General features: G+C 42.0%; 2 protein-coding genes across 2 annotated transcripts in view; one reads left to right on the plus strand and one right to left on the minus strand.

The window, feature by feature from the left end:
• Positions 1-17,378: 17,378 nt before the first annotated feature.
• ca8 (carbonic anhydrase VIII) lies at positions 17,379-31,213 on the minus strand (the record flags this gene model as incomplete). The annotated part of the gene is made up of 8 exons (XM_079219515.1): positions 31,076-31,213; positions 25,143-25,334; positions 24,450-24,574; positions 23,079-23,174; positions 22,288-22,350; positions 22,117-22,165; positions 20,997-21,109; positions 17,379-17,513 (listed from the first exon to the last, which is right to left on the minus strand). Exons 1-8 carry the CDS (start codon positions 31,146-31,148, stop codon positions 17,379-17,381), a joined length of 846 nt encoding a protein of 281 aa, XP_079075641.1. The 5' UTR covers positions 31,149-31,213.
• A 4,099-nt stretch (positions 31,214-35,312) lies between these two features.
• The window catches only part of rab2a (RAB2A, member RAS oncogene family), a 25,283-nt gene continuing 7,206 nt past the window's right edge, over positions 35,313-53,389 (plus strand). The window contains exons 1-6 of the mRNA XM_079215607.1: positions 35,313-35,445; positions 44,075-44,146; positions 45,286-45,353; positions 47,877-47,959; positions 49,371-49,463; positions 50,551-50,662. Of these exons, the coding sequence (XP_079071733.1) occupies positions 35,400-35,445; positions 44,075-44,146; positions 45,286-45,353; positions 47,877-47,959; positions 49,371-49,463; positions 50,551-50,662 (474 nt within the window). The 5' untranslated portion in view covers positions 35,313-35,399. The remainder of the gene's footprint in view (positions 35,446-44,074; positions 44,147-45,285; positions 45,354-47,876; positions 47,960-49,370; positions 49,464-50,550; positions 50,663-53,389) is intronic.

The raw sequence follows: 53,389 nt of genomic DNA on the forward strand, positions 1-53,389 counted from the left end.
TATGTTGGCTTGTTTATTCAGAGTTTATTAATATTGAATGTGTCACTTTTCCCAATTACACCAAATTCAATAGAGCGCTCCATCGGGTCCCCAGCGTTACACCCATCAAGCTCAAAGTAGATTGGATGAGCGGTTTTCGAGATACATGAAGGACACACAGACAGACAGACAGACAGACAGACAGACGTTCCTCGCTTCATAATCAGATCTAGAATTACATCTAAATAACCTTTCAGTGGCTATAATCCAAATTTGTGTATGATTACAAATGACAGTCACAACTCCAAAGAGGCTATGTGAAAGTGTTCATATTTGAACCTACAGAGAGTTATCACCTGAATCTGCCACTGTAGACTGCCATTATAGACATAAGAAGTGGACGTAGTCATCGTGACTTCACCCATTAGTTTGACGCCATCTTGGATTACGGCCATCGCCACATTGTTTTTTTCGCTACCAATGAGAGAAAGTTACCATATCTGGGATGTTGAGGAGTGACGTAGTGACGCTGTATACGTCTGTCAATCACAGTAAGGCCGCCCTAGAGCATACCCTGCTTTATGGTCTGTTTGACTCTAAATGGACCATCATTTACTAAATGAACATCATGCTGTATTGAAGAAGACTTGAAACTAGAGATTTAGACTCATGTTGACAATGTTTACTGAGGGAATAAATCAAGAAAGAAGTAGAGTAATTTTCTCATACACTTCTATACAACCAGAGGAGTCGCCCTCTGGTGGACATTAGAGATAATGCAAGTTTTAAGACGATTCTGCATCGGCTTCACTGGGCAGAACCGGAGGCCTGGTTCAGACGTAAAGCAAATGCTTGTGAATTTGTCATTTGATGACTGGACTGTTAGTCTTAGTCACCAGCGGCTTCACCATTAAACATTTCCTCTATACGAGGAAGAAGAAACAGCGTTTACCGAGAGAGGCACGCCACTCTCTGAAGAAGACACAGCCGACATACGGGTCCACGACATCTTGAGAATTTGTGCGTAACCTTCATGGTGATGTCATCTGTGGCGTAGAGGACGACGAAGACGCTCCACTTCTGTCCTCGCAGGTGTTTTCGCTTCAGCGAACTGGTGAAATCAGTTATAATTTTACAAATCAACACAACGTGAGCTCTCAAAATTAACCTTGGAATTTAGAGGAACGTCAACATGCTTGCGAGTGAATTCCATCTTGACTTATTTTGTATAATAGGAAGTAGAAAAGTGATACATCATCTGGTCATGAAGGGCAGGAGGTGTCTCGAGCTCCCGAAAACATATATTAACATATTATAGAAGGGATATTTACTAAAACACGCATCATAAACATTTTTAATGTTTAGCTTCTTTTTAAACTGAAGCGTGTGAGATTGGTTCTTATATTCTACCATTCAGCAGCCAGCTGGTGGATAGCAAGCTAATCTACATTTAGAAAACTTCTATCTCATCATGAAGCCAATGGAGGAAGTGGTCCAGGCAGGGTTTGTGTCATGACAACAGTCCTCCACATCTCCTTTTCTCCTTCCTTCCTTCCTTCCTTCCTTCCCTCTATCTCCTCCCACCCTCTCTCTATCTCCACCTCCTCTTCCTCTTTCTTCCTCATCCTTCACAATATCTTGTGTGTGTGTGTGCGCTGTGGTCATTCAGGAGTTAATGATGTCTGCGCTAATGTGATCTAGGCCAAGGGCACAGAGAGAGAGAGAGAGAGAGAGAGAGAGAGAGAGAGAGAGAGAGAGAGAGAGAGAGAGAGAGAGAGAGAGAGACAGAGAGAGAGACAGAGAGAGAGAGAGAGAGAGAGAGAGGGGTCAATAGTGTGAGAGGGTCAGACAGATGGTCAAGTTGACAAACAGCAGGGGAATTCAAACAACAATGTGTGAACGCCACACACACACACACACACACACACACACACACACACACACACACACACACACACACACACACGAGTGTGCGCTCATCATTACACTTGTGAGATATTGGATTTATTTTACATATATATATATATACATATATATATGTGTATATATATATATCATCATATCAAGTTGTGTAAAAATATATCAAGTTGTGTAAAAAATAATATTATATACTGTATATATATATATATAGATCATATTTTTTTTAATTCTAATTATATTTTTTGGCCCCATTTTCACACTAACTATGCACTTAACCCTTGGCGGAGCCTCGCAGCCTTCAGTCTCTTATCCGTCCATCCATCTGTTAATAAATCAGTTATTATGGAAATTTACAATTGTCTCAGCAACACTTCAAGAGTCCCGCACACAAAAACCCAGACACACATTATGTTCAGTGGGTTTCCATATACTGTCACACATGATCATATTTTAATCACATGTTTGCAATATGCGCTCTAGATTATGTTGTGACTTTCGTATGATTCATTCTTGTCGGGTATTACATTTGTTGTACATATTTATTGAGTTCAGTTGCGTCGGAGAGAGAGATTTATATATTGATACATTGTTATAATATACATATTAATTATAACTTTAATCCCCTGAAAACGTTATTCAAATCTTCAGTATTTCTCTCCAACATATTTGTGACTAAATAAGCAAAACTAACTGAAAGAACTCAGCTGATCTGCTTCACCAGGACTGTGTGGGTGGGTTTGTTCACTTTTGACTGGCGATGCCCACTGGCCTCCAGTGAGGAGAAACACAGAAAGTCCCCTGTGTGAACTGATCAAATGGGTTCTGACTTTAGTCAGTGCAGAGTCCATCATTCACCTCCATGAAAGACGCACTTGAAGGCCGAACACTTTAAAGGTGAAGCAAATGTAAAGGCTGCATGCTTTGTTGCAATTGCTTACTTTCTCCCAGTGAACAAAAGAGTTCCATAAGCTGGACGGCCACCAGACACAGAACAATGTAATGAAATGGAACCTCTCAGACCCCTGATCTGTGTTCTGCTGCTGTGCAGAAGTGTCCCTGATCTCAGAGTCAAGAGAGAAGAACAGTCTTCTTTCAGTCCTCTCTGCACACCAAGACACCCATTTTTTTCACGTCACGACAGAGCCCCCTGCTGGTCACCAGAAGAACTGCCACTAAAACAGGAGTCTAACTATATTCACAGACACACAGGGGTCTGAATCTGGTTCATGATAGAAGACTAAAGGAGGCGCCACACTGGTCCACACCACTGGGTGTTGTTGTGGGAAAAGGCTTCATTGTGTCAACACAAAAAAAAACTGAATATAATGTACCTTTCATTTAGCGCTGTCGATATCAGACACAAAACGATTATCTCGGCCCAAAGAAAATCACAATAACAATATTATTGCGTTAACTATACAACAAAAAAGTAGTAAATATATATAATTTCCCCAATATTATATATATACAGTATATATAATATAAATATGTAATACATAAAATGTAATTATTTTTTACAATAAACACTTGATGTGGGAACTTGCAAATGACAAGGTGGTGCAAAATGGAAAAAACACCTTTGTGTTTCATTTTTATCTCTTTACATTCATTAAAATTATTGTATTCATTTATTTTAACAAAATTAACCAAAACAGTGACACATGATATTAACGTGATATCAGTATTTCATTTTTTATTATCACAGTGATCGTCAATACCGGTATGTTGCGACACCCTCACTTTTAGTCCCTCCCACCAGGGATGCATGGAGAGACGCAAGGAAAACATGTGAGGAGCGAAGACGCGAGGAAATATGTTTTAAGAGACATGAGACGTCCTTTCCTCTGAAGCGTCACGTGAAGCGACGTCGGTTTCTGATGACTGCGGCCCGCGCGCACGCCGCCGCGCCCACGCACGCGACCCGCAGCCGGCACCCCCCCAGCAGGCAGCCGCAGAGGGCGCCAACCCCCCACACAGCGACATGACAGGGACGACGACGACAAATACGCGCCGCTGATGATGATCAACAACCCTCAACCAGCAGTTTAGGGACAGATCTGCAGAGAACCACCACCTCTGAAAGTCCTGTCATTGAGAGTCCATCAGCAGGTGACAATTCCTGTGTGCCCCCTCCAACTGATCCTGCTCTTTGGCCGTCACAAGTTTTACACGTGGATCGTGTTGAAATAGTACGAAGAGGTCCATTTAAAATCCCATCAGATTTTAATTTTCCAAGGGGACTAGATGGAAGGGTGTTTCATAGTAGCCTACAATTCAAAACACTCTCAAATGGAGAGAAAATCATGAGAAGTTGGATTGTTTACTCGCAACAAAGCAATGCTGTGTTCTGTTTTGCGTGTAAGCTTTTCAGTTTGAAACCTATAAAGCTGACACATGCTACAGTGACTGGTCCAACATAAATATAGATTGAAGAGTCATGAATGTAGCTCAGACCATGGCCAGTGCATGTTTAAATGGAGAGAACTGGACATGCGTTTACATAAAAATATGACAATAGACCACCAGGAACTGACATTGCTGGAGCGAAGAAATGCAGACGTGTGCCTCTATAGAGCCTCCCAGAACTGGTGGAAATGCTTGATCCATACAGAATAGCATTATGGCTCTCTCAAAATTATGTCTTTGTTTTATTTTGATAATTTGGTCAAAGAGGATTTTGCACTTTACTTGAATGTTTGTTTTAGCTGTTGTGACTTTTCATCCTCTAAATCTTTGTTTTATTTAAGAAGATGTTGAAGTGTCCTTGAGCAAGACACTGATGCCACAGTGCTTCACTGCAGCACACTGCTCCTTAATTACTAAGGATGGGTAAAATGCAGAGAATAATTTCCCCACTGTGATATTAATAAAGTATTACATAAAAATAAAACTATAAAAAAAAATTATATATATATTTTTAAATTTTATATATTAAAAAAACAGCGTCACCCCCCCGCACTCCACTAGAGGGTCGCGCCCCACAGTTTGAGAACCACTGGTCTAATCTGTGGGTGTCATCAGGAGGATAGCTGGTCCACTGCAGCTCGTCCCCCAGTCTGTGTACTGGACTGACCCTAGATCAGAACCGGTCCACTCTCAGTGAGTGAGAATATTGTTGTTGTTTTGTCTCCGTTGGATGGGTCTGGGTCCCCTCATACGTCTTATTACAAGTATATTCTAAAGGTGTAAATGATAGTAAATGAAAAGTAAAAAGGAATATTGCACTACACTCTTTTCCAAATAAGTTTCCAGAGAATGAATAGTCCATCCATGTTATAATGAGTGGATAAATAAATAGATCTCCCTCTACAGGGCCAGACTGTACACTGTGCACACTATACTATACTGTGCGCACTATACTGTCCCACTGTGTGCATCACTCCTCTCTGGACCGCTGAGCAGAGCTGAGGACAAAGAAAGCCAACAGGTGACTGAAATAAACACCAATTCTTTCCCAGTAGATTCAGCAGAGTAAACACAGACAAAACAACCACACCTCCATAGATCTACAGGAGTTTGGCTTCAGACGGTTGAACAACCTGATGTGACAGAACCCAACCTGTCTTCAAATCAGCTAATCCCCCGTATTTACTCAGAGGATAAGGCAGGTGTTACTCCATATTCTTCTTTTTTTGGTCCAGTAATCCCACGAAAAGGAACAAACCAACAATGGATTTGTGCATCTCTCCATACTCTCTGACTTCCCCTTTGCTGTCTGTGGCACTGAGCCACAAGCACATTGGTTCTGACTGAAGACATGCGGCACGGTAGTTTTGATCAAAATGTTCTTTAAACAGAAGGAATCTTTTGGTTAAAAAGTAGAAAATAAACATCATTCAGTGTTCTTAGTAATTCAGTGTTGTAGTTTATTGTTGCTTTACAGTAACAGTCTTCAGCTCTCAAAGTTTATTTCAGCTCAGTATTTACCTTTAAATACTACACAAACACACACACACACACACACACACACAGACAGAGGCCCCATTTACTGCATTTACTTATAGCACGTTGTAGTTTGTCTCTCTTGGAGAAATTGCACTTTCTTGATTCTTGTTGTTCTGAGTTTGTACTCGTGTTTTTAGTTTTTTCGTGTCAGCTAAATGTAATGTAATGTAATCTGTTCATCTGGTTTGTGGCTGCATTGCTATCAAATGGATCGATTTTTTCTCATTTTCGTACATAATCACTAATTGTGTTTACTGAGGGAATAAATCAAGAGAGAAGTCATTTTCTTATAGACTTCTATACAACCCGACATCAGAAATGCTGATCAGTAGAGAGAGTGCAGAACCTGCCGCCAGTTATCAACATGGAGGTCTGCAGGGATTGGCTCGCTTTTGGAGCCTCAAGAGGCCATTCGAGGGATTGACACTTTATGGTTCCTTTTTCTTAGTTTTTCCTTCTCCAGAAGACGTCCAGAATCAGATAATATTATAACGGCAGGTGTAGATGGGTAACAATGCTTGCAACCCTCCCCGCTACTGAAACATCACAAAGGGAGGGATGAAAGTAGTGATCAACAGACGTCAATGGCGTTTAAAGCTGCTAATGGTCCACAGTTTGAGAAGACATTTTTTTATTTGTAAAAAGGAGAGTGTTCAATACTACATTCTTCAGACAATACACTGGCACAGGGACTGTCAACACTGTCCTGGAGAATCTGGAGGGGGGACCTAGAGGATAAAGCCGCTAAAATGACACCGGTTTGAACAGAAAGATGTCGGGTGGACTAGTCTTTACTTACTTAATGCTAACAGTGAAAGTAGTAAGCAGTACGAGGCAAGGTAAGGGTGAATTTTGGGAGTTTGAAGGACAGAAAAAACATTGCGGACTCTGTGAAGAGGACTCTCTAAGCACTTACTCTAAGCTAACGGAAACATAACTGACAAGAGCACACTAATGAAAACATAGCTATGAATATCATATTCCATTTCTGCCAATAGAACTTACAGAGTTACACACAGTTTCTTTAAATAGAAATAAACCCCTCCTCCTTCGTATATTCCTGTTATAGGCTGACAAAAAGCTTTACAATGTAACTTCAGTGGAGAACAAATAGTATCACACTGCTGTTGGGTTACTAGAGACGAATCATATGCCATTACTGCGAGTGGACCTGCACATTCACACTGACAGTGAAAGCAGAAATGTTTTGGTTAGTCCCACAAAGTCATTACCTCTAGTCTGTGTATGTATGGAAGTAATTCAGTCTCAAAACACTGGTCGGCTTTGGTTAAAAAAAACAACAACAAAAAACAGTAAAGTACCGCTTCTGTCCAACGTCCGGTACAGAGACATGCAGCGGCCCGGATTATTGCAAAGGCTCAGTTTGTTGTTGGAGCAGCCGATAAAAGACGCTGTGTCTAGAACCTTTAATGGCATTTGATTCCCTGTTTTCACCATACAACCGGTTATTGTGGATCTGGTGGACAGATTTCTTGGCAAAAGGGCTTAAAAAGTGAAAAAAGTGTGACATACTGTTTTTTTTACACCGGAAAACCATATAAAAACAGGCAATAGACTCCCTTCTATTCTTTTTTTCTGGTGTGGCGTTCAATGCCACAATTGTGCCAAAAGTGTTTCTGTTTGGTACTTATTCAGTCTCTCTTTCAAACTAACCTGGGACGATGTTTGAGTGCTGTTGGACGAAGACGGACAGGATTTGCCAGCACATGAATGGCGGTTTAGTCTACTACAACTCAGATTTGTATTTTAATACGAAAACGTGTTAAATACATGTTGACTGACTTTTTTCAGATTCAAACGACTCAAAACAAAATACTCATATTAGACGTACACTGTGTATCCTGTGTGTTGTAGCAGCTTTTCTACAGGACGGTATGTCTAGAGCACACAGCGCGCACGCGTGTGTGTGTGTTCAGGTACGTCTATGGCTTCTTTTGATAGTAGAGAAGCCTCAAGCACACAAACACACACAGGGAGGATGGTACACATATACAGTAAGAAGGAGAGGGGGGAGAGAGGCGATGCAGAAAAGGACACACACACACACACGCTGAAGGTGTGAATAGTTTCTTTGTCCACCTTCAGTCTCCCTCCGTTTGCTCTCCTCTGCTCACACCTCGTCTCCCTGCTCCCCTGTAGAGAAAGATAATATGAATCAGATCAAAAGAAAACAGGGAGAGAAACCAGATGTGCTCCACGGCTGAGTGAAACCTCTTTTATTGCTCTCGGGTTTTGTTGAATATGTAGTTTTACAACTTTCCCACTTACTTCAGACTGGTATATAAAACAAAGAGTTCAACTGCAACAAAGCTCCTCAAGAGTGTTAAAAACTTCTTTATAAAGATATTTCCTTCTGCAGTAACGTATGAAGTCACTCGACCACCAGTCATCAGTCAAATGACTTGTGATATACATCCTCTGCTTAAATAAGGTGCCATTACCTTTTCGGACTCACAGTACAATTACTGTAATATGACGTATTGCATATTAGCCTGATTCCTATAAACTGAGACCCCTTACTGGAATTATTCCACAGGACTGGATGGTTGACAAAACCATGATTGTTTGGCCCTCAAAAAGCCTGGAATTAAAACATGTTTAAAAGACCTAAAAAAGGTGACATAAATAATGTTCAATAAAGTTGTACAACCTCCCAGGGGAAGCTTCACAAAGAAATCACAGTATGTCGGGAAACGAGGGCTGCAATAAAATGAGAAATATATGAGATTTAAGATTGTGCAGACTTCATTACTGAATCCTCACCACCACCACAGATGCATTGGCAATGTTGTCCAGTGACAACATTCCTGAAAGGACATTCATTATTTCCAATTATTTTAAAATAGCCGAACAAACACGTTTCAAATAATTTCAATAATTTAGCTCTCTTATGTCTGCTATTTGTGTAGAAAGACCTTTAGACTCTGTGGATGGAAATGCTGCACTTGTCTGCCCGTCAATCGTTCCACCACTTTGACCCAGACTGAAAGGTTTCAACAACCGTTGAGTCTGTTGACATTTTGTCCAGATATTCATGGTCCTCAGAGGACATATCCAACTGAATGCGGTGATTGCTGGACTTTTTTTCAGCGCCACCATGAGGTTGATATTCAAGGCTTTTAGTAAAATACCTCAACTACTATTGGGTGGATTGCCATGGAATTTAGTACAGCCATTCGTGTCAGGAGGATTTATAATAACTTTTAATCTAGAGCAGGGGTCAGCAACCTTTCCTATCCGAAGAGCGATTTTACCCTTTTTTCCACCCAAAAAATGTGTCTGGAGCCGCAAAAGCTATTTGATATCACAGCTGATAAAGTTGTAAATATAGTCATATTATAAATACAAAAACTATAGTTTGTTGTATTTATGAAATTATAGAACAAGTATAAAGACAATTCTTGAAATTGTATTGCTATTTTACCTGTTTATAACTATCAAACTCTTATGAAGTCGGCTACATTGAGATCAATTATGCCCCTCATGCTCACAGCTCTCACAGGCGGTTAGGGGCCGTCAAAAACGCCTTGGCAAAAACGCGGCGTCCAAAAAACAAAAAACAGCCCGGTACGCCTGTGGAGCCGATCTGCGTGTGCAACCGGGCGATAATTAACTGCATTAACTGGCAGAAAGATCCGGGCGGTAGCCGGGCAATAATCGCCCGGCTACCGCCCGGATCTTTCTGCCAGGCGGCAGCCGGGTGATCTTTAACTGCCGGGCGGTAGTTAAAGATCGCTAATATTAATGCCTCGTCGGAGTTCATACCACACGAAAACAGGAAGGAAGTGATAAAGTAATAAAGCCCGCCTCTTGCTTCATCCGATTGGCTGCCTTGGCCAAGTGTGACATTAGGCTTGTTCGAGATGAGCCAGTTCTGCGCAGAATCGATCGGCGGCGATCGGCGCGCAATGCATGCCGGTTAGATTTGTGTCCGACTTGCTCCCGACTTGCTCTGACGTCATGCACACGTGGTCAACGATACTCTCACGAGACTAAGCCGACCGTCGATTTCAGAGGCAGGCGCTGCAGTGGCTCTCCCCCAACTGCTTGGCCTAGTGCATGATGGGAAACGCCTGGCTCTCGCCACATCAGAGAGCTGATTGGCTCTTAGATCTGACAGCAAACACCACCTGTTGTAGAAAATTCGTATTTTATGTGTAGTTGGAATACTTAACGCTGGATTATTGACTATTAGTCTCATGTTTGATCTAAAAACATTTATTGTGTGGTTGTTAATACAAAATCGTATTTATATAACACACATCAAAACTACTAGTAATGTATTTCACAGGCAGACATCAAAAGACCAAAGGATGCAGCTACACACTTATTTTTACATAAATATATATTTATAAACACATATAATAAATCCAAACGTGATCTGTAAACTACAAGTAAACAAAAGTTTGGAACTAACAGGAAGTACTTTTTTCTGTGACTTCCCGCGTATACACAGCTGACAGCTGACAACTGTCCGACTTGATTGCAGTTTTTTGTCAACGCCTCCTGCTGTGGCCGCCTGCTCTCGTCTGGATTCTAGGCGAGGCGCAGCTCTAACGAACGAGCCTATAGATGAGCTGTGCGACTCCGCGCAAGGCGCTGAAAAGTTTAGAATATTTCAACTTTTAAGAGCCCCGAAAAAATGCTAGAAAAACGCAGAGCACTTTAAGTCAGTATCACTTCTGGATTTTTATTCTTCTCTCAAAGAGGAGAACTTTCCTCACATGAGGAGGCCTGCTCAGAAGATGTTGGTTCTCTTTGGATCTACCTACACATGAGAACAAACATTCTCAATGATGAAGTTCAACAAATCCAGATCCAGATCCTCTCTCACTGATACCTGTCAGCTGTCCTTCGCATCTCCACCTCAGACATTCAACCAGACTTCAATGCACTTGTTCAAGCCAACACAGACTGGACTTTTCTCACTGAGTTTTTTGTTTTTTGGCCGGCGCGTTTTTGCCAAGGCGTTTTTGAAGCAGCTGCGCTTTTAAAAGTCGCGTCTGGTGTGAACGGCCCCTAACAGTGGCGGCCAGCCCATAAAAGGCAACGGGGCTTGTCCCCACCCACCTCGAGCTACCAAAAAAAAAGAAGAAAAAAAAAGATTATTATAAAAGTTATAAAAATATTAATAAATTATACAAATTGTCTATATTTGTGTTTTTGAGCTATGGAATATACCCATTAATATTTTTAAAATAGGATATCTTCGCCAAATATATGCTTTTCCTGCTCATCCTGCTCTGCTCATGCAGCTCTGGGCCCTATTTCTCGTACCTGGCTTACTGAGTTAGCGGGCTAATTGTCAGGATAAAATGACGTAGGTCAGGCTTTCTCGGTTTCTCGAAGCAAGCTTAGATAAATTACCATAGCAACACATCCAAAAATGTAAACCTGCTCCCGGGCAGGCTTAATGAAATTCACTGGATAAGCTGGACACTCCCACCGGACAAAAAAGGCAGCTCCCTTCCTCATTGATGAAGGAGCGATATTAGTTATATTAGTTTTATAGGGAGAGAGTTATATCAGATCGCCAGGATCCATCCTTTACATCCTCATGACTTCCTGTACGCGGCGATATAGATTATAGATATATATATAGATATAGATAGCAAGAAATAATTTATTTACGAGAGCTTCTCGAGCCACGGACATTGATCACCACAGGCGCAGCTGATCGCCCGACTCACAGACACAGACTATCACCCGCTGCATGCCGCTGTTCTTAAGTTTATTTAGCTCTTAAGAAACTGATGGATGTGTTGAAAGCACTCGTAATTATATGACAGTGCTATTAGTACACCATACATATCATTATTGTAGAACATGATTAAGGTGATCGTGATGAGAATACAGAGAATCACAGACAGTTTATTTTCACTGCTTCAATTGATTGAATTTCTGATTATGAATAATACATACATACTGATCCGCCCATACACATATTCAAACTCATATACACATATATAGTACATGATTCATACGTGCATACAGTACAGACTCATAAGTATATATTTATTCGTAAATATAATCTGATTGATTTGGGTGATGAAGCACTTCAAATTAGCTGATACATTTTCTCAACACTGACGCATTTAACTTGTCTGATATATTTGCGACGCTTATGTCTCGCAGCCGGGGCGATGTTAAAGTTGCGTTCACGGCAACAATGTTGCAAAAACGTTGGAATATTCGCAACGCGTTTGCTGTGAATGACTACGGTATTGACTTCCTCATATGCCTTGATGATCATCTCCTGCTTCTCATTAGAGAAATAAAAAGAGGTTCCTCTGAGTTTATTTGCCATTGTACTGTTAGAACATCGTGGTGTCAGTGCTCCATTATTATCCCTTCTGAGGAGACGCGGGCGCGCGCATTTATCCAGATGACTGACGTCTAGCTAGAATTAACGAGACCGTTTCAGCGCGGATCAGCCGTGAAGAAATCCAGATAGCCTGATGTCAATCATCTCGCTAATTTAAGCTGGAGATTAGGACATTTGCTTGACTTCGTTTAGCCAGGTACGAAGAATACCCCCCTGGTCTACACAGAAAACCAAACGCTAACTCTGTATAATCTCTCCTCCAACACCCGTTTGAGAGAAGACCTCTGGCTGAGAAACTAGGTAAAACACCTGGTCCCAGATCAACCGGTCCGAAAAGCAATGCAGATTTCCTGTGCCTGAGCCGATTTAAATACTTATTTTACACGACTGAGTAATGTTGCACAATACTAAAAAGGTATTATTAGTATCGATACTTTATTGAAATGGTGCGGATCAGAGGCAGTCCCTGCTCCCTCTCTCTCTCTCTCTCTCATACAGAGACTGGCTCAAGGGGGCGGGGCTGCAGCGCACACAGACACAGTGTGCGCCTCACAGAGTGACCGCTGGGGAGACATGCACGAGCCGACCGTCTCGGCTTGTTGGAACAAAGCTCTCCCAGTTGATATTATGATGATATGATGATATGATGGCGTGTAGTCCAGTAAAGCAGCAGTTTGTAGAATGCAACTGTTTCTGACTGGAGTTATGTTGCACACAGTCCCAATCAGGCCACCTGATGCTTGTGTCTGTTTTTTTTGTTTTTTTATACATATACATATATATATATATATATATATATATATATATATATATATATATATATATATATATATATATATATATTGTTTATAGTTTGAAGTTAAAAAGTTTGAAGCTGTAGTTTGAAGTCAAGTGTTTTGTATTTATTTATATTTAAAGTATACTTTAAACTTTAAATAGTTAATATATTGTTCAATTTCACCATTTAGGCACCGGTATTGTTTTAAACGTATCGTTTTAGCACCAGTATTGTAAAAAAAAAAAAAAAAACGATGCCCATCCCTACTTATAATATACTGAATTGTATTAATAAGATGTCCTTATTATGTCAAAGTGTTAAATGAATAAATGTTAAAAATGTAACTGCAAAGTAGTAATGCGTGATACCTTTTTTTGCATTGAAACACATTGTTCAAACCACATTGTGTGCGGCCAAATGGACAAAGACATTTGCAAGACAGGCTCTTTTATTTCCACAACAACATATGCTCTTTTGAGCCGGTGATAGTGGGTTGTATTTCTATAATCACATATATGCAGGTTGGACTGGTTTGGGTTCTGTATATTCTGGCACAGGTAGACTTTCACACTAAACATCGACCCTTTTCAAACTCAGCTCCCTCTCCTCTCTGCTTGTCTTCGTCCTCTCACTCAGGTGGTTTTGTGCTGGTGGGACCAGATCGGTATCCGTTTACACTACATACAATAGTCCTCTGTATTTTCGCTCCTTTTTTTGCGTGCCGTCCTCTGTCTTCCCCTCTTTCCTCCCTCTGGCATTCTCAGCTCCCCTTCAGCACAGTGCTCCTCTTCCTCCCTCCACACACTTCTTCCTGTTATGCCATGTTCACACCAAAAGAGTTGTGAATTTTTGCTTGAGTTTACCTGCTCGACTTTATGTGGTTAATTCACTTTTTCGCAACCTTTCGCTGCGGAAAGGGGGCGGGGCTTATCTCCGTGGCTGTACTCTGTGAAAACATTTACCATTTCTGCCATTCACCATTGAAATAACCACTTGTTCTGCTTTATACTTGTTGAGGAAGTCCCACAAACGTCGGAACATCAAACGCCCCCATCTGGGTTCATAATATTATCCGTAGTCACACACAGCTCCGACTCCTCCAGGACGAGTGTCTGAATGAGTGTCTGAATGCCGATTGGCTGTCGCAACTCAGCGCCGGGCGAGTTCTTCACCTGAAAAAGCGGAAAAGCAAAAAAAGCGAATATTCGCAACGCCTTTTTGCCTCTATCGCGCCACCCGGCGAAAAAGCGAATGTTTCGCAACCATTTACGTCTGTGCATTGATTTAACCTCCTAACATTCTGCCGTCCCGCGGCCGTCTTTTACTGTACATTCTAGTGTACACTGTACCCCCTATTTATAGTTCGGTACGAGTGCCATATGTTTCTGGAAACCTACGATTCTTGTGATTCCAGCTGTTTCAAGATCAAACCACCACAGCGGCTACAAACGAGACTTTTGTCAGACAACAACAAACAAACAAACGATCCAGGCAAAATCCAGGCAACTCACCAATGACGCCTCATATTGATCCATAAATCCATAACATTCCAACAAAAACGGCGTTGTTACGTTGTAAAGGTCCAATAAAAATAAATCCCATAAAAGATTACATCCATAAATATCCACCAACTGGCGTTGCATCATTTCATATCAGCTGGAAGATATGAAAGAAAAACGAAAAAAAAGCATGTTTGCATGAGAGCACAGCTACAAACTCCGCACCAAAATGACCGCCGAAATTTAACTTTTCCAATGAAACCCCACCAATGAACCAATAGGAGCTTCATGTCCTGACTGACAGGCTACATTACCCAACCAGAAGCTACGTTGAAGTTCAGGCTCAGCCTCTATTTTCTTACGTGGCTCAAGCCTGTCACGTCGTACAGCTCAGATGACAGGCGTTTTGTACAGCCAATGAAATTGCCTAAAAAACGGGTCTAAGCAAAAGGGGGTGGAGTTGATCCCAACAGGCTTCAGCTTCACCAGAACAGACTTCTGCTCATAGATCCTCAGTCTGTCATTGAATTAGCATAAAAATGCATTTATACTTCATTTTCTCTGTATCAGCAATACTGGTAGTACATATGAATAGTACCTCTGTAAGTTTGCAAGACTATAAGCCTTTTTAATAGGTATATAGTGTATATATCATGAATATTTTCAGTCTCAAAATGAAAAAATGCCTAGACATTTCATTAGAAAAACATGTGTAAAATATTCATTTTCTGTGATATTGTTATCTGCTTTTTACTTAGACTAGAAAAGTCAAATTTTACAGGAATGTTAAGAGGTTAACATGTAATCTACTCGCGCAAATATTTCACAACTCTTTTGGCGTGGACACGGCATTACTCTCACCTCTCCGTCCCTTTAATCTGAGCTGCGATCAGTTCAGTACAAATCTCTGCAACACAATACAGAGACATCTTTGACATAACAGTCAACACTGAAATCATGTTCTGTCAAAAAATAAAATAAAAAATAAAGATCCAGCTTGATTGATGCACATTGCACCTTTAGTGTCCTCAACAACAGAAGATGCCATTGAGTTGCATTACGGATTTCTTGGAGATTGACCCAAACTAGGGATTAACAGTCATAAAAGATATCTCCGGTCCTGTTCATTTTGATGAAGTGCGATACTAAATGTTGTTCACCTTTTAAAGAAAGAGGACAGGATTTGTTTTATTCAGCTGCTACAGCAGGGTTGAAGGAGATAATTTACTGCATGGAAGATATTGTGTCCCTTACTCTATGTTATATACCAAGGCCAACTGATAGTAATGTGAAAGCGGCAGACAGTAAAGAAGAATAAGCTATGAGAACAACACCAGCATTTCTTTGCAGGCTCATCATGTATTCCTACATCTTATGCTGACATGTAGAAATAACCACTAAAGTTAAGAAACACAGAAAGTCAGTTTTTTTGTCTTTTTTTACTGTCCTCATCCCCTCTGAGCTCCAATCGGTCTGCTCTGCCTTCCTGCCGCAGTGCTGCTGAGCTGAATCTGGGCTCCCTCCGTACACTACACACTGTATATAGACTTGTCCCAGATTAGTAACTGAACCGGGTTAGTTCTTCCAGGGCTTGACCCACTCCACTGTGGTTTCAAAGGACACAGATACCTCAGAGACAGAATGCCTAGTTCCATTAAAAGACTGTCCCTTGAGAGGAAATGTGCTGAACTAACTAAAATCATGGAGAACAGTGTCTTTTATTCATTTAAACATTTATTTTACTCATATTTTAAGATTGTTCTCATATAAATGAGAATAAAAGGGTTTTGTATAAATAGTGGACTAAGTTACTACATGTAATGTGAAATGTGTCAGTCATAATAACCAATCTTTAGGAAAATCATGTTTGGGTTCAAATAAGTATGTTTGTTACATGTTTGTACGTAAGTTACATACGTGGCATTGGCTAAGTACGTAACTTACGTACATGCCGTTGGCTAATGCCGTGTTCACACCAAAAGAGTTGTGAAATATTCACGCGAGTAGATTAAATGTTATGTCAATGCACAGACAGGGCAGCGCGATAGAGGCGAAAAGGCGTTGTGAATATTCGCAAATCCGCTTTTCCGCTTTTCAACTCCGGCGGAGTTGCGAAAGCCAATCGACGTTGAGAAGCTCCGCCCAGCATCACCGCCGTCTTGCCGTTACTGCTCAAACTGCTACGGGTCCGCTGAAGGAGTGCTGGAAGCGGCTTCATTCAGACACTCGTCCTGGAGGAGTCGGAGCTGTGTGCGACTACAAATAATATTATGAACCCGACAAACGCCGACATGGGGGCGTTTGATGTTCCCATGTTTGTGGGACTTCCTCAACCAGTATAAAGCAGAACTAGTGGTTATTTCAATGGTGAATGGCGGAAATGGTAAATGTTTTCACAGAGTAGCCACGGAGATAAGCCCCGCCCCTTTTCCGCAGTGAATGGTTATGAAAAAGTGAATTAACCACATAAAGTCGAGCGAGTAAACAGGCGAAAAAGCGTTGCGAAAATTCGCTTTTGGTGTGAACACAGCATCACATGGGGTGTGTGGACCGACCTGCGGAGCTAATTTAAACTTATAAGCAACAAGCCCCCTGCGGCTATTCTCAAAAAAAAAATTTTTAAACGCTTCGTTGTACTGAAATACTGCAGTGCACACACAAGACATTAGCGGCGCAGCTGCTGGCCCTTTGCTGGATTACTTACGCTCATATATAAAGGGTGTGACTGTTTAATGTCATGTAATCTGAAACAGGATGGATAAATGCGTTGGATCACAATTCTTTTTTGTTAAAGTGGGCTGAAGCTACGTCAGCTGATGCACTGCATGTTAAAAACAGGACAGAGCAGAAGTTGCTGTGACACCGTTACCGTGTGTACTTGTATCTGTAGGTTGGCAATGGGCGGCGAGGGTCACTGGAAGGCAGCGCGAACTGTCCGGTCACTGAGCGGCTGGGTGGGACGGAAGTTGTCCCCCAACATCCCATCGTTCCCCTCTAGTAGCTCCGCCCCTTTGACATGGGACCGCAGCCTCCGAAACTCCTCAATCTGCAGAGGAGGAAAGATTTCAGGAAGTCATTTGCAGTATAGGATGAGTGGTCAGTAAGCTGAAGGACTTTCAGGACTTTTCACCCTCGAGGCTGTTGTTTGTGTCCTGTGTGACACTATTTAAGTAACTATTTAAGTAATTTAAGTAGCATTGAAGTTACGGTACGTTACAGCCTTAACTTTCATCACCTCCATACTTAACTAGGTAACCTAGATAATTCAACCCAAAACACAATCTTTTCCTCAACCAAGTAGTTTTGTTGCCTAAACCTTACCAGCTGCTGTATTTTACAAGTTGGGAGTGAGAATTCTGACACAACTAGACAACATGATTGCTGAAAGACACCACGTTTGCCCTTTGGCTTCCTACAGATACACAGGATCATTCAAGTACTCCGGGTGACTTCTAATATTTGCTCTGCACTCAGTTTTTCCTCGGGCTGTGAAAAGGAACCTGCCTGGGGAGAAACTTGAAGACCGGGACCCATGTGGAGTCCCTAATGGTAGAGAAAGACCCTTCAGTGATATAATGATAGTATGGGAATGAAACGTGAGCCTGAAGACAGCTGGCAGCTTTCAGCGCTGTGAAAACTCTGTGAATGCAACAATGTTGACAGTCTATTAATTCTGGTGGTTTCAGCTCTTGATGTTTGCCTACAGAAAGAGTGGCAGATGGCTGAGCAAACAGCCTGTCTTTACCCGGCGCTGTACGAGAAACCACATCGCTTGTTGTTGTCTTACTCTCACCAGAATGTTGAGATCAGAACTGTGACAGAAAGGATCCACTATCTGACTTCCTAGTGTTTACGAGTAAACCGACGCCGATACAATCACTTTTACACGCATGTACTGTAAAGCGGCTGGCCAAGATAAACACAGTTCCTGTGCTGTCTGCTGCTGGCTTACAGAAGCATGATTTATAGCCCGCTGTCAAAGTGCAAAACCCTGTAGGCATAGGAGCACTTGAATACCTGCATGCACACGTGCACTGTGCACATACACGCACACACAATCTTTTAGCAGTCAATGATAGCCGGATGTTTGGAGGAGTGTAGTCTCGGTAAACATGACCGGCTTTTTGAAAACACTTCTGCTGTTGTTCGTGTTCATTCAGCTCTGATTAAACATGACACAGAAACAAGCAGCACTCACACAAGTCTAACACGGTTAAATGTGCAGAATATAATATATATTATAGTTTGACCTGCAGCGGCTGTGAGCTCAAAAAAGAAGTTCACTCTTTACTAATAATTCATGAATAACTGTGAACATATATGTGCATATATATATTTGCTCGTATTTTAAGTATGAGTCCGACTTACACTTCCCGATTGTTATCTCTGATGTATTTTTCAGACTTCTTGCTGAAGTAGTTTTGCCCTCTTTGGGGCGTCTCGCCCTTGTCCCTCTTCTCTATCCTGCACAGGCTCAAAGTACCAGGGACACACACAAAATATTTAAATTTCAAATTCAAGCCCTAAAGTGGTTTGAATTCAACAATCATGTTATTTAAATTATTTTTAAAAAAAATTGAGCTCCTCACATGTAACCTGTGACCTTTACCCCCAAGTGCATTGCTTCACATTTAGAGGTCACATGGTTGAGACTAACGTAGAAGACATCTCAACCGTTTCAATGGCCTGGGGGACAGCAGTCCAAAATAATCCTCTTGGCTAAAGCTTGCCGATGCTGATTAATGTACATTACCTCTTTATGAAAGCTTGTGGACTGTTAAAGTAAAGTCTCCCTGTTAGCATTTCAAAGGGGCAGCGTGCTAGAGGGCAGCAAGGACTGAAAGACCGAAATAAATGTCAGAGGATTAACATCATCATCATCCTCGAAGAGAGCCATGAGTCAGGCTAAGGCTGAATTCGAGGCAATGTGACGGACTCATTGTTTGGCGGTGGGAGTCAAGGCTTCCTGTTCCGTGTGGAATGCTAGAGGGCTGCAGGTCAGCGCTCCTGTGTCGTGTGAAGGCCACTAAAGGGCCGACATGAACTCCATGTACAGCCTGCATTGTGGGAAAGGAGAGGACAGCGCTCAAACAGGATCATAGTTTCACTCGTCCATGACTGGTGCGTGCATTTATAATAAAGTAGTTAGTGATGACCTTGCTGTTGCTATGGTGAGCATTTATGAGCCTTGTATTAATCTCTTTTAACGGCTCACGACTCTTTCACTCAGGGACATTGGAGAAGACAACTGATATATCTTCACCTTGCTGTCTGAAGTTGATATAGACTACGTTTCTCAAGTAATGTACTTAGGTACAAATTTGAGGTATTTATACTTTATACTTTGCTTGTTTCTATTTTCTGCTACTTTATACTCCTACTCCAGCACATCTCAGAGGGAAATATTGTACTTTTTTACTGCACTAACAACTTTAGTTACTTGACACAATAAATTATTCTATATCATATCAATAAGGCTTATTTGGTCCCTAGAGGGAGAAATTCATGAGCTACTCAACCGTATGTAAAGTAATACATCAAATAAGTACTTTAAGTCATTTAAATTAACTCTATGTTAACCAGCTGCAACGTTTAAAGTGATGACACTTAATAATAATTAACTCCTTGTACTTGGAGTACAAAATCTTGGTGCAAATGTTATTTTTGTATTTGAGTAAGATCTCCAAGGCAGAACTTTGACCTGTGACAGAGTACTTCCACAGTGTCACATTACTACTTCTAATTAAGGGAAACATCTGAATATGGTTCAACTATCACGTGTCTGTCCACCTGAATGAATGTAAGTCTCAGTTTTCGCTCTCCTTTCAGCTGCTGAATGCTCCACCTTGTTCAGCAGGTGGAGGACAGCGGCTTTATCAGAGCTTCCTTGTCACTTTTAGCGACCATTTTCACATTACATTCAGTCATTTAAAGCCATTGTTCATATAAATACATATTAATTAGACAGGAATGGAAGACAGGATGCAGTCATGAGTAACCCCTTCAACAGTTAAAAGCGGGCTGATTAAAACACTCCTAAGGGGCCGATCACACCGGATGCGACTTTTAAAAGTACAGTCGCCTCTAAAACGCCTTGGCAAAAACACCACGCGCCTGTGGTGCGGGCCTGCGTGCACAACCAGGTGATACACACTGACATTAATGAGCTGTGCGACTCTGCACAAAGCGCTTAAAAGTTGAGAATATTTAAACTTTTAGGCGTGGCGAAAAAAAACTAGAAAAACGCGAAGCGCGGCATTTAAAAAGCTTGCATGAAAGGCACCATAGGAAAACAATGGTTTTGGTAGCGATGCATTTTTGAGAGTCGCGTCTGGTGTGATCGGCCCCTAATACGGGAAAAAGGGACCTCTGACTCAAGAAAGTCATCAGATTTCACTATTTAACATTCATAAATACAACTTATTAAATTATACACAGTAGTACTTCCCATCACCCGGAAAACGACTTTGACTTGTAACCTCGTGGAGTTGTCCTGTAGAGGTCTGCAGACTTTATATTGATGTTTTACCTGTAACTGTGAGATGGTGAGAGGGTAGCGGTAGAGGATCCATGTCACATTTTCACTACACGGTGGTGTGGTCAGGGATCCTTCATACACCCAGTAGTCTCTCAGTAGCGGGTCTGGAGACAGATTAAACAGCTTGTGTCAAATAAAACAATGAATTGTTCTGACATGGTGAGATTAGTTTACATGTTAGCAATGATAAAATGAGAAATGAAAAGGTTGGCAGAAAACGTGCTTCACAAATGCCTCATTTGTTATATTATACTTTGGGGTTCTGGCGATTTGAAAACCCATTTTCCTGAAATTAGCCACCGTCCCTCAAGATGTCGGGGGTGGCTCTGACTGGGGATCTGCTCCACGAGCCGGTTCTATTTTAAATACGGTTCTAAGGTTATAACATACCCGGATTCATTAAAGTTGCTACATTCGAAATTCAGAGGACATCTATGACTAAGGGAGAGTGACTGTATTCTCTACTCAGGACGCCATAACTCCTTCATACCTTTACATTGCAAAGAGTTGTTTGCCGCAATATTAATGCTCTGAAATTTCACATTTAGCACCTTTAAGCTCCACGGTAAAACAGTCCTTGTTTAATTTTGGATATTCTCTCTTGGATGATGTATACAAACAGGTGCTGACTCAGCAACACAGTGTGAACAGGACTGAGTGACCGAACCTGGCGAAGCACCTTTAAATGTTCCAAAGTGTGGACACACTTCGCCAAAGTCAGCCAAACAACTGCCAAATGCAATATTTGCAGGAGGGTTCTCACGACAAAGTGAGGCCTGCTTAAATATTCATCTACCGTTCATCATTTTAAAGTAATAACCGTTTAAAACATGACAGCTGGAGGGGAATTGTCATTACTTGATTAAGACGAGTGCCCTGCCTCTCTCGGTGTTACAGCTGGTTCTGTGACACGTCAGACTCTGACCTGCAGCAGTGCAACAGGGATCTTACACCAACGTTGTGAAAACTGCCATTAAGAATGAATGAATGATAAGAGGATGGTTGAGACCCAGCAGGCTGCCAGCGTGAGTCAACTATAGCGGTATAACCTAAAACTTGTGTTCATATATATTCATCATGCGTTTGAAATAGAAAATACTTTTCTGCTCACCAGGTAACAGAGTGTTAGGGTTGAAACAGGGGATTATCTTGCTCTTTCCCTGATGGTCGAACAGCAACATAACAGAAATGAGTGTTAATGGGCCATGCACGTTTAGCAGTGGGGTTATTCATCTGACATAATATACTGTCCTCTAATCTGTGTTTTCAAATGTAATCTCACCTCGTACTGCAGATCCTGTAGAACTTCAGTGATGGCCTTCAGACCCAGATGCTCCTTACCGATCTGATAAAAACACAATGCATCACAGGTTTCAGGGGGCGGGCCGAAAAGACGTCAACAGAGTTTCAAGAAGATTTTAGTTTGTATCTGCCGTATCCGTACAGGAAATAAACAGGAAGTATATACTAAAGGAGCTGTCAAAAATTGACTGTATGTGGTTGACTGTGGCCAGGTCAGGGCTGTCTGGGATGGAACCAGAAGGAGACTTCTGGATGGTGTCTTGTCCCCGGGCTGGTTTGACTCAGCTCTCGCTCAAAGAGATTTTATTCTCTGAGGTTTGATGGCGTAAAAGTTGTTGTTAAACAGGGAAGTCCTCATTTCATAGCAATATTGCAGACGGTGTTTTCCAACTCGTGCCATAGGCTTACTTATATTGTTACACGGGATGGTTCAAGCTCATCGGGCCTAAACCTGTTCGCTCATTTAAAAAAAATAATAATAATTACAATCCCAGAAAGGGAAAACACTTAAAGGCCACACTGACGTGCTGAAAGAGTCAATATTTTTTTTTAACAGAGGGACATGGAGGGGAAAATGCCTTTCAAAAAGTTCAAAATCTTTTTACAGAAATATTGTGTCTAGATGGGTGGTTCTGCTTCAGAATATTCCACTCAGTAGAAGTTGTATTTATATATTTATATATTCTATCCTCCTTGATAAAAAGGGGTTAGGAAATCGGAATATTCATATATCTATAATAATAAATAATAATGATGATGTGGATGTTTTACCTGCACGAAGAGAGCTATGATGAGGACTCCATTCTTCTTCCCAAGAGCGTCCTCCAAAGTGTTGAACAGAGTGCTGTTCCAGTGAATCAGATGGAGCTGAAGACGGGCACAGAGTGAACAGAACACAACACGTGTTTGAGAGGCCATTGTTGTGAACAGGTGTATGGAACAGTGGGAAGTGAGAGAGTGAGCGACCATCAGCTGGGGGTGAATGAGGGCTTTCTATAGGGGCTCTTATGTCAAGTTAATGTGAGAAGTATTGTGGAGAAACGATTGCAAAACTTCTACCCTGAAATACATTCTCAGACCAGACCACAAATCTGTGATTCATCAGGCTGAATGCTGAACCTTAAATTTCGAACTAAATGCCAGAGGTCCATGCCAGGACATGAGGTCGGACAGATTGCAGCTAAGTTAAAAACATTACATTACTTTTAAAGAAATGGTTAAACATTTTGGGAAATACACTTGTCCACCATTCCTCTATGAAATAGTTATTGTTGTGCTATAAGAACAGAGCTAGAGACAAGGAGAAATAGCTCGACTATCTTTCCTAAAAAAAATACACCTACACGCCAACAGCAAACGGGGGCAGCGGCTTCCTGGAGTCTTGTCCTCACTGTGTCAATGCTGGGTTTGGTATTCTGAGCCCCGTGCTCTCCGACTGCATCTGGCTATACGTTGCACAGAACTGTGGTTCCTCAGGAAAAAGTTACGTAAACTACAAAATGTAAGTGTAACGTTTCTGTTTGTGTATTAAAAACGAACAAGATACACTGTGTTCATTTTTGTGAACTTCAGAGGTGTTGATACTAGTTTTCCATTTTTCAGAGAGCAAGCTAGCTTTCCCCCCCAGTTCCCAGTGTTTATGCTAAGCTAGGCTAATTGCCTCCCAGCTGGTATTGATTTTTTCATTTAACTCTGGGCCAGAAGGTTTTCAAGCATACTTCCCTTCAATTTTGAATAGTGTATTTAAGGACAGCAAATTTTAATGTAACCTAATATTACCTCATTTATTTGAGCTTTTCTTCGAGGCTATAAGAGTAGAGTTTATAGACATATGGATGGGCAATGGCCCATCTAAAGGTTCCACAGACTCACATGAAGACATTGATTTCAGCCTGTGAGAAACAGTACTGTCTTTCAGCCTTCAGATGTCAAAAGTGTTACTTGTGAGGGAAGATAAAACAAGTTATGTGTTCAAGGACACAACAAGCTACGACGTTATCTAAAGGACAAATGTCAATGTCACACGGCTAAACATGTGAGCGCTGTATTTCTTTAGTCTCTTCGAGGGTGTTGAGCTGCTTTGAAAGTGCGATGGCCCACCCTACTAAAGTGTGTGTGCGTGGGTGTGTGTCTTTGCCCTACCTCCATAGGGAAAGCCTTGAAGTTGACAGTGTGCTCTGATCCTCTCTGGTTCTCCTTGCCCCAGTGGAAACGAACCTCGTGAAGCTCATACTCATGATCGCTAGGCAACGGACCGCCGGTAACCACTGACAAAACAACACAGGAAACCCAGGGCATTGTGGGCAAGCACACACAGGAAGTAGAAGACAAATCTAAGCGATCAGAAGTTGTCACTTCTTGGTCCTTATATCTTGCTCGTTACTGCGCATGTGGAACTCTCAAAAGAGATCAGAAGGAAGCGAGACATTCAGACTTTTCTAGAACCATTTTGAACGCCTTCTGGATACAGTCTGATGAGGTTTATGATATGTCATATACATACACTCCAACAGGAGATAAACTCGGACACATTTAGAAGTGATCTAGAGTGTATATCCATGTATGTCTCACACGCACATACAGTATGTGCAGGACCAATCGGGCAGGATGTACGAATCAGGTAGCAGCAAGAGTAAAAATGAGGAAAGACGGTTATTTACAGTGGGCTAAATGTATTCTTGTTTTCACACGCTATACAAATGCATGAAAGTGTCACCTACCACTAACTCACAATGACTGACGGCAAGAACTAAGCATCCGGCCTGCTTTCTAATCGTCTTTCTCGTTTTTAAACAATGAGTAGTGAGTATTGACACGTCGGCTGCTGGGAGTTACCTGACTTGGACTTGAGAAGGATGCGGGCTGTGTGTCCGTCGTTGATTACCTCACAGTCTCGACACACCACGTAGTTTGGTGATAATCCCACATCCAGGAGGGATGGGTCATACTGAGCCTCCCTGGAGTTTAAGTTAATGGGAGACTGGTACTCGCCGTTGGCTGATGGGAAGTGGAGTCCCCATTCTACACCTATGAGTGAAAACAGGCACACGCACATTACATGTACCATATCCATCTAGGTCGCCGTATCGAAAGTAAATATCCTTAATGCAGAGCAATTCCACCTGTGAACGTATACTGACTCCATCTATATACATATATATATATATATATATATATATATATATATATATATATATATATATATATTATTATATTGGAAGTATATCATGAGATTATTTCTCTCATGTTAAAGTAGCATTTTACTCTTGTAGTTGCTTGAAGTGAAGCAAATATTTAACTCATTTTGGGTTGTAATCTATGATTAATATTTCCACCCGAAGGATCATGCAATTGCTCACGCGTGTGCGTGTGCCCCAGAGTGAGTGTGCACCTCTATGTCCGTCTACGGCTGATCTTGCATTCTGCTGCAGCAAACTGCATAATATTTTGGGTGGCCGGTTATAGCTACATGCTTAACGACCTCTCAGAGTTGCGGTGACTCACACCTTCTGAAAACAACTTTTAATGCCTATTTTATGTTGCCATTGACTGCCTGTTGAGTCCTCACTCACAACACTCGGTCCACTGTCTGTCTGAAAACAGTTTGCTCACTTTTAGTGTTTTGTACGGAGGGTTGTGCTAACAGCTAACAGCTAATGGAACTACCAGCGCAGACACTGCTGAGTACATCACCGCCACAGGAGCAGACAGCTGGGTGAGTTTCATTTTGTTTTTGGCAAGATTGAATGACACGTCTTATACGACGACTCAGAGTTGTTCCCTGCATACATCGCAGCTTGTTTTTGAGTTTGAATGAAGTATGTTTTATAATGCCTTCAGTCACACATTGCAGCAGTGGTCGTTGCAGACACACCTGGCAGAGGTCTGCACTCTAATGAGTGCATCTTTCTAGTTATGGATTGCTCTGCTGATTATTTTCTTGATCGATCGGTTTGTAAAACAACTCTCATACGTCTTGTTTTGTGTGTGCAATGTGAATAAGCCGACATTTAAGAAAACATGGAAATTAGCATTATTACATGAAAAATTACTCAAACAATTAATCTGTTATCAAAACAGCCACTGGACAGTTTTTTGATAATTTACTAATGGATAAGGACACATTTTATATACTGCTGGATAGTTTATTCTTTTTTGCATATTATTAAAGCTCTTCTATGTCACATCTTCAGTTGTAGAAAGACTCAAATTAGTCGTGGCAAAAGATGTACCTAGAGCCAAAGTACAGACATGCTACGAAAAAAGTCAATAACTACTTAGTTTTTGTGTGTTTAATAGAGAATTCGCTCTGTGAGTTTGTTAAGTTTTAAGCCCGTAGTTTACCAGAAAGACTTGAATAAGAGCATTTTCTAAGGGAAGCTAACTCACTAACCAACACGCTACTCAATTATGTTGTATTACGTTAGCAAGAGCGCTAGTCAGGCTACAGCGACAACAGTCCTCTGAGTCATGAAAGTACCACAAGCTGCTGACCTCAGTACGTAGGGAAAGCTGTGTGTTGGCACAAGGCCCAGTTGTTGCTAGCTTAACAAGGGTTTACCGCTTGTTAAACCACTATGTCTCATTTTGTGTTTCTACATACATGTTACACACTAAAGTCAGTATCAACGCTTTGTAGTCGCTAACAAGCTAGCTGGATAGTCTCTGCGTTAAGCTAGTCTAAACATATCACGGAGCCATACTGCTATTTTAAACACACAGAGATTACATTGATATTCTTTGTATGATTTTACTCCGGAAAACAGGAAGGTTGGTCAAGTGTTGAGTTTCTGCAAATGCAGGGTTTCTTTGTTTAACCATGATGTGTCCTCCTGCAGAGGTTCCTCCTCTATTTACTCTTTAAAATGTGAAGTACATCATTGTCTGTGCTGTTACATGACCTGGATGATGAATTCAATAAGCGCGATATATGAGTCAATACTTGACAATGGACGGAGTTGATTTATTATTGTACATTTAAGTTTCCTGTGAAGTAAAGATGAAAGCGGTTCATTCTTGACCTTTGACATAACCATTGACATCATGAAAAAGACCAAGAGATACTGTATTTTCTGAACGCTGTGAGCTTGAGCACGGGGGAGAAACAGATGAAAAAACGAGGCAGGGAAGAGTTTAAAGTGAAAACCATCTTTGGTTATGAGTCTAGAATTGTTGCTATTAACTTAAGTTATGTTGCGCTGGCAGAGTGAAGAAGCACAGCAGAGTAGAGAAAGTGATACTAAGTGACACATAAGGTACACACCAGGCTAGATTCCTTTCAGCTTTTTGATAACCACAATTACCCTATTGGCACAATGAGAACATTGTTAGGAATGTTTCTTTAAAAGAAGGAAGTGAACACTTTTGGCGGTGAGTATCACGTTCAAGAAAGCCCAGTACACTAGTAAACCCGAAAACATACTCGACTCCTCACGGTAGGCCTCTCGACTGCAACTGCAGCAGAAACAAACCCTGCAGACAGAGCGACTACTCTCTCCATAGCAGAGAGGGGTGAGGGGACCGTCACATTCCCTCTCTCCTCAGCAACTAAAGCCATGACAACAATTTACTAAAAGCAGTCAGGGGTTCACTGCAGCTACAGTACACATAGAAAGGCTGTGCAGAATTATGTGCGTGTGTGTGTGTGTGTGTGTGTGTGTGTGTGTGTGTGTGTGTGTGTGTGTGTGTGTGTGTGTGTGCATGCTTGTCGGGCTATAGAAACATTGGTAAACCATATAATACTTCTGACTACCTGCTTGACTGATTTTCAGTCAGTTAATGTATTTGCCAGCATGTTGTTATGACATAACTGTATCACAAAAAAACATGTATTAATGCTGTATTCAGCAAATGAACTCTGGTTGTTGAGATATAGCCCCAACCCACTTCCAAGTTTCTTCATGTATTCGTGCATCTACAAGTCCTTGCCATAGTAGTGCTGACAAAACCTCATTGGATTTTAGGTTTTCTATACCTTTTTTTCATTCATATTAGCACAAGATTGCCAACATATACCAGATAACCTTATTGGCACATGGTGAATATATTTTGTTTGGCTCCTGGCAAGAAAGCCCGCAACCTTAGATGGCTGCAAGAAAAACCAACCAGCAAAGGACGACTGACCTGCAATTACCTGCAATTGTCAAACAAATCAACTGTGGGGAGAATTTCACCTTTATCCTATGACTACAATACGTTAGGCTGGTCTTCTAAAAATGACGAGTGGTAGTTTGCAGTTAGCTTGTGTTAGTACTGGTCCACACACCATTTTGTAGAAGGGGCTTTGTTTCAGCTTTGTTGGTTGGTCCAGAGAACCAAAACAATGAACTGAAAGCAACGGGAAGCAGCTTAGAGTTGCTGTCAAGAATATTTCATTCAGTTCATATCCATATTAGTCATCCATGCATTTTTTTTTTTTTTAAAGAACAAAAATAAGTTTTCTAAATGGTACCAATGGGGACTTGCAATGGGTTTTTAAACCAGTCCCGGACAGATTGAGGGAAATTGTGATTAGTTCCTATGATAACTTTGGATAACTAACAATAACTCAGTGGCCATATCCAACCAATGCAGTTGACTGAGTTACCTTTGTCATGTTCCTTTGTCTGTTGGTTAGCAGTATATCTCAAAAGGATCACAGGATTTAGACATTCTCCAAAATATCAGCATAACTTTTCCATCACTTACAGTATTTTGTTCCAGATCCAGATTCACATGCAGATTACTGCAAAAGCTTCCAAATACTTTTGTTTTAAAAATTAAAAGAAACATGTTGAGGATTGTCCAGTCTTGGTGGAATAAAGCTTGGTGGAGCTTCATTCTAATGAAGACCTTTATATCAAGTGTCCTGCAGAAGTCCTTTCATCTCCTGTATGCACAATATACGTAGCTCTCTGCACAATGGAGCAACCAATTCAAATGATTTTAAAACTTGAAACATAATATCTGTGTCCGTGGAACATCCCATTACTTTTCCCTCTAGTTATGATTTAGATCACTTTTAGGACAAAATGTTTCCAGAGGACACGGATGTGATATTTGCAAGCCATATATTAGTGTCTATCTCATGCATATCACTCAGCATACTCACAGTGAGAATTTCACAGCTCAATACCACAGTGCATCCCTCGGTGCTCAGTAAATGCAGCAGTAGAAAGAAGACAGAGGGAACCAACACAAGTTTAATAAACTCATCACTTTGAACTTGCACATGTATTTATTGTCAGAGAACATCTTGTAACCCAGATTACCTTTCTCTTCGTGGAAAGGTTGAATTGGATTAACATAAATCAGCTCCAAGGCTCTCCACAACTGGACGACGGTGTCACATTTCACTCTGATCTTGTACCGATTTACCCGACAGTTAGTTAAAGGGGAGCCCCGCCAATTTGAAGCACAAAGATAGGCATATGTGTCATAGGGAGTATTACTCAGCCTGTGAAAACTGTGACTCCCCTGGCTGAATAATCAGTACAAGAGATGTGTTAAAAATATTTGGCTCTTGGGCGGAAAAGGGTACAAACCTGGGTAAATGTAAGGTGGGAAGTTAACTACAACTCCCAGTATGCATTTCGGCAGGAAACACCCAATCACGGAGCTTAAACTTTTACACTAACCGTTGACCAGAATCTACTGGAGTCTTGGGGTTTACCGGCCACTGTAACTTGCGTTGGGACAGTCAGGTGGGCCGCTCTGCATCACCTGAAGGTATTTGGTGTTGGAGACCCTGAACTGGTCTGTATCTCGACACGCTTTACGCGTGTCCAGTGCTGCAGGATGTCTAGTACCCTGTCTAGCACAGTTCCTTGACTGTTAACCAGACCAGAAGGCGGGCGGACACAGAGGCTCTGTGCACTCCCTGGTTGTGCTGAGATGCAGTCAGGTATGCCTTGACTTTGCAAGAAAGATGCTCGACTTCAGTCAACTTCAGTGACAGTTTTCTTCTGTTATGTTAGCCACTAATGGCGGACGGAAGCTGAGCATTGGTCATGTCAGAGATGGCTACGGTTAGGATAGGTCCTCGACAGCAAGTCGACAGTCTCAGGGAGTCTTGCGGGAGTTTTCAGGTTTACCATCTAGACACGACTCTGTATAAGGCAGCATAAACCCATCTCTTTTGGATTCATTTTTGGATGAATTCCCTAACCGCTGATTTGTTCCCGACTGCAATGACGAAATGTGCAAATCAATAGTCGTCAATTCTTTTGGGAGTTGCAGTACAAAAGCCTTCCCAAAAGACAAACAACCAAAAAGAAAGAAGGAACTAAGTGGAAATTATTAAAAACTGTTCAAGGACTGTTAAATACATCCTGAACCAGAAGAGGGGCTTCTGGTTCAAGAAAGTTCATGAAGAAAGTTTCATCATGGGAATGGAAGGATCCAAGAAAATCTAGGCCTCTGCCGCATCTATTTTGACCATTAGTTGTTTTAAGTTGCGCAACATAGTTTGTTTGTTTGGAATAAAATATGTCTTTATTCTAATCCTCATTCTAATCATGCTGCTTTGATGTAAATTGTACAGCAGAGGAACACCCTCACATTCTATTTAACAGCTTTCATGATTAAAAAGGTACATGAGTTACCTGTAAGATAGGGGAGCAAAATCTAAAACAAAACTCCATTTATAGAATAAACAGGCCAACTACCCTCAAAGTCAAATTAACTGGTTAAGACCCCTTTCAAACCCATCTGGACCCTGAACCCTGAACTGTTTTACAACACCCCATATTTCCCAGCATCCCTCCACATGCTGATGAAGACCAGCCTACCTTCCTCGTAGCCCCAGCCCAGCTCATCTTTCCCCGGGTTATAATCCGACTCCTCATTCACACTCTCAGCCATTGTGCTCGGCAGTCTGCTCACTGCGGGTAGAAACCAGTCCGTCCTTCCAGTAGACGCCCAGTCACACTGGTTTGGTCCGTTCACTTGGACACAAGCTGAAGTCTCTGCAGCCTGCTGGACGGGTTACCAACTGAGCAACGACTCTCTCGGCCTTTCACTTTCTTCTTTCTGTCTTTTTCTGTTCTTTTGATTATGTTCTTGTTTCTAATCTCTGCGTCTTCTTATCCCCTTATGTCCCTCTCTCTCGCTCTTGTCTTCTCGCAGCTCCTAACTGATGTGAGTGGAGCTCTCCGCCTCTCTGTGTTTCTCTTTATTCTCTTGCTCCTCCTCTCTCTCTCTCTCTCTCTCTCTCTCTCTCTCTCTCTCTCTCTCTCTCTCTCTCTCTCTCTCTCTTTCTATGCTCTGCTGCTATCTCCCCCCCATCTCCCCCCTCTCTGTCGTACTTCCTTTCTCGCTCTCTTTTACTCTTCAGACTGCAGGTGTGCTCGCCCAAATAATCACGACCTTCCCTCTACGATCTTACTGTGTTTGCTTTCAAAATGTTTTCCTTTCTAGCCTAATGTGAATGTTTCTTGGTTGTAGCTTGACTTGTATGATATTTTCTGTTGACCTTACTGCTGTTTTGGGTAGCCCTGTGTGTGTGTGTGTGTGTGTGTGTGTGTGTGTGTGTGTGTGTGTGTGTGTGTGTGTGTGTGTGTGTGTGTGTGTGTGTGTTGGCATGCTGGCAGGAAGGTCATGCTGGTGTTTCTGTTGGAGGCCATGCACAGACCCACCCTTGGGTGTAGGAAACAGCAATGGTTGAGAAAACAGCAGGGGGGGAGTGAAAGGCCAAACTGTTCTCTAACCTTGATGACTTCAAGATGAGCAGAGAAACTTGCACACTGCATACTGAGACCATTAAACACACCCACGTTCACTTTTTGGCACATGTTGTTGTGAAGCTCGGCGGTCAGACCCTAATGCTTTTCAAAGTTCTTGAATTCATACCAGGTTGGATTTTTTTTAAGAGCATGGCTGGACCAGATGTGATCTGTTATGTGGGTTCTTTATACAAAAACGTGTGCGAAAGGTCAAGACGGATAAATAGTTCATGTTGCCTTTTTTGTTCTTCCTTGCTTCATTTCTTTCTCTCTTAATCATGTCCTCCATGCTGCTGGTGTTAATTGCCCTACATTCCTCATCAGGAAATTGTCCTCGGCGCCATCTAAATTCAGCCGAGCTCCCCTGTTTCCACACTGTGGATCTAAAAGCAGGACGTTGACTGCAGTTTGTTTCTACCTGTACGGGGACGAATAGATGGTAAATGGTAAATGGACTTACAAACACTGATGGCAGGGGTTATCTAACCATTCATCAGCCTACGGGAGCAATTTGGGGTTCAGTGTCTTGCTCAGGGACACGTCGACATGAACGACCCGCTCTCAGACCAATAACAGGTCTCATCAAGTCAAACAATTCAAAAAGTAGACTGACGTGTTAATGTGTACATGTGTACATGTCTAAATGCACAATGTCTATGTATACACATTGTGAAAACAGAGCTCTTACTCCCAGAAGGCTGCATGTGACGGGTCTCCTTTTCCAAAATGTTGAATACATAAACATTTGATCCACAAAAAAGAAGTAGAGGATTGTTCATGCTGATCACTGACTGTGCCTCAATTTACCATCATTTCTGTTCTATTGTTGCGACCCATAATGGGATGACCGGCAAGTGTCCCCTATTCTATAGATCAGTTATTTCATAAACTCAGCACGTAAGATGGCAGCATGCAGTCTGACCTCATCGTTTATTTCTATTTTACTTTCTATTTTGTATCATTGCGAATGATTTTACGTCCAGTGTGGATATAGTGAATGGAAACAATTGGCCTGTAATCTCATCTGAGCAATATTATAAAATAAAATAATCTTCTGCACGTACAAATATGCTGCAATACTCCTCAATCATATTCCTTTGGCAAGGCTGGTGAGATTGCTACTCATTTTAGCCACAAGAGGCTGAAGTTCTCCACCGCTCCATGTTCTGAAAGGACTAAACAGTTCAGGTTTTTTTATTATAGATCTTTTATTTTGAATAATGCATGGAGTAATTTAAACTCACTCCCACCTGAATTTTACTTTAAGGAGTGAAGAAAGATGATCCGGGAAATCCTTTTTTTCACCTTTTCTTAAGTCATATAAACACAGGAAAGTAAAAAAGATAAACTTAGATCAGACTTTTTCTGAAATTAACTAGAAAATGTTGTTATATTTGAGTACATATGTCTATAAACAGATATTGATATCTCCTGAATCATTGTTTTGCATGATGTGATTTTTATTATATGCTTATGTGTTGCATGTTTACACTTTTTACACTGACAGTGTTGTGGAATGATGTCCTGTATGATAATATTTGCTTCATTATTATTATTATTATTATTATTGCTCTTAATGCTCATAGGTGATTTCAATAACTTTTGTCATTTTAATATTTTTCTTTTCTTACGATGGTAGTAACATCTGTTCAGGTATTACAAATGAAGTAAAGCCTTTTAGCAAACTCTCGTAATATTGATTAATATGCACTTTCCTTTAATTAACCACTAAATAAAAAGAAGAAACACACACAAAGAAGCACACGCAGAATAAAAGTTACATCACTTTGCTTCCCCCTGCAGGAAATGTTGAGCCACTACAGCTCACCTGTATGAGTACTTAATGCTTTCTCTACTGTTCAAACTGTTGCCAGTTGCTATAATTGACTCATTTCACTGTAGTTGAATAGTTATTTTTTTTAGTTTTTTTAAACTCTGAGCTACCTGTGGTGCAATCATTTAACATGGTATACTTGCTGTTTCATAGGTTACTATAGTAATATGGATTATCATCGTACTGGCTTCATGAAAGCAAACAGATTAACATGACAGGAACAGTAACATAGTTATTTTCTATGTTTTTTATGCAACCATATTGACCTTTTATCCTTATTATTTTCTGAACACATTAACAAGCTAACGGTCTATTTGCATCATTTATCCTTAACCTACATTTTATTAAAATGACTGTTCATTATTTGATTTTAATAATATTTAATGTTGTTAAAGGTGCGTATTGTAGGTTACTATTCTGACTTATCATCACTTACTGATGGTAGAAAGTAACTAAGTACATGTATTCAAGAATGGCATTTCCCTGAATACTTTGATTTGACAGCTTAGTATACAAAGTTACTTTACCAAGATGTTTGCATTCAAACATACACGTAGACTTTGTTATAGATTAAACCACACCACCAACAGTTATAGAGCTGAAACGATTAGTCATTTCATCGTACAGACAAATGAATCGTCAGCTGTTATGATAATTATTCTTGCCATTTTTCTTACAAAATGCCAAATATTTCATGGTTCCAGATTCTCTAATGGGAGGATTTTCTGCTTCTCATTTTAATTATTTCAATTATTCTCATTTAGTCAGACAAACACTGTGAAGGTGCACCTATGGGGCTCTGGGTAATTGTGGCGGCATTTCTCAATTTTGTTTATATTTTACAAACCAAATAATCAAGTTGTATTAGAAATACCACGTTAGAGGGTCTGAATATTTCCTCCAGCAATGGATGTGTATGTGTTGAAGAGAGAAATGCATTTTTTTTCCCCTCATGTGTTTGTTATCTATGTAGACAGAAACGTAATCTAAACTGTAATTGCATGAGCTATAATGTAATGAGGGACAACCGAATAGTAGCCCGCGATACAACACATACAGAGTTTTGTTTTTTTTGTCATAAAAATAGTGTCGACTTTTCTAAATGTCAGCTCTTATGTCAGCTCTGCCCATCAAAGTTGAGTTATGGGCTGCATTTGTGTGAACAATAGACTAGTCTTGTAACACTTTTTAACAATTTTATAACAATTTGTGAGAAGATTTCCATTTATTACAATAAAAGACCTACACATGTTGACTTATCCATTACCATGCGTTTGAAAAGTTGACTTCCATTCAATTATTTCAATAAAGAAAGGAGTTACCAATAAAAAAATACATCGTGAATTTTCCGAGGAGATCCTGAAGACATCATACTGTAGCGTGGCGAGGGCGGGCCGTGTGACGTAGAGCTGAGGCTCTGGCTGTTTATTGTTCCTTCCTCAACACCGACAGAGAAAACAGGCTAACAAGCTGTCAGCTACCTCTTTTCCACACGGTTCACAGTTGGTTTAACGAAGGTGTAACGCGCGAGACAGCTGACTGCACGAACCAGGGGCCATGGCGTATGCGTACCTCTTCAAGTACATCATCATCGGAGACACGGGTAAGCTGCGGCGAGTGGCAGCGAGACTGCCAGTTAGCATCCAGCTAGCTCTGAGCTAGTGGTGTATTTCCGCAGTGTTGGACAGTCCAATGACGTGGTAAAAGCAGAGACGCAAGGGGTGGGATGACAGCTCCAATTCTTCAACGTTAACACTTTTGTATAATGTTATTAACACCCTGACAGTGACGGAAAATGAGACACAGACACTCAAACACAATATTTCCCTAAACTACTTTTGCGGAGCGGTTGTTGACACAGTTGGGCCTTTTGTCCGTCTGCGTCGAGGGTGGGGGTGTTAGCCCAGCTAGCTGCCTGGCTAGCTGCCTAGCTAGCATTAGCGGTTCCACTAAAATATTTGGCCAACAGCTGTCACAGCGGCATTTAGTGCTTCATTGGCTCTTGTTTCGCGGACAAGATGCTCATAATAGTCTTCTCTTCATGTCGTGGACGCGTTATTAAATTAAACATTTACACTCGCTCAGTTTGTCACAGAAGGCCAATACGTCAAGCTAAAGCCTGTAATATTCCTCTAAAATGGCGTAGAAGCAGTTTCGCTATTTCCGACCCAATGTTAACGTGAGCTGGCCGTCTTGATGAGCGGTCAGCTTGCAGACCGGCAGCAGGTGCATCGGTGCTGCTGTATGGTAACGATGCTGCTTCAGTGTTTCACTAAAACGGACAGGGTTGACTGCAGCCTCAGGTAGAGTGAGACATGGATGAGGTGGGTTGATCAGTACAGGAAGCCGAACCGAAGACTTGGGCCAAATATACAGTCAAGATCCAAACAGGTGTTTCCAGTCACGATGATTAAGTTATTGTGGAATAATTGTATGCTTACATTGTTAGGATAGACGTTCAAACCGAGCCAGTTATTATAGTGGAAGTTGTTGAAACACAGTTTCGTAATGCGCACGCGTGTTGACTTGTTTTAGATGATCATTGTGGTGGGCTGGAAGTCTACTACCGTGTTATTGCGAAATCTGTTTTTGCCTGCTGTTGTTGTTGTTGTTGTTTATCTTTTAATAATGAGTGCTGAAGAGCTTCGCTTGATTACATGCACGTCTACACCAGAAATACTCTGCACTCGGGGAATAATATAAAATGTATGTTTTGGTAGTTCAGAGCCACCATATCTGGTTTGTGTTTACATTTAGAGACAGCTTTTATTGCAGAGTTGATGTGTTGAATTGCATTCGATTGTACAGGTGTGATTTTGTGTCTGTGAAATTGTCTGTGGTCGGCAGCATTACACCTGCTCCCAAATATCATCGTAGGCTATCAGAATGATCCCAAAGACTTTTCTCCTGTGTCGAAGCCCTTCCACTAAACAACACAAGTGCTTTAAACGGAGCAGACATTGCGTAAGTCCACGTCGAGCGTTGGCCATAGGTCCGGTTGTCCCCTTTTGATTGGAAAGGAAGGAAGGGGAGACAGTGTTTCGCGGACCTTCGGCTGTTTGCGAACATGTTTGACAGAAGTGAGTTATGGAACAGCAGAGGTAAATGTCCTGGAAAAAAAAATTCTGTCTCCTCATAACACCCTGTTCCATATTGTCACTGTGATGTCACTAGCTTGGGGTGGGGATTGTTTAGGACCTTGCCAGTGATCCACAGAAGCTTCCAAACCTTGTTTTTCTGAAGCGTACACCCAATTGGCTTACTCGTTAGTGGTTTCAAATGTAAATTAAAAGGCTAGATTTGGGATGGTGATCTGATAACGGTATACATACATACAGTTTGAATACTCTAATGTTTTGTGCTGCATAAAGGAGACAGTTTTTTTTATAGCACTTTACATAATCCCTCTCTATTTGGCCGTGCTACGTCTGGCCATACCCTGACTCTGATTGGACCAAGAGAAACATCAATATGTAAGATATAATTAATGAGTAAACCTAGAAGGAAAAAAAGCCCACAAGACACAAAGAGAGACACTTATTTTCTAAGCAGTAACACAATCTTTCCAATTACATTTCTGAAATGACATTTATTTTTCACAAGCAACGAACGGTCCGTGTCTCAACATATTAAAAGTCGGTCGGGTTCTATTGACCATCGATCTGATTGTTTCATTTCGTTAAGTGAGTTGGTCATTCCAAATACAACCTGACACAAGCCACACATTTTAGTCACTAAGATAGAGAAGAAGATTTCAAAGTTGTTTTTCCAAAGGTTAAAGCAAAGTTGACACCAACACAAAAAAAGCAGTTGGTAAAATTATGCTTCAGTAATTGTTCTTTTTTATGGTGTAATCTTTTTTTAGTTAAGTCTGTAACATTTATTTTTTTAAATAGTCAAAATGTGGTATTTTTGCTTACATCCTTGAAGCTGTAACCACATTTTCTGTTTGATGATTTACTTTGTAATGGACTAAATCAATTAGAAAAATTAGAATGACATTTTTCAATGATAGTCATAGTTATACTTTACTAATGATTTACTTAGAAGGAATTGTTTCAGCATTGTTATTATTGATAGATAGACATTGTGTGACTTGGTCTCATTTGCAACCTACCAGCCTCTTACCTTTACAGGTGCGACAGCAGAAATGTTATACGGTTTATCAATTATTTTTGGTTCATACCAGTTTGTATTCTCTATCCAATCTTTTTGCGCCTCTACATTAATACAACCTGTCAGGTCCTTATCTCATCTCGTCCTCCTGATAGAGATTCACTGGTTGTTGCACGGTACGGCCAGGTGTTATCTGTCCTTCATTATCCAAAGCTCATCGTGGTCTGCAGTAGTTTGACAGGTATCAGTCAAGTGTGTCTATTTGTAGCCTAGTAACTGCCATGTCGAGTCCTGATACACCAAAACGAATAACATTATACCCCCAATACACAAGAGCAGCAGCTTAGTCCCAAATGTCTCTGTTCTGCCTGCTGTCCAGCTGTGTGGCAGCACATGCTCTATTACAGAAATGAATTGTTTTTATATTTCTGCTTTCCATTGTCCTCACAGGTCTAACCCGCACCACACCAGCTGGGGACTGATTCGTATTAGTTCAGCTGGCCCATACTAGAGGATTTTGTCAAATCCCCACACATAAGGACTCGCGTTTTCATTTTGCCGCGTCCGTCATGACTGCGGTTGCTGTCCTTGTTGTCTGTCAGCCTGGTTCCCAATTGGCTGTTGTTCTTTCCCTTGTGACTGCGCCATCCACTGTCTGTTGATTTTGATAATAATATTTGCAATATGAAATCGGTGCGGCCAACATGGGATTCCAAGCATATCGGGCAAATTAAAAAAATAAATACACACTTGACACACCACAGGAATATCTGGCGAGATAATCTTCTCAACTAACCAAAAAATTGTATCTGTGCTGACTAGTGTCGGTGGGGGGGATTGGTAGCGTGTGCCTGCATTAGTGTTACAACGGCAGCAGAGAGTTGGAAATGAAGAGGAAAGTTCCACCATATGACTCATCTAGATCTGTGATTAGCTTTACCACTGCACTCCGAGAATGAGGAAGACTCAGCAGCGGCCACTTAAAGTAGATGAATGTTTTAAAGGTGATTCAAAGGATGAGAGTTTGGGGCGGAAAAAAAAACTTCTTGTCTAACACCCTAAAACGGCAGTATTTGTAGTTTTTCGTGTATTTTTGTGCCCTAAATGTCTGGCATGTATTCAGACTTTCTTATTCTAAGGTTGATACGTTTTGTTCCCAATTGCCCTTCCTTAACTAATTCTTGTGGCGCATAACATTTTTCGGTATTTTAAGAGGACCTTCCACTTAAAAGGTGTGACCTAATCTGTGTAGTTCTAATCTAAATATTCCTTTTCACGTCACTGTTCTGGTTACTTTAAATGCATTCCTTTCAGATAAAAGGAGTCGAAGTTTGTTAAAAAGCAGCCCCCACTGGGGCATCCTGGTGCTGTTTAAGACGCTCACCATCTGATCGCAACATCCTCGGCTCAAGTTCGTCTGGTAGCATTCCCCCCTCCCTCTTCTTCTCCTGGCAGCTCTCTGCTGTATGCTGTCTAATAATTCCCCAACTAATACTTAAAGAAAATCCAAGTCATTCATTTGTGGTGCTTTTGCGGTCGAGAGTTTCCTCTTCGGTGACATGCTGAGGCTGCGGCCCGGAGCTATAAGAAGTAAGTCGTCATCGATTGAACTGTCCGGGTCAATAGAAAGGAAAGCTGTGAATTCTGTTTTTTTTTCTCTTCAGCATTAGCCTCCAGCCAGCCTGTCCACAGATCTGGTTGGCAGAAAAACAGACTGATTACAATTATAGTCTCTGGACATGTTTAAACCTCCAAAATTAGACTCTGGACCAGTGCCCCTTGTAGATCTGCAAATTTTCAGACACTTACCAATTTTTTTTTTAAAGAGGTTTGACCTCCTTTTCAGAGTTTTGAAATGCATTCAGGATCACTGGTAACTAGCAGTCCCCCGACCCCTAAAGGACAGACATTACTATGAGGGATCATTCGTTTCTTAACATGTAAATATCGACGCAATTACAAAACAATTACTTTAACTTTCTTAAATTGAATAATCAACACTAAAACTATTTCTCCAGAAAACCTGAGCAATCTGAACCCTCTATGAAGATAAATCCTCTATGATCCTGGGTCAGTGGTCGGTGTCTAAACATTTACAGCAGGGACCCTCAGGAATCTACAACCCAGTGGTGGTGTGGTGAAGTCACACTGTTGCTAAAATCATATAAAGATCTCTGCCTAATATCTGCTTATATATTGTTATACTTCCACCAAATGTTTGACTACGTACAACTCTATATTATAGTATATTTGTACACTTTGTTTTCCTTAGTACAGAATCATCGGTTCTCCCGACATCCCCAATGAAGACGGTTCCCCCGGGCAGACTTCCTTCACATTCCTCAACGGGGATTGCAGCGCAATGGGCTGACCTTGCTCAGCTTCAGGTTCCTAGGTTTCTGCTTGCTTCGCAGAGCTGAGCAGTGAGTCATTGACCTGCTGAACACCACGTCTGCAGCACCAGCCATTGATGAACAAAGCAAATGAGACAAAACCACCTGGAGCACCCGCCAAAATGGGCAATATATAAAATACAAAATAGTCACTCATCTTTATTGCTAAAACCAAATTGTCATAATAATTCAACCTCGCCATCTTTCAAACATGAAAGCCGGCACGTTGTCCCCTAAAAACGATGATTACAACACTAATGTTGAAAGGATGCCCGATGGATGAGCCCGCCTCTTACCTGATTACACTGAAATACTTGTTGCCGTGACAACTGCTGAGGCCAGCTCTCCAGAGGTGACAGACCCAGCCTCCAGTTAAATGGTCATCTGGCCCACTGACCGGGTCCCGTTGGATGAAGAACAGAGCTGTGCTTTCTGCTGCCACGTCGATCTCTTTACTTCCAGGTTGTTCCTGTGCAGAATATTGCTGTTGTTGTTTTTGCTCTTAAAGCAAACTTCTTCATGTGCTTGTCAAAGCTTTCTCATAGTTGGCAGATAAAGTTTTCTGTAGGTCGACCACCTCCAGTTTAGTGGAAGGAAGCCGAGCGTCAGCCAGTGCTTATCTCATCTGCCCACGTGCGCTGAATCAGACCCGTGTTTGATCAGCCGTAGCCGAAAAATTAATCTACCTCCTATTCATCCAGTTAACCTGTTCTCTCTAACCAGCTGCGTAGTCACCTGGTTTTATTTTGTTTGTTCTGAAAGCCTGGCGGGTCTTTCCACATTTAGAATTACCCACACGTGATAAGAGCCTCTGGCGCAGCATTATTATTATTATTATCATTATTATTCAACGAGAAGCTGTGACATAATGCGGCATTCTCCACCCATTATGACTAGGGATGGGTATCTTTTTTGTCTTTCTCCCAATGCTAAAACAATACTTTTAATAACGATACAGGTGCCTGAACCGAAGGCAAATAGTTTTCTTGAAATTGAACAATATATTAACTGTTAACAACAGTTTACAGTAATACTTAAATACAAAACACTCTGTACACAGCTTCAAACTTCAGCAATTCTTTTGCAACACAAGCATCAGGTGGCCTGATGGGTCCGTGTGCAACAGAACTCCACTCAGAAACTGTTGGATTCTACAAACTCTGCTGCTTTACTGGACTACACGTCATCATTAATATTAACTGGGGGAGCTTTTTGGAACCAGGCGGAGCTGCTCTTGAATTCTGAAAACACCAAATGAACCGAGGAACAAACACGTCTCCTAATAATCTCACTTTGTGTCGCGGCTTGGAGCGTTTCTCCTGCAGAGCTCCCAGCCGATGTTCTTGCCGGTCAGCTGGGGTTCTTCCTTTCTGACGTACGCGCAATTGTGTTGTTGCATTTGCTGCACGTAGCGTTGTTCGAATCTTTTTTTGCGAAATACAGTCAACCTTTCTGCATTTTCTCTGTTAAAAAGCTGATGCTAGCTAGCTACTATAGCTATACAAACGATAGGCTACCGTTAGCTGCTGCCAGGACGGAATCATCAGAGTAGAGTTAAAAAAAGTATTTCAATCGGCTCAGGCACCAAAAGGAAGCACCGAAATCTGCGTTGCGTTTCGGTCTGGTGGGTACCAGTCGACCGGTGTCGTACTCGACCCTAATTATGACAGCGTGTAGCCACTCTCACCCATTGAAGGCACAGCAGGTTGTGATTGGTTGCTGCCTCAGGTGGGTCGCTCCGTACCGCAGGTGTCGTGTTGTTACCCCGTAGTTAGAAACAGGAAGCTATGCTGCTAGTGGTGTAACGGATAATGAAACCCACGGATGGGTTATGTGCTACGCTGTAATGGTCTGTTAATTGTATTTTGACTCATTCAGCTGATTGTAATTATGTATCAACTGGAAGCTAAACATCTTCATGGGTCCTCTGCCATGGAGCAGTGCATTGTGAGCAGGTGTCTGCTGACTGCACACACGAGTGTGAAGGAGGTCACGGCGACGTGGTTGTTATGCCCCCATATAGCCGCCCTCCTCAGGATCCTTATCTTGTCTCTTATCATCATCATCATGCAGGGACGCCTGCCTAGCAACACCCCGATGCCTGGCGATAGTAACCCTTGGAAACCACGAAAGAGGAAGACCACGTCCCTCCCTGTCACCTCCTTGAACGTCTGTCGGACAACTCTGGCCTTCTCATCAGCATCCCCCACCCACTCCCCGCCTGTTGACAGCGCTGTGCCGCTCCCTCACCTCAAACCTCTGCCGGCTCATCCTGGTATCAACCCACGTCTGCAAAATGAGCATTAAACTGCTCTTTATCTGTTAGACACTAACACTCCTAAGGAGCTGCACATTGGAAATTGAAGCACTTTTAATATTAAATTGAAGGGAAGATGATTAGATTTTTACTAACCGAAAAAAACTTTGAAGATACCCACTTGATTTGATTAACTTAAACTACAGAGGCCTCTGGAAAGACTTTTTGTCCAGACCAAGAACTGTGGCTGTCCCCATCTCTTATGTGGGATTTCAGTACATTTGTTATGTATCTTTTCACAGCCAATAAAAGCAGGATAAATAATTACACCGACCAATAACTCAAACTTCAAGTTAAATATGGGCATTTGAGTATTACATACATTATATACATTATTACATACAGTATTACATACAAGGTCGACTTGAAATATGTGTACCTCAACTTACAAGTATGATTCATCTCAAAAGGCATAGTTTGGTGTGCTCAGTCTGGTCTTTGGAGAATAATCAGTTCACAGGCAGTGTTTTTATGTTATCCCTCATTTTATTTATCGTTTAGTATTTATTATTTTTATTTAATTTATTATTGACAGACTGACTCTTATTGAATGAATGGGAAATTGCCTGTCACGTGCAACATCTTTTATTTTTAGGTCAGCTCTTGCCGTAATGGCTGGAATAAAGACGTACGGCTTCGGGGGGGGGGGGCTAGTTTGTCTGTCTTCTTCCAAGTAGAGGCCCGGTACCTACCATCACCTTTTCTCAAAGTAGCAATACGTTGAGTATATTGGATACACGGCCAAACCTTTAGGTGCCCTTTCCTGTCGGTGCCAGCAGCGTGGGTTAATCGGGCTGTGGATACTGTAAATTAAAATGTTTTCTCGGTGTTCAGACGTTCTCTTCAGACACTTTAAACAGGCGGCAGTGGAGCTGCTGCTGCCCCAAACCTGTTTGGTGAGGTTTCTAATGTTCCCAATGTTTGTTTGTTTTTATTTTTCCAGCATGTGTCAAGGAAGTAACAGCTCACTGTTTTTGTAACTGATGGCTTCTCTCCACACAGGAAGCTGTTGGAAGTGCTATGTGGAGGCATGTTCATAATGAGCCCACAGTAGCATCTCGCACCGGGCTAACAGCTGGCTAACAGCTGTTAGACGACACTGGGTGGGAGAAATGCTGCGTACACTCCGTGTCGGGGTCGTCTGTGGTCGTCTCATTTTGATGAGTTAACCCTATAGGACATTACTTATAGTGGTACATGTGTAACTTTCTCCAGAGCGCTGTGGGGGAGCTCAGAGCTCATGAAAGTCATTGATTTCATCATGTTAGCCGCCTGTGTGGTGTTTTATTCTCAGCACATGTGACACCTTTGGAAATTAAATGATCGTGTGTTCATGCTTATATAAGTAAAACGATATAATCACAGCTGTAGCTCTCTTTAATAGTGTGTGTTTTTCTTTTTTCCAGGTGTGGGGAAGTCATGTCTATTACTACAGTTCACAGACAAGAGGTTTCAGCCAGTTCACGATCTCACTATCGGTAAGAGCGCCTGTCCTCTCCACGCAACACATTACATGCCTCAAATGTCGTCATATTTTCGCATTTACTAAGCAAACTCATGCTTCTTGTTCAAAACCAGTACAGCTGGTATTAGCGGGTCTTCTTCAGAGTAATTAGCTGTGGTGGACTGTTCATGTTCCACCTTTTTAAGTTATTGGATCGTGAGTGTCGCCGGTAATGCTGTTTCAGATTGGAAAAGTTGAGCTTGCCCTTTTATGCAGACTGATGAAATCATCATAAGGAGACCAGTCTCATCTTAAATATTAAAATATATAATACTTTTATTCATTTGTATGAGTAGAAGGTAGAAATGTCTCCAGACAGAATACTTTCAGACACATTGGCATGAAGTCAATACACAATAGCAGCTCCATCAAAGCAGCACCAGGCTCTCGATGGCAAGGACTGAATGGAAGCTTAACCAGATGCACAGCGCCGTGTGCTGACGTAGCTGGCCGGTTTCACACACCGGCCGTCCTTTCTAATGAAGAGACTTTACGGCCACGCCGGCTGAGGTCGTCTTAACGATTTTGCCACCTAAGCATGAACTACTTTGCCACGGTGATAGGACAATCATGGGAAACCATATTTGAGTTTTGTTAAGATATACTTCTAATTGTGATTGTGGAGGAAAGTGCGAGGTATGTGAAATATGTCGGGGTTCTGGGTCTCATGCTGCGAGGATTTAAATCAACTGCTGTGACTCATTTTCGCTGCTTTGGCCACCATATATGCCATTTTGGGCATATATGGTGGCCAATAGGTAACCAAAAATGTGCAGTACAGAAATGCCAAAGACGTGATTGAGGTCATTTTGTGGGAGGGCCGGTGAGTGAGAGGAAAGTCAAACAGAGGAGTGTCCCCACTCCCATTTTCTTTTTCTACATGGCCAATAAAAAGTGAGTGAAACGGGTGGAATGTTGTGTATTCGTACGTTATAAAGGGTCTCCTTTCTGTTTCTGTCCGTTTGTCACGGTTTATCTAATAAGGTTCCTGTCTGAACTAATAAGTAAGTGATCTTTGTAAAAATTAATAAATATAAAAGGTTTTTTTATTGTCAGCACCTAATTGTACTAATTCACATTCTTCTCTATGTGTGTATGTGTTTGTGTCTCTAGGTGTGGAGTTTGGAGCGAGGATGATCACTATAGATGGCAAACAGATCAAACTGCAGATCTGGGATACGGTAAGTGTGTATGTATGTGTGTGTGTGTGTGTGTGTGTATTTTTTTAAAGGAGGCTCTCTTCAATGTGGCAGCTCTCATGACTTTGTAAAGAGACCTGAACAAATATTTAATGACGGCAAGGCTGTAAATATACGTATGTCTCTGAACTGCAGACTGCGGTCTTCAATTTAACCTGTGATTCTGTAATAAAGCATTTCATGAATATTAATTGCTTTTTTTTGAAAATATTCAGAAGAATTCTTCGGAAAGCTCATTTATCTTAGTGACTCTGACAGACCTTTAACTTAAATGCATTGTATCCTTACATGCCCTGTGATTAATCTCTAAATGCATTGTTGGTGTACTTCCATGTTGTATTTATGTTGTTACAGAGAGTCAGCTTTACGTAATAATAATTTTAAACATGCAATTTTCTCATCAAAGAGATCAATAATAGAAGCACAATGGTTTCTGTTACCTTGTTAGTGAATGAACGTCTCATCCATCTGTGGAGGTACCGCTGTAACGCTAGTAATCATATTAAGGCCATAAACGTACATAATTCCTCAAGAGAGCCGGTACTGGATGTGATGTTCTGACTGTTGGGTCAGTGTACTCTGGTGTCCTGTCCATGCAGTTCCCCGGTGGACCAGCAGGTGGAGTTAGAGCTCCATGGAAAAACGGTGAGCAGGCCCACAGCAGTGATGGCGGTCCTGCTTCTCAAAACTCAAAGACTGCTGCAGGTTTTCTCTCCGCCTAGCGAGTTCATCGTCTTCACCCGGCTCTCCAGGTGTCCTGTAGTCCCTGTTCGCATCATGTCATTATGACAACCAGCAGGGCTCACTGCTGCTTGCCAGTAAGGGGGCCAGTTTCTGTTAATTTAGCTTACAACCTGGTAACTAGCTGGTTCCTTAAAAGAAAAAGGCAAAATGTGTGAAATACCAAACTGAACCCCTTTTTACTTCGGCTCTCTGATGCAGCATTTTTAAGCACTATATCCATTCAATTTGAATGGTTTGTGTTTGTAAATGTCTTTCCTTTTATTTATTTTTTCGTTTGGCTTCACTGACATTTGTTGCCGACGTTTTATACTCATTTGTAGGGCTTTCACAAAATATTTACATGGTGAGGTTTTTGATAAATAATAATCAGTATTGTGGATATAATGGGTAGCAGGGTCATTTCCCCATAGACTTCTATACAACAAGAATCGCCCCCTGCTGGTCAGTAGAGATAATGCAGGTTTTAAGACATGAAGCATCGGCTTGACTGGGCAGAACCGGAGGTAGTCGCCTGGTTATGACATCCAAAACGTAACAATATCTAGTCCCTTATCAATATATCGATATATTGAAAGCTTCCTTTTGACGCCCATGTGAAATTACCATATAGACCGTACAGAAACGTGTGTGTGTGTGTGTGTGTGTGTGTGTGTGTGTGTGTGTGTGTGTGTGTGTGTGTGTGTGTGTGTGTCAGATGGCAGACAGACGCATCGTTCCCTCTCCTTCACCCTTATTTATCATGTATTCACTAATAGCATTACCGACTGGTTGGCCGCTCCCTGACTGACTGGTGGCCGTCCAACTGACTGTTTGGTTCACTGACCGGTCCTCTGGTTGAGCTTGTTACCAGTGTTCTAGCTGTCTCAACTACCTGGTCAGCGACCGGGTTACTAGTCCACTGACTCGGGGAGCAACTAGACTGGGCTCCTGGCTGACAGCCTGGTGCTCCGACTTGCCAAGTGATTCACCAACCGGTTGTGTTTCTGACTGACTGACTGTCTGTTTTTTTAGATGAGGTCAGAGCAGAGCAGGGCAGCGCTGCAGCTGCTGGGATAGAGCAGCGTTTTGTTTTCTAGACTGGCCCGGCGATACACAGACAACATTGTTACTGTACATGGGATGGAGACAGAGGATGAATAGCGGGAAGGGGTTGGGGGAGGTAAGATCGCTAGATGCTGAAAGGGGTGATGGAAAGAGTGGAGAAGATAAGTGATGCAAGAAAGAGACAGTGGAGGCGAGACAATGGGGGGTAATAATGTAAAGGGGGAGTGAGGGAACAAGGTGACCGGGGGGGGGCAGGGATAGAAATGCAGCCGAGGTGTAGAGGTAGGTAGAGGGAGGTGTAGAGAGGTAGAGAGAAAGGTAGAGGTAGAGAGAGAGAGGGGGAGAGAGAGAGAGAGAGAGAGGGGGAGAGAGAGAGAGAGAGAGAGGGGTAGAGAGAGAGAGAGAGAGGGGTAGAGAGAGAGGTAGAGAGAGAGAGAAAGAGAGGGGGGTAGAGAGAGAGAGAGAGAGAGAAAACAGGCTCTGTCCTGTCCTCTCTCCAGCTGATGGAAAAACCTGGAGCCGGATACCGCTAGAGAATTAGGACATGTCTGGGACTAGACACAAAAACAGGACCGGTAGACCGACTGGTGGGGGGGGATGACCTGTAGATGAGGCCTGACTCCTTTAGGAAAGCAAGGGGATCAGCAGTCGTTCGTGGTCATTTCAATTATTCAGATTTCAATTTCTGTTTATTAATAAATGTATGTGTTTCTGCAGGCTGGTCAGGAGTCGTTCCGGTCCATCACCAGGTCTTACTACAGAGGAGCAGCAGGAGCTCTGCTAGTCTACGACATCACAAGGTAACGAATACCAATCAGACAGACCGCTATGCACTCTGCAGCCAAGCTGCATTCAGGAACTCTGTTATTTATTAAAATGTATTTTGTATAGCCAAAAATAAATTGAATTGAACTTTGATGTTAGAACGAGGACAAGAACTTGAAAACTTCTAAATAACACTCCCATCACACGCATTCCTCGTCATGGGAGGTTGCCAAATATTGTAGACTAGCATGATGTTTTTAGTAAATCCACATATAGCTGCACCAAAGAAAAATTAGCTAAATGCTAACACCCACATGCTAACAAGGTAGCCATGTTCAACATCTTACTTTAGCGTGTTAGCATGCTCACACTTGCTGATTGCCGCTCACCTTGAAGTCAACTGAGGTTGATGGAAATGTCTTCGTTGGCGTTAGGAATCAACAAAGCGATTAGCATTGATCCCCAACTGGCCAGAGGATCATCATTTTGTGGTAACCACGAACGTCTGAACCAAACTTTCAGGACCTTTCAATCCGCGTTTTTTTTTAAGATCGGGTAGCTATCGGATCGGCCCACGACTAGTGTGAATTTGGATATTTAGCTGCTTCTCTTTTCAAACCCCAAGAGCTGCAAGTCAGCCTTTCCATCAATTCAACACTACGGTCCACAGCAAAATGTATTGACGACTACTAGCCAGATTGACATTACATTTGTTATTGATCATCATGGTCTCCAGAGGTTAATTCTTAATGATCCTTTGACCCTGTGACTTTTTTGTGCAGCACAACCATGAGGTCAAAACCTCCACCATCGTTCTCTATTTAAATTAGTTTTTTTAAACCCCCAGATTGGCCGGATGTCGATTGTAAAATCTAGGACTATCCTTGACTAAAGAGACTCTTAGTCACCTAACGCACACTTTGGTCAGCTAATCTTTTAGTTGATTCAATCGACCAAACTATTAAAGTTTCTCACACAAATGCACCACTTTATATTTTGTGTTTACAGAGTCGTCCTCATAAGTTTCTTAGAAATGAGCCATTCAACATTAAAAACCTTAAAAAAAAGACTAATCAAAATGTCAGTCGACCGAGACCAAAACGACCGATTAGTCGACTAAAGGGGGCCAGCTCGAGGAGAATCCTGCATTAGTTACTAGACCTGCTGCTTTGGAGTGCCTTTTGATGTAATGTCTAACACTGTGAGGCACAGTGGACATTACAACCTTTGGGGGCCACTAGAGGGACTCCAGACATGATGCCTCGGGCTCGAGGACAGAACTAGAACAAGAGGAAGTGGCGAGAACACCATTCACCACACAAGGGAGAGTGAAATCTGATTATCAATGTGAACCGCAGAGCTCCTTCATGATCAGGACCATGTGCTGCACCTCTGATGTTTTCTGTTTCATCACTGAGAAACTGTATTGTGTGCTTGTTTCAACAGAAGGGACACCTTCAACCACTTGACGACCTGGTTAGAGGACGCTCGCCAACATTCCAACTCCAACATGGTCATCATGCTCATTGGCAACAAGAGGTGAGACGAGGCTGGACCATCAGCTGTGTGTTGGGGTTTAAAAGCGCTGTGCTAACTTTACACTGTGGCTCGTGTTCAAAGTGAAATGAATACAACACTAATTTAAGGAACTCGGATCTGGTTATTCAGTGTGGCTATGGCGCAACAAGGCTGAAAGGCTTGCCAACACCTGTGCAAAAAAACTAAACGCGCGGCCTGATTAGGAATGTTGTGCTATGACTTTTGCAAGAGATTCGTAAAAACGAAAGTCGTGAACATTTTCACACGCGCGCAGGATTTTGGTGCGAAGTGAGCAAAAAAAAAAACACTAAACTTTCGGTCCACACTTTAACGCAGACAAATTATTTGAAGTTTAAACGGTTAACAAAACTCTGGACTTCATTTGGCCAAATGGCCATTTTGATTTAATTTAATCACAGTTTAAGTTTCAGGAAACTTGTGGGACCGTTTCAGATTGTATAATGGGTGTGTATTGGAGGGCATGTTCAGACCTAGAGTGGTGAGCTCACCACTAGAGTGGAGAGGAGCTTAAATATTTAGTCATTTTTCCAAACAATTTGCCTTTATTCCCACAATTTTCAGTCTTGATACATAATTTTAGATCAAAACATAAGACATGTTGTGCTGGTCTCAGACATGCGTCTGTGGAATCCAACGGACTTAGCATCTAGTCTGTCCCCATCACCCTGGTGCCCCAATCACCATGGTAGCCACTGACACATACTCACGCACCTGAGGTTACATAACAGTGTTGTGTAAGTTAATGCGATGTCAAAATCTGCCACTGTTAGAATTGTAGGAACTAATTCTGCTGTGGTTAATGCATTCTCTTTTTAAATGAAGAAGTTGACTTCTGCATCAGGCCTCAGCTGGTTGACAACACCGAGGGCCCAGGTACCCGAGTCATCTTCGGCTGCTGTTATCAGTGATGTGTCATCGTGACCACATCTTGGTTTATTTCATGAGAGAAAGCTCATAGCTTCCTCCTCGCTGTGTACTGATGTAACAGGTTACTGTTTTCTTTTCAGCTGACCATGAAAACGCGGCATGTCATCTCTTTAATGTGTTTGTGTGTGTTTTTTTTAAGTGACCTGGAGTCGAGGAGAGAGGTGAAGAAGGAGGAGGGGGAGGCGTTTGCCAGAGAACACGGCCTCATATTCATGGAGACCTCAGCCAAGACTGCCTCTAATGTCGAGGAGGTAATAATACACACGTACATGTATACACACACACACACACACACACACAGGCATACTGGTATTCAAGGGACAACTGGTGTGTCGTTCTATAGACGAGTGGTCCACTGGTATTGGTTGGCTGACGGACGATATATAATGCCGATATCATGTTGTTGTTTTTTTGCATCCGATAAAACACATCAATTTAATAATAAATAACCCAAAATAATGTCTGACTTTAAATTAACTTTTATTTAACGCTGTTATTCTCTGCATCGTTTGCTTGAGTGGATCGGCACTTGGTCTGCAGCGCACTTATTTAGAAATTTAAAGGAGTTCTCATCGTCATGACTTATTATTATTATTATTATTATTATTATTATTATTATTAGTATTAGTATTACTGCCAACCCTGTCGGAAAAAAAGTCACACGGAAGATGCTGGATTACACACACAAATCTCTTTGAATATGTCAGGATGTGTGAAACGCCACGCATTATCGGGCCGGACTGAAGTTTAGTCATGAATGAGCTCTGTCAGAGCTGACAGGTGATGGATGATAAATGTTCAACCAGAGATATTTGGTAGCTTTCACTATCTGACCTGTTGTAGTTTAATGTGCTAGCTTGTACGTGTAGATGCTCCCCCTGAATGGACTACCACACTTAGAGCACCCTCCTGCCCCCTGTGGCATCATGGGTCGCCGCCACACTGGAGCCAAACCCTTGCCAGCATCACACCAGCGTCACGAAGCGCGGTTAGCATGCGGCTCCGCCTTCCCCCCCTTACTGGAGCCACGCCCCTGGGTGTTGTTGTGTGTAATGAATGCGTGGCGTCGTTCCTCGGGGGACCCCTTTCTCACTTATCCAATCATATAAATAATCCCATCCTACGCCGCACAGCACGCTGTGTGTGTGTGTGTGTGTGTGTGTGTGTGTGTGTGTGTGTGTGTGTGTGTGTGTGTGTGTGTGTGTGTGTGTGTGTGTGTGTGTGTGTGTGTGTGTGTGTGTGTGTGTGTGTGTGTGTGTGTGTGTGTGCGGATTTATTTCTCTCCCTACCCCTCGCTTTGATTGGCCTATATCATGCTGCACACACCCCTCCCCCTCATCTTAACCCTGGAGAGAGCTCCACTCGTGTGTGTGTGTGTGTGTGGTATGATTAATTTGTCTCATTAGTGTCCTCTGAATCCTCCCGATACCGCTGCTCTCCTCCCTTCCCTTCATCTCTCCTTCGCTCCATCCCTCGACGTCCATCATTTGCTCTTTACCTCCCTCCCATCCTCTTTCACCCCCTTCCCGCCCCCCTTCCACACTCTCCATCCACGACCTCCTCCCCCCTTCCTCCAGCGTGTCTTCCTCCCCTTTTCTCCTCCGCTTCCCCCTGCCCCTCTTCCATTCATTTATCCCCTCTCCTCCTCCCTCTTCTCTATCATCTCCCTTTCTCTCTCTCAGCAGTATATCAACCAGTTATAGGTCATACATATTCATAACCCGCGCCCCGCCTCCCCCTCAGCGACACCCAGCAGCCAATCGGTGGGCCGGGTTTGTTGTCAGGGTCTGTGGGTGGACACCGGGCCGATGGGATGCTCCTTAGAGAGGGGTTCCTGTAAGCATCCTCTCTTCTCCCCCTCCCTTCTTCTCTCCTTACATCCTCCCTTCCTCAAGACCCTTTTCCTCAGCTTTTGCTATTTCTCTTCTTTCTTTAATTCTCGTCTAATGTTTTTCACTTCTCTTTTTTTTTTTTGCTGAAGTTTTTATATCTCTGTTTTTTTGTGCTGCTTTTCAGCTCTCTACTTCAACTATTCCTCTCGCCATGGGGTTGCCAAACTCATTTCAATGGCCCACATTGAATTTTTTTAAATTAACTAGAATATGGTTTGATTGTAGTAGTAGGTTTCTCTGTATGTACATTTCACATCCTAATTTAAACACCAGTCAACGTGTCGACTAAGTTTAGTGAAATATGATCTGTCTTAAGCTCTTCGCACAGAAACCCCTATTTTACCATTTCTGTATAATCTGTATGTATACATTTCAATATTCGACTCATAGATTTACATCTTACATGTGCATCCTAATGTTTTAAGTGGCCTTAGGCCCTGAACAGAAACCGATTGTTGCCCGTTTTACTTACTTACAATGTGAAAATCAAAAAAAGGTTTAGGCTCCCTGCTCTAGTCTTTCCTTTCCCGAAATACTGTCTCTCTCTCCTCAGCTTTCTGTTTCCTCCTTTTCCTTCCCATCGAACAATCCACACGCATCTGAATATCATAGAAAAGGAGGTGTGCGGAGCCGAGAAGTAGCATGGGACGCAGAGATACGTTGAAGGAAGGAGGACAGGAGTGAACAGGACAGAGTGCACCAGAGACCACCCTTGGGCTGCTCCGTCTATTTTCAGACTGTGTCAGATTAGAAGTTCAGGACATATTTCCACTTCTTAAATGACTCTGCTGAGGACGCACACTCCTCCTCAGCCTGACAAAGTTTCAGCTGGTCGTGCTGTTCCACGGTTCCTCCCTAGATCACACGGGACGCACAACAAGTTTATGCTCGCTGCGCTCCAGTTTGGACCTGTGAGACACTTAGAGACTCGTCCCCGGAGACAAATGCGGCCATATCACAGTCATCCGCTAGTAGCTCGGGGAGCTTAATTCCACTTTATTCTAACGTCTTTGATCCTCGCAGTGCTGTCTGTGAGGTGTGTGTGTGTGTGTGGAAGACAAACAGAGATTGCGTGTGTGTTCTGCT

This window comes from Taurulus bubalis (genome assembly GCF_910589615.1).
Source record: "Taurulus bubalis genome assembly, chromosome: 1".
Lineage (NCBI taxonomy): Eukaryota > Metazoa > Chordata > Actinopteri > Perciformes > Cottidae > Taurulus > Taurulus bubalis.